This window comes from Falco cherrug, chromosome 4 (assembly GCF_023634085.1).
Source record: "Falco cherrug isolate bFalChe1 chromosome 4, bFalChe1.pri, whole genome shotgun sequence".
In the NCBI taxonomy this organism is placed as follows: Eukaryota; Metazoa; Chordata; class Aves; order Falconiformes; family Falconidae; genus Falco; species Falco cherrug.
The window spans coordinates 64,009,316-64,081,404 of NC_073700.1; the positions used below are offsets into that span (position 1 = coordinate 64,009,316).

Genomic DNA, 72,089 nt, shown 5'->3' on the forward strand with positions numbered 1-72,089 from the left:
CCCCATCTGTGAAACGGGAGCATATCACATTTTTTTGAATATTTTCTCTCTCTATGATTTTAGCTCTTCAGGACTGGGCTCTCACTTATTGTAGCCTTGCTCATTACTATAACAGTGGGAGAGATACTTAATAGCTGTCATAGCTGGGCATTCTCATTGAATTCAAAGGCAAAACTGACATTGACTTTAATGGGAATCAGAAAGGGCATTCAGAAAACCGTGAATTACCCAGTTTATTAGAACTATGTGAATTGTTAATATGATAACGATTCAAAGTGCTGTAAGATTGGGACAGTTTTCAAAGGTGCAGATTTACCCAAGTCTAATCTCTGGATGTTTACAGATGTCTTATGTGCTTATGAAAATCCAAGCAGTTCTTGTGCTCTTAGGATAGCAGTATATATATAGCACAGCCTGTATTTTAAAGAAATCATAGCTTGCAGAGTCTTATGAACATTAACCCTTGACCCTTTTCTCATGAACCCTCCTACTTTTTTTTTCCCCTCTCTGTCTTCAGAAGTAGAAGATAAGTAGTCAAAAAGGATAAAAGCATGGACTAAAAGCTGAAAAAAACCATCAGAGTTGTACTGGCTTTCTGTACAGTTGCTGCTGTTTGAGGTAGGGTTTGGGCAAGGTTTGGGGGTGAGGGAAAGAGATGACAGGGCTGCGGCTGGAAAGGAGATGCCAAAACAAAGGGTGGGGAGCAAAGGGAATGTAGTTACAACAAGTTTTTGGTGTGGATACTGCCTGGAGGGGCCTGGGTACAGGGATTACTGTTAGGTTGAGGCCTAAATTTATCATTTAGAGAAAGATGGAGACATGAGCTCCCATAGGAGCAGAAGTGAAAAACTGGCTGCCAAAACAAAATTATAGGACAACAGGACAACTTTTTCATGAGGCCTTTTTGATCTCAAGTAGTAGTTTTTGGGGGCTTTTCTGAAGCACATGTTAAGGTTAAGTTTACTTTTAACAGAACAAAAAAGCCTAGAGCTCCACTCAGAAAGGGATGGCAAATGGCCCGCCAAAAACAAGTATAGGCTGTAAAGACTGAAAGACTTGTTTGGGAGACTTTTTCAATGTGGTCAATGACCACATGACCCCATCCAAGGCCCAGCTTACTTTTATATGTAATACTAGAGTTAAGGATGAAAGTAAGAGAAAGCTTGTAGCTTCAGTTGGAATGGGGCTGAGAAGGGGCTTCCAAGAGAAGGGGTAGGCTGCCAAAAGAACTTGTGTGGAGAAAAAAATCACCTGGACATATGTTTGAGGACCCAGTCTAATGCCCAGCATCCACTTGGGGTTAGTGTCGGGGTAAGAGTTAGGGTGGGGAAAAGACAGAACTGAGAAATCAAATTGTTGGATTGAAAAAGAGGTGCCAAGATACAGGGTAGGATGCAGAGAACTCTTCTGTGAGAATTTTTTTGGGTGGGCACTGGCTGGGAAGCTTTGTGTAAGGTTCAGCCTATGGTTACAGTTAGAGTTAAGATTGCTGCTAGATTTGAGAGAAAAAGAACTTTAGCTGGAGTGTGTCTTCAAAGTGACTGCCAAAGGAAAACAGACTGCATGAAGGCTTTTGCAAGAAGTGTCTAGTTAGGTGTATTGTTACAGTTTGAGTTAGGGCTGACAAAAAAGTAAGAGCCTGAAGTGGTAGTGTTAGGGGGACTAGAAAGGAGACATCAGAGTGGAGGGTGGAGAGTACAGGAAGGAACTTTTACAGGAGTAAAGTCTTGCTGTGGCCACCAGCTTGGAGCCAGGACCAAGGCTCATACTAGGGTGAGCTGAGAGCTCCAGATGAATAGGGTCTGGGAAAGGTTTGTCAAAGAGAGGCTGTGGTGCAAAAAGACCTTGACTGTGAGAACTTTTTCATTGTGACACTGGCTGGGGACCCTTGTTTTAGGCTCAGACTCTCGCTAAAGTTCAAGTTAGGTATGAGAAAGTCATCTATTATGCCATGAAGCAGCAAAAATAATTGCTTCATGGAATCTAGATTTTCCTTCTAAGTTTGAGGTAAATACTTATATTGATGTAACATTTTAATAGATCAAAAGTAATGTTAAGAAGTAAGAGAAATCTAGATTTATTGTTAGCATCATCAGATCTAGGCCATGGGATCCTGTTCAATAACCTACAAGTCCAAGACATTTACCCCTGTATTTTTCAGAGATTAACTTTAGAATAAACACCTAAAATTTTCTTTCTCTTTCTTCAAGCGTTACTATGGCAAAGCAGAAAGTGGAAAAATCTTTTATAGCTTCTTATGTCAATTAGTGAAGAAATGAAGAGTTTTGGACAGTATTTTATTACTCCTATGCAGTAAAGAAAAACAGCAATCCCTAGCTTGATTCAGCAAAGGGAAAAGCCCTGGAACCCATCGCCATTTATGGCCTAGTTAATAGTTAATTTTATATACTTGTTAAAGATCTGTTTAGAGATCAGTGATAGGAAATCTAAAAATAACCCACTCCACTCTAATACAGATTAATCAAAGAAGTCTAGGCTTGCTTACATTCATCACTCAGCATAATTTTTTTTCCCCTCATGTAGCATCGGAAGACTGAAAAATCACATTCTTAACACCTGTAGATCAGCATTTTATTCCTTTTATGAAAGAAAGCTGAGGCTAGGAGGAAGCCAAGATACTTGCGGTTAAAAGGCTTCAAAGCACATGCTTCCAATCCAGTTTCTATTTTCAAACCTTTCTTAGATGTGGCCTGGGACTTTCAGCTACTCATTTCACTGCTTGGTTTTACAGTTTTCCTTTCTGGAAGATTAGACAGCCACCTTAATAACAGCCTAGAGGTATTATGAGGCAACATTAGTCTATGAAACAGAGTAGGTAGTACCGGGTGGTGAGTGCCTAGTGTGGGTGTGGAGCAGGTTGGTGATGGAAATGGGAATGGACTGGCCTTCTAGTATTGCTATTGCTGGACCATTTTCACAAAACAGGTTTAGCCTCCAACATGGCTGGAAGCCATAGCGATGTTTCTGACAGAGAGGTGGTCTCTTTAATCAAACATTTCTACACTGATAGGACACTCTGCCTGAAGTTAGTATCTGCTTCTTATCTCACAGTTATACCTTTTTCCTACTCTGAATGCAGCCTTGAGTTCACGCTTTGGTTCAGCTCACTTCAGGGCACAGAGGGCAAAACCCCTGCAGGGTGAAAGGGCTGGTACACTGCAATGTGCCCGAGGTTTTGCTGTTGCACTGTCATGCAGTTGTCGTTGGGCTGACAAGTCACCTTCCTGGAGGGGTTCTGATGGATGTTACGTGCCGCAGAAGCCAGTATGATGTACAGGTGGTCTAGGCTTGGACTGTCTCAGAAAAGCCATACTGAGCAAAAGGTGAGGAAGGTTTTCTTGACTAAGTACTGTTGTTTTTGCAGGGTATTAGGCCACCTGCATGAATATGTAATGATTCTGCAACAGCACTGAGCACAGTGACTTCAGCTGTCCTAGCGGTCCCCAGTCTTATTTACTCCAGGATGTTGCAGTAATTATGAAGAGACCACGCAAGCACTGACAGTGATCCTTTTCTTACTCAGTACAGTCCAACGTGAAAACTGATCACCCAAACAATTCTGATCAGATAAATAATTTTGTGTTGCAATGTCTGCATCCTGGGCCAGAATTAAAGTCAGTATGTCTCTTATTTCTTTCTAATCACTATGTTTACCCTGTAATATTTATTTATATCATTTATACATTATTTTACTTGCATAGCCAGCTGTTTTACAGTCAAGGACCTCATCACAACAGGATATAAATCCATGCTGCTGGCCCCTGGGAAAACTGGTAAATTAAAATATGTGTGCATAGACTTTAAAATGCTGAAATCTATTATACCTTCCTTTCCCACTGATAAATGACAATGTGTTTTACTTGCTGAATACTTATTTATTAAAGGCCACTGTTTATTAATACCTCTCTGCATAAATATTAACATAGCAAACCTATAGGAAAAATATGTGAAGGGTCATCTTTAAATTGTGAAGAGTCAGGCTATTCAGCACAAATGTCCATGCTTCATTCTGTCTGGAGACTTAAACAGCCTCATCACCATAGTATCTGGAAGGTGCACACAAGTGTGACATGATTAGCATCTGTCATGTGTAGGTCTTTCTATTCCTTCTGCACTCCCTGGGGAACACTGTGCAAGGATTTTTTAAAATATATCATACGTACACTGTGCTGTGTGTTTATATGAGCAAAGGCAAGGTCAAAGATATGTACTTTACTCCCATCATTTTAAAAGATATTAATACAAAAAGTAGTGTTATCTATGCTAGTTATATATGCTCAGATACATTGGCATATTTCTTTAATTGTTCTTATTAAGGATGTGAACAGGGACTGAACAGAAGGTGGTTCAAATGTCGTTTATTTCTTCACATGCTGAATATGGCTCCTCTCTTCTCATTCCATCTCCTTTTCATGGTACTTAAAAGAACAGTAAAGATTTCTTTGGAAAGAAATAAACGTTTCCATAGTCTATGGGTCATTGGTATAATAATAAATGTAATGGTTCCCACACAGCCATTATGGGCTGTTGTGTCAATGCATATTATTAGGCACCTTTTGTCTGTGAGTTATTGACATGATAGATTGCAACAGCTCTTTTGAACATTTTCTCACATAAAGCAAAACCAGCAAAATTGCCTGAGGTCTCCTTTAGAGGAGGCACTAAACCTAGGATTCTCCTGTCCCTTTCAGTTTTGTGTGAAATTAAAGATTTGATGACACTTGCTAAATGTATTCGAGGATGACCCTGTCACCCTGGACAGCATTTTTTCCTTCTCTGTCTCTCCTTGCCCTGTGGAAGGGACCAAACCTTTGCTGTTGGAGCAAGGCTGTCCTTGCCTGTTTCCATGACTACTCCCTCAGCTGAGGGAAGGATGCAGGGACAGACGCCAGGATTTAAGGAAATAAATACACTCCCACCTTCATTCACTCTGCTGAAGTGTTGCTGCCTGGCACGAAGGACACCCCTAAGCTCACAGAGCAAAAGCAGCTACAGGCTGTGCTCTCTCCCTTTTCCCAATTCACCAGCTACAGGCACACTAGGACCTTTACTAAAAGCTTTCTAATCTTTCTATTCCTAATTTAATAATAATTTAAAATGCTATTCTTATTCAGGCAGGGATATCTGTTTTTTGATCCTTACTATTCTTCATCAGGGAACTAATTCTGCACCGGGGAAAAATCAACATTTACAGAAAATCTCAATGACGATTCACAGCTCAGGTACTACAGCCCTGAGGACTCCTTAGTCCCAGTGATTTGTAAAAGCCTTGCAACTAAAATAATCTAACCATCACCCATGACCTACCAACATCTCAATACAGAGGGTACACATTCGTACCCCAGCAGCTGCCACTGTCCCCGTAATCCTGCCAAGGAGAAGAGTCACAGCGAACGACTCAACCTTGAGTTGTGCTGTCATCCACAACTCAGTACAGGTCTCCTCAGTCCTCCATATTTATCTCTGTCTCTCTCCTGCTTCTCCTCATAGTGTGGCTTTTCCATGTTGCTAAAGGTAGTGGTGATGCTACAAAGGTTACTGAGCCCCTTGCTCTAAACAGCAAGGAGGGGATATGGAGATCTGTGCCTGGATAGTGTGTGCTGTGGTGAACATGTGTTCACCAACTATTAGGGAGTGCCTTGGTAGCACTTTTTAAAACCAGCTTCAACTGATTTTTTGGCCAGCCTGAGAAATGGAGGAGAAACACCTCTATGGGGTAGTTTCTGTTAATCATTTCAACTGCTTGAGGAATTCTGCATTGGGCTGTTTCTGAACACTGTGTGAATGCAAAGCATCTGTCCTCTTCCCTTTCTCCACATGCCCCTGCTAATGTATTTGGCCTTTTGCTGTGCATTCTCTTTATGCCCTTTGTTTTCTGAGATAAGTAGGCCAAAACTGTATGCAGTATGCAAGGTGATGGTATCACTGACTTGTATAAGGACACTTTTTTTCCTGATTATCCTCTTTTCTTTTCCCAGTCACTCAACCCTTGCACTTCCCTGTTTTCAATATGAAGTGAGCAGACATTTTTATTGAGCTGTCCAGGGAGAGTGAACTCTTCCTGAAAGGGCATGACTAACTCAGAGCCAGCCACTGCGCTCAAGTCGCTAACACACCTCTCTCATGGTGCATTACTGTTTACCTTGCCTAGACTTTGATTTTTCTCTAGCCGAAATGGAAAGCCAGTCTTCACAAGAGAAACTGGGGAAACAATGGTCAAGAAATAAGTGATCAGTGGTTACAGCACCCTCACTGTCTACCATGCAAGTCCTACGTGTAAACCACTCAGAAGGGGGAGGAGGTGGGGAGAGGAAGGCACTGACTATTCATAAAAGACAGAGTGAGCTCAATGGATCAGACACCCTCCCACTTGTCCTATCTTATACATTCTTTGGGCTGCTACCAACTTTCCTCTTCCACAGACAACATCAGTGGTAACATCCCTGACATTTCAGTCTGCACTTTCCCCCCTTCACTATAAAAAGCTTCCTGTAAACTTATGCAAAGACTTTATCATTCACTGAGTCTTAAAACCAAAAGAAATCTCCCTGCAGGTCATCAAATCTAGGCTCCTTTCAGTTTTGGCATATTACACACCACCTTTCATAAGCTGCTCATACCCCATATTGTTATTAATATGTGCTTTTGCTCCCTTGGCTCTTATCAGAGGGCTAGCGTTGCAGTTACACACCTGTGAATAGATGAGAAACCTTCCTACATCTTAACCATGTGTCGTCTCAGCCTGGTGATGTGCAGACCTGCTCACCTGGTTGCCATTCTGTTTCCCTAACATGACAGGAAGAAGAAATTTGGATGTGTTTAAGGGGCTGGTGTGCTCTAAGCAGTCCTGTGCTGGTCAGATGTTTCTGTGCCTGTATCTAATACGTCAATATAGGTAGCTTTAGGGTTCATCAGTAAACCAGTAGCAGAGCTACAAACTAATATTTCTGAGCCATGGTACAACATTTTGGCCAGCTGTACTTGTCTGTAAAAGGCTTGCAAGGTACAGCGTAGCCTTGACCTCTAGGAATAATTATGAAATAAATAATAGTAATTCTATGCTCTAAATTTCGAGGAGTGCAGCACTTAGGGAGTGTAAGGGAGTGTAGTGGTGTGTGTTACCACTGTGCTGCCAGGCCGTTGGGGATATTTCCTGCTTGATACCTTCCCTTGCTCCTTGTGCTCCCGAGACAGCATGGCAATGAAGGGACAGAGTCTGCACCACCATATATCCTTGGTCTCTTGCTACACAAAGCATCTGTGATTTTTCTACGTCTTCTTCCAGCCAGGGACAGGTGGAGGTGAGGGATGGACTGAAATTAGAGTTCCCTAACATTTAAAAAGGTCAGAGGGAGAGAGAAGGAAGGATAAAATAAGGAGAGGAAATAAGAATAATTAATGCCTAATGCAGTTCCCTTCCCAAAGACCAGGCAGCAACGGCAGCTATGACAGCTGTAACATTTCCATTTCCTCCTGCTCTTAGCAGTGCCACTGGGGCAAGTGAAGGACAGCAGTGGTCCTGGAAACACTGCAGCATGTAAATTCAGTTAGTGTGACTGCAAGAAAAAACAGCAGAGAGCTACAAGGGCAACGAGTGAGATGTCACAGGCAGCCAGCATAGACACAAAGAGGCAGCAGATTTTTGTGCATGATATTTTTGAGCTGGCATTTCCAGTCACATTCCCCTTATGAATAAAGCAGTAGGATGTGCTGAGAAGCAAAAGACTGCAACAAGGAAGCAGAAAGCAACCTGTCGACCGTGCAAGGACTGAAAAACAAAGCTGCAGACTCTTGCCACCACCTTTACCACTGCTAAACACTGCCGTGGGTCTGTCATTGAAATTGCCCTCTCCCTTTTCCCCACTCACTTGCGTTCTAGCTCAAGAGAAACAAAACAGTGCTTTGGGCAGGGGTGTAACCTTCGTGGGGGGAATGGAAAAAGGAGAACTAGATTGACCTACTGTGACTTAGCTAACTTTCTCAGATGCTTGTGTTCAGCATAACTCTCGGTTCCTTTTACAGACAGTGGATAAATGTAGGTCCCCAAGACAGTGCAAGTACATACCCCCTACAGAAACTCATTTCTCTCCAGTAACCATGAAGAAAGTCTGCAATGAGTATCTCAGACTTTCATGTTCAAATTTTAAATGTTTGATACTTAAGGAAGAGGAGTCTGGCCCCATAAACAAAAAATGTGGAAGCCATCTGCCTCTTGCACTGCTACAGCTGAAACACAATTCCTTTGCTGTGTTCCCAGTTCTTCCCACAATGAATAGTAACTTGTGAGAGGAATATGATAGCAAAGAAAACAAGCATGAAAGTCACATGTCAGGCCAGCTGAACCTTATCACTGAAGTAACCACAGGGTGTAAGCAGTTTTGCAGGAAAAACACAAAATAGAATTCATATGCACATCATATGCACTGCAGGAAGAAGTAGAGAAAGACAGGAAGGAAGGAAGGAAGGAAGGAAGAAAGGAAGGAAGGAATTATGTGTTTTAATATAGCTATCCAATTCTGTCTACATTTGGGGTCTTATTCTCCACAGCATAGTGCCCTTTGTGCTCATTTACACTTGAGCTAATGGAGATCTTGAATGAGGACTTGAGAAAACTGGGCTCACTCCCTGTCTAAAAGAGATTTGCTGGGTGACCTTGAACAAGCTGGGTGATCTTGTCTTTGCACCTCAGTTTCTCTCCCAGAAACAGTGACATGTGTTCTGATGTAAACAACACAAAAATTCTGAATATTGCTTGCGGATTTCTGTAGTGATAGCAGTCTGCACCTTGTACGTACTCATTCTGCCTAAGAATAAACAAGAAACCAGTTATATGGCTCAAAAGTTCCTACAACATGCTACTCGTGAAATAATTTAATAGCCTGAAATAGCACTAAAAAAGGGCTCCAGTTTCTGCAGCTCTCTCCAATCATCTTCATCAACAGGTCTCCTTGGATCTCTTTTACGAAAAATATCTTTGGATTCTTGTGTGAACGCTTTGAGAAATTCCTTGTAAAAGAAAGAAGAAAGGAAGATATGCAGTTGATATGCTCTTAAACTCAAGAAAGTAGTAGAAACACCTCAAACAGAAGTGTACCTGCTTTGTTTCCTTAAAGCAAAACACCTAAGGAATTGAATAAAGGCAAAGAAGAGCAGTCACACCCTAAGTCTCAAGTTCCCAATGCAACAGCTGAAATTGTAAGAAACTTGCCATCAGTCACCATAAAGCAGATAATACAATCCCTCTGAATGTCGATGTCCAGTAAGCAAAGGATAAAAAACCAAACCAAGCATGGAAGCAGACCAAGAAGTAAAACAACTAGGCTTTGTGATTGCATGTCAGCCTCTAAAGCATCAAAATCAGGAGAAAATAAGAATTTAAAATAATAAATAAAGAAAATCAGGAAACAGGCAGCAACAGGCAAGCTGGAAATCCCACATCTGATGCAACATCCTTCAGTGTTACAATACTGCTCAAGACTTTAATGTGTAGATATTCACTAATGAAAAAACTTGTGGATTGCTTAGGTCGAAATAGGGGAAATGACTGATTTCCTCTACCCTTCCTCCAGACTATGCTGTGTATAGCAACGTAGCATCCTGCTGCTTGACTGAAATTCCCAGAATCTCTGCAGTACATAAATAAAAAGCCTGATGATTTCCCCATGATTTGAGGACTATCCATGCAGATGTTACCTATGTCACAGCACCACTTCATATAAGGGTTTGACTTGTTTCTTTTTTCTTTAGCTTTAGAGCCCAGCAGGGGAACACAAACCCATAACAAAAAATTAAAGAAAAAAAAAAAAAATTAAAGCCTCTTTTACCTCACATATGATCTCTCCGAGCTTGAATGTCATTCCTCTGGCGAGACATGGTTGGGAGCAAGGTTCCAGTAGACACAAATTGAATAGGAAAAAGCATCTGTAGGACAGTTCTTCAGATGACTGTGAGCTGCCACTGCTCACAAGGATGCTGTAGCACCAAGGACTCAAAAAGGAGAAAAAGGAATGACATGTGATCTGCTGAAAAGTTGCCAAGGAAGATGCAGGGGGTTTGTAGGGGTCTGATGAGTACTCAGAGAGCAGGAGAAAAAATTAATTATGGATTTTCCTGCATTGTAGGGTTAGTAAGGTGGGCATTCTACTGAGGGATTGCTGTTACCCAAGTTGAGCTTAGACTGCCAGAAGTCAGAGAATTCGTATTAATTTATTCAAATGGACAGGATAAACAGGCTAAAGGGTTATAGACCCTTCTCCACATGGAGGTTCCAGTGCAAGGATATATCAAATGGGTGGGATAGCAGAGTAAAAGGCAGATTATCCCCCTTGTGAGAAGGGACAATCAAAATTCCTTGGGACTGGGATATGTGTGATGCAGCAAAGGATTTAAGGATTTTAAGGACTAGTGTCTCTGATCTGATATAAATGTAGCTCAAATTAGATAATGACCACTTACCTTAACATCAAATAAAGGTAGTCCATAGAAACAATAGATCTTTAGTTATGTTTATTCTTCTAAACAGCTGCATTAAAGCTAGTGTAGGAAATACTGTTTTCCTTCCTGTTAAAACCAGTAAGTTGTAATTTTTTCATTCTAGTTCTAAGCATATGGGCAAGTATTCTAAGAAGCAAATCTTAACAGCTTGTTATCACAGAGTTACTCTGGCTTAGTAGGGGCAAATACAGGAGTTATCAGAGTTTTCTTTTCAGGGCCATGGAACCTTCTTCTCTTCCTCAAATATGTTGGTTTCCTTATCCACAAAGTATCTCACTTACGTCCACATTTGGGAGCCATACCCCTTGACTGCACGCCTATCTTACACAACACTTAACAGTTCTTATTGGGTAACTAAACAGTTACATCATGTATATTCTACAGTGTCATTACATGCAATGCTGTCAAATATTAACTTGTCAAATGCCCTACAAAACATAGCTTCACAGATGCCTTTCAAGGACACTTGCTGCTATAACTTCCTTATTATCTACTTCACAAACCTTTCCAACACAACCCATTTAATTCATTACAAGGTTAACTGCTGTTGTTACTTCATTAACTGAAACAACATGATTTTCCTTGTGCTTTAATAGAAGATTCAATTTAATAATTTAATACTATTTATTTCATTCATAATGCCAGACACAAACGTTTCTATATCTGTTATGAAATCTAAAATGTTTTCAGTAAGGCTGATCCAAATAATTTTCCTTTTCTACAGTCTTTATTGTAAAGAGCTTTATTATAAGCAACAAATGTTTTAGTACAGTCAATGTAGGAATAATACTTGACCTATAACAGTCAGTGGAGAAAAGCATTAGAGGAGAAAGGGGATTAGAGGGATCTGGCTCTGCTCCATGGGGTCTTGTTGCTAAATTCATCAGATATTTTAGGGAGAGCCTACCCTTATTTCCCTGCAAGAAAATATTAAGACAAGCCTTTCTCCTTTGTGTTTGTAATATGAGGTACTCTGCTGGTAGTGTCCACTTTATAAACAACGTAAAACTGAGTATATCTGAAATCAGTGAAGTTTCATATGCAGCAAACAGAACTAATATCCTATGAAGTTCTTGGGTTTGTGCCCAGAGTTCTTCAGGTATGTGGTAACCCTAGGAATCAACATTAGCAATAAAACTTCATGATGTAAACCCCATGGGAATATATCCTCTATTGCTGTAAGCTGGCAAAGCTCCATTTAAATCACTACAACAAGAGAAAATTTGACCCAGGGAGTAGCAGTAACATACAATCACCCTCTCCAAGGATTCCTAAAAAAAGATTTCTATTAAAAGAATTCACAAAATAAAAAGCAAGGTTTCATTTCAACATCAGAAAAAAGTCTGAAAAATGAAAACCCTCTTGAAGTTAATGCTGCAGAGAGCATATTTGATCTCTGTGGCCAAGGTGTACTTGACCTAAGGACTTATGGCCTGAGAGGGGGAAATCTAAAAACTGAAGCAAGGAGAATGACAATCATAGGGCATTTCTGGGGGCTATTAGTACATTCCCCTGACAGCTTCCACCAGCACTGTGTCTATGGGGACCTTGGAGCTGCTTAAATGCTCTTCCCACTCCTGTTCAAAGGATTGCTTCTAAAAGTACTCTTTAAGCTGGTAATTTATACTCTAAAGAGGGTTCGAGGCCAAAAATGCTTCCACAGAATAGGAACTTAAAGCAATAATGTTATATGACCCCTTGGTTGCCACCATTAATGCTGTTGTTTAATGCACAGTGAGTGCTTTATTTTGGACCCGTTTGGCATTCAGCAAAGAACATTTACAATGGTTATTAACCCCGTGTTCTACATGTCCACTGCAGTAAATATTTTTGCTAGCTATTATATAATGGTAATGATACATTGTGGATGTAAATCTTTCTTGGGAGCTGACCTCTTACTTGATTAAACAAGTGGTTGGAGGTCATTTGCATGTGCTGTTCCAAGATCATCTTCCTCTTCTAATTTTGTGTGAAAGATTGTTCCCTCTCCTACAGTAAAGGCTATTAGGGAGCAGATAATTTAGATTCAAGGTCAGCATCCTTCAAAGCAAGTAGCCTGAGCTATTGCAAGTAATCCTATGACATGCAAGGGAATTGCCTAATATGAGTAAGATTGCAAAATCAGGTCATGCCTGATGTTGGGAAACATGAGGTATTTCCTTCCCTTAAATGACCTTGTGGGGATGTTACATACCTAACCTTAGCCAAGAATGCAACTGGGGAACTAGCATCAGTTTTCAAAACTAGGCTCCCACTTAATGGTACAGACTGTGGAAAATACCACTACTTGCAGGCAGGATTAATTACTTTAAATAAAGGAACCGTCTAGTTACTGTTCATGCCAAACAACATGACATACTCACCTGTGAATTTTCCCAGCGCAGGAGAACCCCAGTGGTTAAAGTAACTCTTTATTGCATTGCATGAGAATGTAAAAATGAGTCATGGAGCAAACCTACTGAGAACCTCCATTAAAAAAAAAAAAAAACAAACCCAAAACAAAACACCAAACCAAAACCACAGTACATTACATGAATGGTGATATATTAAATGCTACACAGACTTTATTAGACCCTAGTATAACCTGAGGGCTGTAATCTTAGTTTAGGTGAACTGCCTGAGCTATACTGAATATGCATCAACCCTTTGAGGTTTACAGTATTCAGTTTAATTAAAGCAAAATATTTCTGTAAGACAGTCCACCAGGTGCTCAACATACTGCTCCCAACTGCAGAATTCAGGGTCAGAGCTGCACACTTTGCTCATACAAAAACAAATCCCAGGCCAGTTTATATTCTTAATTTCTCAAATTAATCCTTTACATGTAATTTGCTAATCCAGCTATGAAACCTGCTGGATTACATTTGTCCCTCATGCCCCATCTCAATGCACCATGTTTTGTCATATCTGATGAGATTTTCACAGTGACTGTTTCCAGCAAGGACAGCTCTGTTCTGTCCAGCAGAGCCCATGCACAGATCCCCACAGCTGGCAATGAATCAGTAGCAGCATAAACTTTTCTCTATGATGCTTAGCCTGAGCTACTTAGCTGCGCTTCTACGACTCGGATACTTCTTGGCAGTACAATAGTGTGCAAAAAGCTAGCTCGAAGATCTTTCACGTGGCAAAACAGACACAGCCTGAATGTGGAGGCAGTGTTTGATGGCAGGCTTCCTCTCTCCCAAGCTAGGAGGTTGCTTGTCCTACGTTACCAGAACCACAGTACTTAGACTCTCCTCACAAATCTGAAGTCGGGTTATTAATAAATGTACTGCATCTCCCAAATGACAAAGAACTTGTAGCCTAATTGTAATGCCTCCTTGCATATGGTCTAAAATGCTGAAGTGATGAAAGGCTTACACTCCTTTGTGTATATTTTGCAGTGCCAGGGAATTACGCTTTGCAACCAAGCTGTAGCTATGCTGTGCTCAGGCTGCCTGCGTGCACCCTGAAGCAAGGCAGCAAGGCTTGAAAGCAGCCTTGGATCAAGATGGTGACTACTACGCACCTTCTGCATTATTGGCCCGAGGCAGGCATAGAGAACAGGCCCTTGCTTTGGTGAGATCAGGGCTTCTCCCTTTGTTATTTAGAATCCAGTCCAGCAGCTCCTCCGTGGTACAATTCCCATGGCTCTCCATGACTAGCCCTTGCATTAATTGGCTCCGATCCCTCAGTATTCAAAACTTCCACCCTATTAAGACCAGGGCTTGCTGCTTTCTTGCTGAGGTTCTGATTTTGCAGCCTCTTTACATGTGGCATTCCCACTGAATTTGATGCAGATAAACACTCACTGTCTAGTCATTTCTCAGGCCCTGCACAAAGCACAGCTAAATATAGAAAACACATATTCACAGAGGAAATGGTGTGTTTTTCTGAGAGTCACCACATGTCCACACTATCAGTGCTGAGTCAGAAAGTTTCTCACAGGTGCAAAACCCATGTGTCATAATAATGGTTTAGTTATTTTAAAATCCATGTGGCAGGAGTGTTAGTATAATATATACATATTTTTTTACTCAGGCAACTGAGACTGAAAACCTGATTATTCATTGAGTGGGGGAGCAAAGAAGAGTAAAAACAAGGAGAATGGTGGTTCATTAAATTAATAGTGACTTAAATCAATAGTATCTCTTCGACTACAGAGGTTTTTTGAATGAAAGTTGCACGCTGTATTTTAGTTATATTCTGTTACAGAAGTAAAAGAGCATTTTAGATCTGATTTTTTTAATATCACATCCTATTGTTTCAAGATTACAGCTCCAAGTTTGATGCCTTTTGAAAGAATACCATGAAATTATCTTAAAATGAAATTTGAGCATAATTACAAAGTGCTAAGCACTCTCCTAATGCACTTGTTGAATATACTATGCCAGTAGCATAAAATATGTCACAATTGATAAAATTTACAACATGCCTCAGTAATTTCACTTAACTCTTAAAAGCAGGATAGAATAAAAGAGCTTCTGTGCACAGTTCTTGCTGCAGTTATAAATGTTTCATTGTTACTTTGGGAGTCTAGATTGATCTGGAGTATTTTAATTTTCTTTGCATCAGCAATACTAGAGCAGATAGGGAATTTAGTGAAGTTAAAAATAAATGGTAATATTCTCAGATAGTGTAAATCCACACTGAGATCAATACAATCATGTCGCTTTACATCAGATTAAAATCTAAAGACATAGGTACTAAATCACAGCATCTCCCTGCCCAATTAACTGCTCTGCCTGTGGACAGACAAGGTCACCATTGCTTCGGCTGTGTGATGAACTATTTGACTCCTCTTTGCCCCCCTTTTGTTTTGTTCACTAATTTGAGAGTAGAAGCAATGCAATAATATCCCTATGATAGCCCATGAAGAAAACAATGAATCTAAGATTTCCTTTGTTGATACATGAGGGTAGTAGCGCAGCAAATGGCACATCAGCTGAGCTGGGGGTGTGTGAAATGTCAGAGTTTTCTGGTCAGAAGCTGTTAATTAAGAGGAGCATTGCAAGGCACCTGTAAGAGCACCAGCTGCAAGGGGAGGCTGCTGATGCTTCTCTCTAGCACATCATCTCTCCTCTGTCTACTGCGTGACAGTCGTTTCAGAGTTTTCAAACCTACAATAGAGTTTGAAATGAAGCCACCTTGCCTTAATTAAGGACATCCTTTCCACACACCTTACAGCTGTTGGTGCCATGTTCTCAAACCAGTGCCTGGATACAAATGCACTGAGGACCACGAGAAAAACCTACATGTATACAATGAACCTGAGCAAAGCAGTATCTAGAATGGATTACCAATCATTTCATTTGGGTTCTTTCTAATGTTTTCAAGCAGAATGTATTTACAAACAATACATTTAACAATACAATAAACTAAAATATAGATGTGCTTTTTAACATGACTCTCAAAAGTCTTCATGATGTTATTTTGTCTTTGATGACACTCAAGAAGAAGTTGTACTGACAGATAAAACCAGGACATAATTAGAAGACAGACTCCATCTGAAGACTGAAATGCTCTATAAATGCAAGTGTCATCAAATGTCATCAGCATCTTACACATCAGGAAAACTGCAGAACTGTAAAAAAAGTTCATGCTGGATTGGACTCCTGGAAATCATCTAGTCCAATCTCCTACTGAAGGAAGTGTTAACTGCAAAATTAGATCAGGTTGCTCAGGGCATTTTCCAGCTGAGTTTTGAAAGTCTCTATGGGTGGAGATTCCCTGATTTCTTGGCAGCCAGTTCCAGTGCTTAACCATTCACATTGTGATTATTATTTTTTTCCTTTATACTCATAAGAAACTGCATTCTCCTTCCAAAGTCAGTCTCAGAAGTGAAATCTAAAGTCAAAGATCCCAACTCCAACATCTGAAGCACAGTGTTGGCCCTTAAGTTTTACCCATTTATTCCAGTATTAGTGTCAAAATGTTATTTGTCCAAATCAGCTCTTTCAGGAAAAGATCCAGTCCTTATCCACAGAAATCAAAGTTTCCCCTGCTTTCCAAACCATTCCAACAGCTAATCATCCTCTTTCTTAAAATTGTGTGTCTTCCTATTTGAATTTGTCTGATTCCCTCTTCTAACTACTGGTCTCTTTCCTTTCTCCCACCTCTGAACTAAAAGGCCCTTTAGTTTTTAGCATTTGCTCATGCCCTGCAGTGGTGTGGCTTAGAGGCATATTCTGCAGGAGTGGCCAGCTTTTAACCATGTGAATATAAAAGGCTTGAGGAAAATGAGCTCTGGAAAACAAGTAGTGAATTTTTACTTCTGCCTTGTTCACCTGCAAAGTGTGAAAGGAAAGATGAGGGGGTTTTAGGTGCTGTAATCAAGTTTCCTTCAAGCGCTTCTTGTTCAATTAAACAGACTATCTTATTTGTGTCTCTCAGGGTAAGGCATCTATCTCTGCATCCTCTCTAATTTTTCAATAGCTATTTTAACATATGGCTGCCAGAACTGTACAGGATCAGTTTTACTACACATCAAGTTAAAAATTGTGTCATTCCCTGCCACCACCACCACCCCACCCCCCTTTCTGTTTATCAGCCAAGGATCATATAAGCTTCCTCTTTTTTCTTTCCCCCTTTTTTTTTTGTTTGTTTTGGTTTTGTTTTAAAGCACATTATTCCAGAACTTCTACCAATTTTCTTGCAAAATCTATGTCTCTATCATTTACAGAGCCTCTGATTTCCACAGTATAGTCCTTTGACGTAGATCTATGGTCTGCCATCTTTATTCCTAGAATAAGTTGTTTCCTTTGGTGTTTTCAAATGCATATCTGTGAAAGGGAACTTCTCCCTTCATCAATCTGTTCTTCTTATTTACTGTTGTTTCCAGTGTTGTTCCATTCATACATTTTTCTGTAACAGCTTTATATTTACTCCCAGATCGTCAATTGAAACGTTAAACAGCACTGAACATAATACAGACACTTGTCAAACATGACTAGAGCATTCAATTATGATTCCCCATAGATGACTATGATTTGAGATCTGCCAGTTAATTAGTGGTTAACTCATTTAAAGTACGATTTATTTGAAAATAAAGTAACTTATGGAACTAAGTGAAAGTATATATCCATGGGCCAAAATTAACATTGACTATCAAGTAGGAACAATCATACTAAAGACTAATAATGATCTTATAAATATGTATAGCCACATTACTATGGAGCATTTTATTCTGCTGCTCTGAGAAAAATCAGTTCTCTGCTTTACTTCCAGATGATTGACAGTTAAAGGGTCACACATTGGCCTGTTTCTCTTCCTAAAGGAGGAAATCTAATTTTGGTCTGAAAGAGACTTAAAAAAATCCTAGAGCAAGAGGTCATCCAGCTTTATTAACTGCTGTTTGGGCTAAAATCTTTGATAGAGAACTATGAATTTGGAGGTAAAAAAAAAAAAAAAAAAAAAAGATTCTTGTAAAATGTTGATGCCTACCCAGATAGCATGTTAGATCTTAAAAGCACCACGAGTCACAGTGAAAAAAAAAAAGTGCACTGGTTTTATCAAAGAGTCCTTCAGGCAGCAGGAGGAAGGGGAGGGATCGTGAGCGTTTGTTCTTGTGAACATGCAACATGTGGCATCAGGAATACTTCTCTTGTTTCCCTCCTTTAAGTACTTAAGGCAAAGAGGGAATTCCTAGTGATTCAAACTGATTTAGAAAAATCTTCCTCTGTAAAAAGTCAGCAATCAACCCCCACAGAAACAAAACAAAGGCAAACAAAAGTATAATGAATGGGTAGGCAGAACCTACTGACATTTTACTGCTCTAAGTAGATTTTGTATGTTTGTTGCCACAGTGAAGAAACCAGCAATATGCATCATCCCAGAGTAACAGACATGTATAGAGGCGTCTGCTGGAGTTATTGGAAGGATTACCATTGGCTTCAGATGGATAAGGCTACTTCTGCAAGATCTGTACAATTTCATTGATCTGCACCTCTTACATAGAAGAGTTCACAGTCTGACATTCTGCAGAAACCGAGCCATTGAATTGCACCTAAGTTCCTGACCTAGTTAACATGTTAATCTGAGTTTAGATTCTAAAACAAAACTAAAATCTTCCATGAGTACCTTTTTTTATATTCAGGAACCTGGTGGTTAAAGGATTCTCTTAAAATAGGGGAGGCTTAAATTAAAATCCTATGTTTTTCAGAAATAGAGATTTAGGGGTTAAAAAAGCATTAAGAAAATAACTGCAGCCTAGTGAGATAGTCTCTTTTTCAATTAGTATTTTCTTAATTTATATGGAATGGAGCAATTCCAGTTGCATACTCAATTTCAGCACTGTTTCAGAATTCTCCAAGGAGAGTGATTGCCTTTCTGAACTGCGGAAAACATTGGTGCAATTTCTTGCCCCAAAGTGGGTTTCAAAGATATATGAGCTTGGATCTCACATGTACCAAGAGAGTATCACTTTTGCTGTTTGCAAGAAAAGATGAAGCTGACAGATGAAACTAATTCCAAGAGTCATTTGTAGCTGCAAATCCGAAATAGGAGAAGGTGTTTTCCTCTAACCCCATATTCGTCTAACAACCTTTGATGGCATAGCAGAAATCTGAACATTTCTTTGTCATTTCATACTGTTAATACTTCACACAAAGCAATGGCTTCTTTGAACCCCATTTTAGGTGTCGTCTTTTGCCCATAAATTATATAGAGAGTTCTGATTTCACCAGGGAGAAGGCCATCTGAAAAATGTTCCAAACCTCTTCAGACTTTATGATTTCTCCTCCTTCAGCCTATTTCACCTTAACAATAACTCTAAAAAGATCACAAATTGAGATTCAAATGTTGTATAAATTGATGCATCTATTGATGCTGGTTCACATACATTAGCTGAAAATAGAACTCCAGTCTGGAAGTGACAGTCCAGTATAATCAGACAATGTTGTGGGAATGTACTGTGAACTAAAGCAGGGCCAACGGCCTTATAAACTTTATGTGAATTAAGTCTGTAAAGTAAATTAACCTATAAAATTAATAAAGTGTGGCTTGGTGTTAGGTTTTTTAATGAGAATTATATTCTCAGCAGTTAGTTGAGATTTCATGTTTGGAGATATGCTGATCTAAAAAAAGTGAAAACTTAACTGAGATTATTTTAAAAACTATTCTTCTTTCTTAGCTGTTGCATCTTGGGGTGGAAATGTAGAATAAATAGAACTCTCATTGAAAGAAAGAAAAATTGGTAGAAGTTGAAGAAGATTCTTCATGTATTTTGGAGAGATTTTACTGGCCATCTTTACCTCATATTTTCACATTTTTCCCAAGGGAAATAAAAAGACATACTTACGAAAGAGTTTAGAAGCACGTTCTTTTACTCTTCTTGCCTAAATTTCAACCTTTAAAATTGACAATATGTTGCAAGTCCACCTTTGAGAGGAGAAAATGTAATTTCCTAGGGATGAGTTTGTCAATGGCAGGGCTAGCTCAGCAAAAGCTGAGTCACTTTTATCAAATGAATCTGGCATCAGATTAAGGAAAAATAACATGTGGAGACAGAAAAGTATGCAGTATATATTTTTACTCACCCATGCACTAATTACCCATTGTCTTCAATCCTGCCTACAGTCAGCTGATTCATTTGACCCACCAGTAAAAACAAAATATTGTGAAGCAACTAAAATGCCACATAGTAACTGATTTAATATCTTCAGCAACCTGAATTCTCAAACAGGAAATTTTTTGCTTTTTTAAGTCAATATTAATCTTCTTATTTATTTTAAATATACTTTTCCTGTAAAAGTCAGTGACAGTGAGCTATGTAGCTTAAAATGCAATGTATATAAACATTCAGACAGACAGAGAGTCCTTAAGACATTGACTATCCAAGAGTGAGATTTTTGAGGAAAATGTGTTAGGAGTGAGATACGGAAGGCGCTGAACATTTATGAAGCTGTGTGTTGCAGTTTTAGGTGACTGACCTCAGAGTAGTACCCAGACCCTGGCTTATGAAAATGTATTGCCTGCATCATATATAGGCAGACTTAGAACCTTCATACGGAAACCCAAACTGGTCATCTGCAGTTGGCATCCTCAGATGTTGGCTGCTTCAAAGCAGCTGGAGATGGCCTGCTGTCACTTCTGCCCTAACTCCTCCACAGGTGGGTGCCTGGTAGTGGGGGTGAACCTGAGCCTGCATCTCCACGGCTGGTGGTCCAAGTGCCAAGCTCCTGGATGTGGGAATTGCATCTCCTGCTCCTCAAAGAAAGCGCTAATTTGTGTTTGCAGGCAGCTGAGTCTTGCTGCAGGTGAGGTATGCTCTGAGGCTGCTGTAGTGATGGCACATCGCAGAGGATCGGGGTGGACTACCATTTAGATCAACACTAAGCTCCCAAATATTTTTCCAGTATACCTCCTTGGCAGCTATGTCTTCCCCAGAAAGCAATACACATCTGTTTATTATATGTGTGGCCCAAGTTCAATCTTCGAATCAATGAAGATGGCAGATGTTACAGTAGGGGAAGGCGGGATCACATCCTACTATTGTGTTGGTTTTACACGGTTCTGACGCCACTGATGGAGACATCCCAAACTTAAACTGGCCCAAGAGGAAAGAGGCCATGATATTTCTAAGGAGCTGATATCCTTAAATACTCAGTTGTATGCTCATCTGACATATTATTCACATATGTGTCGTAATGGGTAGACTTAATACTGAATTTCTAGCTTTAGTTTAGAAAATATGTCTGTCCATGCTTTAGCCTATAGGTCTAGCAGCTGAGACTGACAGAATATAGGCTTCTGTGTGCAGCAATTTCTCATAACAATGCAAAACAGAAATCTGGGTCACTTCAGTTATTTGCTTCCATTAATAGTTAAGTGTGAGTTATCACTATTGATATATTCTAAAAACATGGATTTAATTTTTTTTCTGCATCTCACAAGCAAATAAACAAAACAAAGATCCTTAGTCAAAACTGTTAAGAAATCCTTTATTAACCAAAACCTATATTAGCTCTGAATGTTTTGTGGAAACACACTGCTTCTGACTCTATTACACAAATATTCTGACTCTTTTACACAAAAGTCTTTCCCTAAAATATTTGCTTTCAAGACAGTCATGGTTCCCTGTACTGCAAAAAGAGCGTGGGGAAGAGGGATTCTTTAATGTATATATAAGCTCTTTCAAATCTAAGAAGTTGAAGAAAAGGGTTTGTGACAAGAGTGAACTTTGAAATCTAGTTGCTCCTGCTGTTCCAGTTAGATTCCTTGCCACCTGCTTTTGCTGATCCAGCATTTCTAGAAAGCTGGACCAGATTCAGCACAGTGGGGCACAGGTAGGCTAATTTAGTTCCCTCATTCCTTAGCAGGTCTGACATTCTTTGTTTTCAAGCCTTAACAACAAATACATGCCTTTTGTGCAATTCTTACTGGAGCAGTGGCCTGTCATTAGGAATCCACAGCAAAGAAGATGGGACTGACCAAATCACCAGGAAACGCTGATGTAATAGTGATGCAGGTGATGATGATGGCATCCTATGTTACAGTAATGTTAATTTGGAAAAGCACATATGTAATCTATCTATCTGCCAAAGTGGGAAACGTCCACCTGCTGTAGCTGTGAAAGCAAATCCTGGTGAAGCAACGGGGGAGTGGGGCAGTGGGTTCCTGTGAGTCAGCCCCCACCACCATGGCCACAGGGACAGCTGCTGAGCTGCCTAGCTGCAGCGTCACCCCTCCACACCCAGTCCTTGGCCTCCTGTCAACTGCTCCCACAGAGGAGCACAACAGCCAACAAATGCTGTTTTCAAGGACATCGTTACCCCAACCTTCCCTGCGCTGAGGATGAGGAGGCAGCCACCTTCCACAGTGTGCTTCCACCTTCATATCCCACAGGACCCCTATTTCTACAGCATTCCTAGATGGCAAAGGGGAGATAAGGAAGACTGCCCCATATAGGTAATAGGACTGACTGACTTTTTAAATACAGTGTTAATTTATTGTTGTTGCTGGGTGTGTCTGTGTCCTGCTCCATTAACTCCCCCTGCCCTGAGATTTTATTGAAAGGAAAATTATTTTGCCAAAGTAAAAGCTTAAATATTGGCTAATATTTTACAAGTTGCACAGCCTGAAATCATAAACAGACATAATTTCCATTTGAAGAAGTGGCAGTCTGGAAAAGGTGAAAGATAGCAGGACAAAACCCTGAGGACAGATTTTTCCTACCCTTTCTTTCTGAGGAATTAAGAAAAGAGGAGATACCTAGAGAAAAAATATGCACATATGCTGCATTTAAATCCTGAATTTCAAAGTGAAGAATATCATGTCTAAAAAGTAGTATTTGACACTTTATGTGATCCCCTTTCTTCCTTTCCTTCCTCCAACGCTCCATCCCGCATGCCGATTCGATCCCTTTGTGTGCATGTAATAATAGGTATCTCAGCAAGGCACCACCTTTGTTAGCGTGGTTCTGAAGGTCTTCTGAGCTGCTGTTTTCAGGGGAAAACTGCACCTTTGTGATACGATAGCTTTCAATATCATTCCCCTAAATGATTCATATAGTGATTGTGGTTACTTGCAGGCAAAAAAAAGAGTCATCCATGATGCCCTCGAGAATTGCACAACCCCAAATGACACTAAACATACATGTCACTCTGTATCCCATACACTGTTTGATTCACTCACATTTTGGACTGACTTCTGAGCAGTGATTCAGCTAAGTCCTGCCCAGCTTTCCATCCTGATAACATAGGAAAAAATGAGAAAGCAGCAACATTAAACTTACTGTATTCTCTCAAAGCCAAGAAAAAGCCTCACTGTTTTCCTGTTGTGGTTTTGTTGACACTTCCTTGTTGTGCCCATAGTATCAGAATATGCTTATTATTCACAGCCTTGACGACTGGTTTTAAACACACTTTCCTCAAAAGTGAATTAGGTGGTAGTAAAATTTTCAGCACATGCAACCCTTTCCCAGGGTGCTGAGTTTATTGTTCTTATTCTTGAGAGGTTCCTGTAGACTGAATCTGGAGGTGAATGCACACTGGTGATATGCTCATGGAAAACAAGACATGGGAAAATAGCATTTGCTTGTCAGGAAGAGTATCCTGAAGGATGATGGCGTCACCGGAGCTGCCCTCCCTTCCCAGGGGCAGAAGCACCCACATCCAACAGCTGGGAGGGAGCCAAGGTCCTTCACTGCTGAAATCGCACCCACATAACTTCTCGGCATAAAAAGAATTGCCCCTTTGAAACTGAACAACCTCTGGTGGCCTTTTATTGTCTCAAACCCATCCACCTTGAACATGATTACTTAATTATATCCCAAACTGGGCAGACTCAAATCTCATTTATGACATGATCCTTTTGGTGTATAATAATCTTAACAAGCCTTAATTTTCCACTCTGTCTTCCTGTCATAGTTACTTACCACTGCTAAGAATAATGAGATAAAAATGTTAGGTGGAACAGCAGAAAGGAAAAAAAGTCAGTTCAGAGCAATTCTCGTGTGAGCTTCCCACAGAGGAATACTTAATGACGTTCCTTAGGCACTTCTAAGGACTCAGCTCCTTCTCTAGACTTGAGGCAAAGAAGGACCATGTTGTCAGATTTTGGGGTGGTTTTACTTTAATAATTTTTTTCCAGACATTGTCAGCCTGAAGGACATAGCTCATACCTTCTGACCCATGAAATCGAGGAAGCTTTACTGATTTACTCTAGCAAAAAAATTTATTTGCATACATTTGCCTCAGTGTGACCAAATCATACCGTTTCATAATATGAGCTTGAGTATCTATTGCCTTTTTTATTTTTTAGTTTTGCAACTTTCATTTTTAAAACAGATGTTTCTAACTTTCTTTGTAAAGTATTTAATGAAAACATGTTCTAAATGTACGCTGCTGGATCCAAAATACAGAACTTAAATACAAAAAACCCCACACAGTGTCATATTACCATTATTTTCCTTTTAATATTTTTAAGGTAATCTTGCACTTGATAACTTTTGGGGGGCTTTTGAGGACCTGGTTCCTGACTCGTGGAAGCTTTGGATCTCTGATCCACTGAATACAACCATCAGAAACTTCAATGCTGACATGCTTATGTTACTTATACTCCCACAGTGTTAAATTCAAAAGATCTCTGAATGTTGGCTTCATTTTTTTGCCTTTATTTCTTTTTTTATAATCTGTTTCACTAGCACAGACTGTTTGATTTTGTTTGTTGTTTTCAGCTGGTTTCACCTTACACCTTAGTTTAAGATCCATATATTATTGTCAGTCCCACAGATGACTCTTGAAAGACACTTTTATTGGAACGTAACAGCATATATAGAAAATAAACATCCTAGACAAGAAAATATGTTTCCATTTATGCATATGTGTGTGTGTGTGTGTATAAGTTGTAACAAAAAATATGAAGATTCTTGGGCTCCTTATAGTCTGTCATTATTTTTAGTTTGTTGGTGCTTTTCTATTAAGAACTTAATTTTAGCCTTAAAATGTAAGCGTGTACTTACATGTGATGGGTTAAAGGACACAGTAAAGTGTATGGGGGATCACGGGTGTATCACCTCTTCATTTGCTGGTAAGGGATACCGAGGCAGTTCACAAAGCTGAGGGTCTCCCACCAAACACTGGAAAAAGGCCAGTGCTATAGTACGAAGACTGAAGGTTTTGTCTCTTAGCACCGTTGCTCTGATTTGTGTTTTCAAACACCAGTATCACAAAGATCTGCATCTTTCCTGAAATTTGACCCACTCCTCACTTACATTTATCACCTTCAGGGTCCTGGTACACCCCAGACCTCGGCTGCACAGCCCCAGAAGGCATGAGGACATCTCTTTCTGGGACTTCACACCTCTTATTGGGGATGCCTCTTGTCCTCTGTGGTGCTCAAAAGAAGTCTTGTAAGGGTTTTGGTGTCACAGGGGACAGGAGGTGAGGCTCAGAAGGCTGTTTACATGGACCTTATGTCAGAATCGAGGCTTAAATCTGTTTTGCATTAAACTATCTGCATACACAAATATTTGCCTGAGCAGACTGTGGGTGCCACCCTTTGTGCCAAAAGGAGCTGTACCCCATAGCTCTTTATTCTTTTATGAACCTTCTTCCCTCTTCTGGCCAAACACGTTAGTCTTTTATGACCTCATCATTATCCCAAGATACTTAGCATCTAATGAAAAAGATATTTTTTAGTATTGAATTACAGTTACATTGGTTTGGTGACTAGCAGTTTTAGCCTCTCAGCAGACAGGTATTCAAACTGTAGTGCCTAATTTGCTTGGATAAATGAAAGAATACACACTCTTTTCTTTTTTTTTTTTTCTTCTTTTTTTTTAAGTTGTCCATTATAGTTGAGATAAATAATGTCCTGTCACAGAACACAGAGACCAGAGTCTGGGTAGATCCCATCTGTGTATGTGCTGGAAACCTTATTGCAGAAATCTCCTTTAGTCAGCTTCTTTGTTGCCTGTTACCACATAATTTTTACCTACAGGCATCCGGGCTGGTTTTGCCCTGTGAAGCATCTGTGGTCTGGACTTTGGGGATAGTAATTAGAAGAAGCTACAGAAGACTTCACAGTCGCTGTGTAAACACTGCACCCCTTTGTCTCTCTGCTGCCCTTTCCTTCGCTAGTGGAGCGGGGGCCTGCTGGCAGCACGTATGGAGTGGGAAGCAGAGCACTATAGATTTCACCTGCAGTGCCTTGTTATACAGATCCACTGTGGCGTTCAATGCCTCTCTCTTCTGCTTGATTAAAGATAATAAGGGACAAGTCACTGACAACCCTTTGAGGCAGGGTGGTTTCTGGAGATAACTGGGGGATGGATTTGTATCATCATATTTATATTTAGGATTTGATTAGTTTTTGCTTTATAATTCTAGTGATATTTTTAGTTTAGCTTATTGAGTGCTAGAGCAACCCTCTCTCCAGTGGCCAGTCTAATACCTCCAAAGCCCCACGAGGGGCTGTTGGGACACTAAAGACCATCAATCCTTATGAATAATGCATCTATTTCCCACTGAGGCTCAAATCCCATTAATACTATAACATTATTACATCTCTTATTTACTCTTTTCTATCTGTGGGATTAAAGATTAATTCGTAACAATTTTTTCAAATTAAGAAGAAATCTCAGTAGGTCCAAAGCATGTCACACAGAATATACCAAAGTTATCGCCAAAAGAAGGTTGTTAGAAATAGAAAACAGAATCCTAAAATGGCAAGAAACATCCCAACCATGAGACAGGCATGGGCATTACAATCTCCCACCTAAAAATGCTCATGGAAATGCATTGAAGCACAGTGTTCTGCATGGTGATTTCTCATCCTGGTGTTCAGAATGAGTCCATCTGTGACAGGCAGACGGGACTGAATGGAATTATGGTAAAATATCACCAGCATTATCTGTCTGACCAGGAAAAGGAAAACCGCTGAGATCATCAGAACAGTTTGCAGAACTACTTTTTCTCTCTTTGGATGTGGGTAATTCCAAATGCACCGTGGCCTAATTAGACAGAACCTGGATGGAAGAGCCTCTCTCCCTGTAGGTTCATCATGGTAAGATCTCAGCCTCCTCTGCATGTCTGACTACTACTGCTAATACTTCTACTGCTGATGAATAATTAATTACAGTAAGGATCTATTAAAATCCAGTTGCCCTCAATGTCCTCTTCATAGTTAGCAAAAACAAATAAAAGAAAACCCAGAAGACTGAGTAACCTGCCTAGCAAAGCTTGGAAATGAACAATAGTGTTTGACTATCACTGCATGTTCAAAGATAAATCTTATAAATGAAATAACATACAGTAAGGTGAAGTACATAAAATTCAGAAAAATACAGCTTTGCATGAAAAATATATTACTGTATGCAGTGCAGATCTGCTGCCTTCCTGAATTATTGCTGAGGTGTTTGTTAATGTTACAGAATTCAGCAAATACGTTGCCTTCCTCAGCCCTGTGAGATAATTTGCCTTTGTCCAGAACTGACCACACACTCTGCTTCTGAAATGCACAGAGGCAATAAAAAGAATATGGAGGTTTAGCAAGTGAGGCACTGAGGGACTAATATTCAGCAATGCTAATTCCAGCTAAATTTATATTGTATTGAAAGAAAGTGCTGTTAAAGAACAGCTTGGCTTACATCAAGACATGTGGTTACCAGATTACTTTCTATCTCCGCTCAAAAACATTTAGAGAATTTCTCATTAAAATTATTTAAAGTGAAACAAGTCAAATAAATCTACTTAAGTGTGTTGTTGCATTGCCTCATTTGTGGTGAAAAAATGTTGCTTGTTTTTTACATTCTATTTTAACTGTACATATGAGGCTTTACTCACCCATTAACAAAATACATCACCTCCCAATTGCTTTCTATACCTCCTTAAATGTTAAACATAAACACATATACCATCTGTTTCCTATCATGACACCAATCCAAAATGGCTGCACTAGACACCTCTGCATAATAGATCATCTTAAAACACCTTAGCGGTTTTGCTTTATGGAGTTATTTTTCCTGTGACAAATTATAAACCTATATTTCAAGAACACAACCAATCTGTGGCCTCAGTTGAAAATTCTGAAGAGTTTCTCTTTTATTTGAACAAATGTGCTGGCTTGTATCTGATGCAGCACTTTTTTTAAAGCCATAGGCCACCTTTGTTGCTATGGTATCCTACAAATCCAGTTAATTTCTTCAGTTAGTAATTTCTCAGCTAATAATTTGTGAAGCATTGGGATTGAAAACATCACAATCCAATATAGTCACTGCTATAACTTACCAAATTATTATGTAGCTGTTGTGTAACTGAAACTGCGGAACAAATTACAAGGTTTATCATCAGTCTGCAATCAAAAATAAATTTCAGAGCCTCCCCACATTTCTGTTTTTAAAAAATCATCTTTGCAAGGCTTGCACTCGTAAACTCCAGCTACCAAATGTTCAATGGGAAATGGGCAAAATATAGTCATAAATGTCATTGAACGAAAATTTGGTTCTGAATGGATTTCAAATGTACTTCCTCTTCAGGTTCAGCTCTATGAAAAAATGACTGTGTCTGGAGCAAGTTGAATTCAATGAGGAATTTCTCCTTGACTTAAACGAGCTTTTGACCAAGGCTGCACAATATTAATGCATGAACCTGAAAACCCTTATTTCCCAGGGTAGCCCCAATGAATCTTAGACTGATTAAACCTCTGTAGACCTATGTGCAAAAGCAATACTCCGTCTGCTCATTCTCCCTTATATGTAAGAGCTCAAATGGTTATGAGACAGTATTGCTACAGGTTTGATCAAAAATAAATGCCATATATCTAGCCACCATGAATAAAGGATGAAACAGCCCGTGTAGAGGTAAAAGAGCTAAAGGGAAAAATATAAAGATACTATTGCCTTGGACCGTATAACCTCAGCAGAGCTTCTTGCCATGTCACAGGCTTTGTTTCAGAAGTACCTGTTAATGCCTCTTGGCTACACAATCCCATGGGATGAAGCAAAAGCAGGCAGACTTCTGGGGGGGTACAAGCTGCTCAGTAACCTCTTGTCACCACAAATAAAGAACTGGAGTACTGCTATTGTTGTTTATAAACCAGTGCTACCTGAGGAAGCAAAGCTAGAAAAGCTTGAGAAAGAAGTATTGCAGAGATTTCCTATCCGAGCCATTTTGACTCCAAGGAATTTCTGGAAAATGGAGGAACAAGGAGGAAATACAGGTCCTTTTATCCTTTAAAAGGCAGAGGGGAAACCTTCTTTATCTGTCGCGTGTCCCCCAGCTCTTGCACAGTTACAGCTCCCCTTGCTGTTTCAGCCTACTTTAACTCCTCTTTGAAGACAAGGCTAAGGAGACATCCAATGGATGGGCCATGGAGCTTCCCTCTTGTTAAATGTCTCTTGCTGTTGTGTGAGTATGTAAGATCACGTACTCCTTTGGTGCCGCATAAATAACACTCAGCTACTTTCTGAAACACTCACCATAGCGTTTTTCCTTCTCCTTGTTTGTAATTCTGCTGCTGCTGTTTGTGTGATTTATAGAGGTTGTTTTTATTCCTCAGAGCTTTCAGTGCAATTAAAGAAAATAAAGAGTGAATGCTCAAGTAGTTGAGAAGAATGGAAGATGTAAAAGATGGACAGAAATGCAGAGGTACCATGAATTACTCCTAAAGAGGAAAGAATAAAATACAGCTTGTCCGCAACATGCTCTAACAGGCACAATTCTAGATTCAGTTTGTGACAAATCATAATATGGTTTAGAAGGGAGAGAGACAGTACCTTCTAAACAATATAAACATCTAGTTTAAGAAAATAGCAATCCCTCGTCTATTGTGAACTTCAGCGCCTTGCTCTATTTATAATATGCAGTTGTTCCAATAGGTTGGTAAACTGTGATACATTTTACTTGCACTGACCACTTGCATGCCAGGATTTTTCACACCCAAGAGGGAATAAAAACCCGAAACACCCAAACAGGTTCTGTTTGGGGATTTTAATTGTTTCATCTTGACCTTTGCCTGTACATATGTGTGCCTAAGTGCACAAACACACCATATCTAACCTTTAAGCAAGAAGCGAACACACTGGCTACAGGCTCTGTCCTCATTTTTACCTTGTTAACCTCAGTTGAAGTTGTTGGAACTTGCTGAGGTTACTAATGCAGGTCCATACCTAAGCCACCCGACTTCTTCACCCTCAGATTCACATCCCTTCCCATCTGCTCTGCATTTCAAAATCCAAAATTAAGCAAGCCAGCAGTAGATGTGCACATTGACATGCACTAACCCTGAAATGGCTATTGCCTTCTGCTTTGTAGTTTCCTTGTTGCCCAACAGCTCTGTCACTAGCCTTTTTCTTCCGGAACACCACTGTTTTTTCAGTACAATCTCTCAGAGAAAAAAGAACTGGGTGGAATCTCAATAACATCCTTAATAATGGAGTTATCAGGCTTTTTTTTTTTTTTTTTTAAGGTATGGTAAGACACAACCCTAGATGACACACACCCAATAAATGGGCAAAAATTTGCTAATCCTTGTTCTGTATTACACACCCATTGAACATTTTGGGTGGAGAAGCTCCAAGGTCAAGCTCAGTTCTTTAAAAATATTTCCATTTCTACATCGTATACAGATGAGAAGGTAAAATGTCACAATCTTTAAATCTCAGTAGCCTTTTCTATTTCTATTGCAACTGTAACTAAATTTCCCAGAAGATATCTGTGTTTCACTGTGTGAGAGATTGTACCAGTGGTAAAATTTAATATATCCCTCTTGTTGCAGATCACAAGGTTTGCTTAATTTGCTATTTGTTGCTTGTCTATACAGGGTCATATTGTACACTTAACAGCCAGCTGCAGGGCTAACTGAGGTGGGTGGTGAGGGTCTCTCCGCCGTACTACTTCTGCCTCTATCTGTGTTTGATTCAGGTTTTTTCTGCATCAATTTTTAGACCATTTCTCATCTAAACCATGAAACATTCAGTTGCTGTGAACTGAATTCACACGTTCAAATACAAGTTTCTCAGCATACAACTTTGCCATTTCTGCCAATGGTTTTACTCACTGCTTAAGGGATTTTTAACACCAGCATGAGCGAAGCAGAAGCCACAAGGCAACATTAAACAAGTTCTGCATGTGTCCAAGCCAGCATACATGCCAGGCATGCTTTGAAGAGCCACTGCTCTGAAGAAATGCAGTTCAGAGGCTTGCGTTTAGGTGGCTGAAGATCACCACCAGCATGTGGGTCAGCTCAGCCTTACAGCTGACTTGGATCTGTGCATCTGGGCCAGGCAGATCTCATGTGGTTCCTTCCCTGCATTCGTTCCCACAAGTGCACCTGCATTCCCATTGACAGAGCTGTTCAAAGACCCACACTGCAGTAGAAGTTAAGGACAGTCGCCTCCAGTCCAGCCATCACCCTTCTCCCTTCACTTTAAATGCCCACTAAATCTCCTTTCCCACATGCAGAACTTGTCCTACATGCATTCACCTCTCCAGAACAAACGATTTGGAATAAAGGTGCAGTCTTGCAGTAACAATCACGTTAACTATTTATTCTGCTGAGACAAAAGATGAGTCAACAGCTGCTTTTCAAATATGGAAGAACTTCTAGTTTCTACTGCCAAAATTATTTTCTCATCAGGGCTTGTCTTCCACTAAGTGACCTGACCCAAATGTGCTTGTACCTGCAATCAGGTGACTCAAGGTAAAGCATCGACATAGTACTTGACATCATTTGGTGTGTAGGACTTCAGAGAGGAGAAAGATAAAACCAGACACATGATGCTGATAAGAATTTCTTTTTATGTTATTCCAATAAAAAATACATTCATACAGAAATATAACAATCTTGCAAAAAACAATTTCAAATAAAATCTTGTAAAACAAAATTTTTACAAAAATCTTACAAAGAGATTCTTTAGATAACAGGGTGCTTCAAAAACAAAAAAAGAAATTTCACTAATAGAAACTTTTTCTTCTTAAATTTCAAGCAAAAATGTTTTATTTTTTTTTATTTTTCAGCTTGATTGAGGCTCAGTTATCACCTGAACAAAATGTACTTGCTTATTAAGAAAATTACAGGCATTTGACATATGGCACACAGCCCCACCCCATCCACACAAGTCTGATGGTATTTCACAATTGAGACAAGCCAGTGCAAGTTTAATTTTTTTTGTTTGGGGTTGGTTGTTTTTTTTGTTTGGTTTGGTTTTGCTTTTGTTTACTTTCTTGTTTATAAGAATTATGGCTAAGCCAAGGACAATGCAAACAAGGAGTTAAAAACATAACAAAACCCAACCCTAAATAGAAATCTATTTTCTGGGAAATGTTTGTTTTCAGGGAAGAAAAAAAAAGTGCATTTTCAGGCAATTTAAACCAAAAATGAAATGAGAATGATTTAAGCCCGTGTGTTCCTTAGAACCAGATCACTTGCATATACTTTTTTTTTTAAACGACTTATCTACATACATTTCCAGGAAGGTATACCAAAATATTAGCATAGTAAGCAAGACCAATAATAAATAGAAAAAGAAACAGGTCACATGTTTCATTGCAGCGACTGTAGTGAGCTGGTTTAAAAAAAAAAAAATACTGCTTTTGGACAGACTATTTCTACTCTAGGAAAAAACAGTCTTTATTTTAGCTGAACTATGTAAAATTAGAGCTCAACCACCACAACGACTAGCTCACTCACAGGTCCTCCAGCAAGCTGGAAGGCCAAAACCCGAGTGTACTTCATCTGCACACAGCTAATATTCTTTTAGCATGCCAATATTCGGTTCATATCATTCTTAAATGGCCACAGATACGCTATTCCAGACAACCTAATAACTACAAAACACAGTCAGCAGTCTGAGAAGGACTGAATGCCAACAAAGCCTTTAGCATACCATTAAGCTAAAGGTAAAGCCTCTAAAAATGCTAGATTTTAATTAACTGTATCTTTCATTTCTTTGTCTCCTTTATGACCGTATTGCGGGGGGGGGCGGGGAGAGGGAATATTTTGATGGGCTGTGGCATTTCCTAGCTATGTGTTCTATTTTTTTTCCTTTTAAAAAAAATATTTATATATTATCTATATATATACACACATACACAGACTGTACACACAAATATACATACACAATTATTTTTCTGCCCACTTTTAAAAAAAAAGTAATATAGTTTCTTTCTGTATGACCAACAGATAGCTAGATATATAGATGTGAAACTTGTGCCTTTTAAGCAAATACATCTTTTAATACTTCTGTATCTTTAATATGTATGAAAACTTGACATATTAAGTACAGTTGGGGTGTGTATATACACAGTTGTTGTGCAAGGTCAATATAAAAAAAGTCTCAAGGTGGCAGAACTGGTCAGGTATTCAATTGGCATATGCATTATACTGTAACACAGTCAAATTGTCTAAGTTAAACAAATACTGTACTGACATGAATGACTTTTCTCTATATTTGTCTTTGTGAAGGAGGACCCTGGAAGTAACCTTTTTTTCCCCTCATATTATACATTTGATACAGTACAATGCCAGGTGAAAAGAGAGCCTTAATAAAGCATGCATCACCCATACCCCTGTATAAGACCCCCTACAAGAGAAGGTCACTTGCATAAGGCACCATTATTAAGGTCAACAGTGCATTAACAGCTAGAAAACCAGAAGTTAGTCCTCAAGGCATAAATAAGAGAAAAATTAGCTGCATGAGAAAAATCAGTTTCTAACCAATAGTGGTTTTATCCACCCAACAGAAAAAATTATTCATGTTCCATACATTATGTAACATTAGACCAATTGTATTTTAGCTGCTCTTAACTGGAATCAAAACTGCAGTCCTGATTAAAGAATGGAAAAGCATATAGTTCCCTAGAACCATGCAATAACCTTTGTATTATAATGAAAAGTTATAGTTGTGTTACATTTGTAAATACACAGCTTATACAATGGATTACAAATGAGCTCTGTAGCAAGTAAAACAAGCTACTTGACACATTGCACGTTTAATAGCTGCACCAGACACCTAAAGCTCCTCTCACACAGGAACAGGGAGGTCCCCCATCTCCATTCTGGCATCCTGACTCTTTTTACTCCCCCCCTCTCCCCTCTCCGTTTTCCCTCTAAAAAGGTGCAGACACCCCTCCCCCCACCCCTTGGAAATGATTGGTGGTTGTCCCATCTCACGAGATATTCCTCACATACAAGACATTCAGACTATTTTTTTTCTCTTACAGTTATAAAACAACCACAAGAAAAAAAATGTGCCTCAGCATACAGTCATCAAGAGATCCTCATCGCATACAGTCGCCCAATCATTAACATTCTCAGTGCACATGCTCACGGCAAAGGCTTAGGAGCCACTCAGAAGGTTAGATACCAGTGTATGAGTCCAGGAAACCCCAAACATCACGCACCGCGGTTGCTATGCCGTTTCTTACATGACTTATTAGCCCTCAAAAGACCTTCAAGGAAGTGAGGTCCTGGAGGCAACTGGGTAGGGTGCAAAATGGCATGCTTTGGCTGGAACACGCATCCCTCCACTCAAGGCTCTTCAACCTTGACGCCTCTTAGCCCGCAGGATTCACCTCTTGACCCATTCAGAGGTGTCTCTTCATGTGAAGGGCCAGGTGGTCAGACCTGGAAAAACACCTGCAAGGCAAGAGTCAGGTTGCGCATTAGCCCATGGCTGCTGGCACGCACGACGCGACGCGATACGCGTGGCTGAGGCACTCCCCCCTTGCTGGTGGAGGAGGGATCGTGCGTGCCCTGGATACGTGGGAGCACTCAGAGTGTCCGTGGGCCCTGGGTGGTAACACTAGGGACTTCTGGACACTCAACTGCAAAGTCAGGCTACAAACCATATCCCAACGACTAGAAAAACCGAAGGATTTTTCCAGTCTAAATACAGAATAATTCCTTAAAAATACCAGACACAGTTGCATTCCTAATTGGTTCCTTCACAAGTGAAAAGCAGTCGAGACTCACTTTCCAATGAGCATTAAAATAACTATTTAAAAAGGTGCATTTCAGTCACATACCTGTCACAGTGACTACATTTAAAAGGCTTGGCACCAGTGTGCTTTCTGAAGTGTCTGGTTAATTCATCACTTCTTGCAAAACGCCACTCACACCCTTCCCATGAACATCTGTAAGGCTTTTCCCCTACAAAGAAAGCAAATTACATGTTAGTCATGACTCCATTCAAAGAAAGATAGGTGCTACCCCATTCATTTTCTATGCAAACCTCCTCCACCCCCCAAAGACAGCTGATTTAACCTATCTGAACACTTCAGAACATGTAGGCAAAGGCAGCTTACAAAATTCAACCACATGATTCCTACCTACCTATTTTGCTGCAACAGCACATCAAATAATCTCACTTCTTATTATTAAAAAAAAAACAAAACCAAAAAAACCCCGCGATTAAACAGGCTCACTGGAAACAAAGAAATCCAGCTTTCTACCATTCCTGTTCATCCATAATGGCAGGCTTACTCCCAAACAGGTATCATTCGCCTCATGAAGGTGATTAAAGACAGCACAGCTAGTCTCCAAAATGCAGTTAGGCTACTGTATTGCATCAAAGTCCTCTGTCACTCGCTCATCTGCATAACATGCAACCTCCTTTCTGCTGAGCCACATATTCTTGGAAAAGCCTGCACGCCACTTTGAACACTGCTATTTCAGCATTCAAGAAATACCACTTCCATTCACAGGAACATTCTCAGCCAGACAGCACCAGGACAACAGTTCTGCAATACTTCTGAGGCCGGCAGCTATTTATGTCTGCGCAACCACCATGGTTTCAGTGGAAGTTGTTCTTTCCTCTTGAAATAATCTTGTTTCATCTGACTTCTGCATGACAACGGGAGCATCCGAGCTTGCTCAGACTTCCCATAAAAGCCACAAAATGCTGAGCTCATGAGTCAAAATAGGATCTTTTCCCTGAATTCTCTTTCCACATCTTGGGGGGGAAAAAAACCCTATATAGGTCTCACGATTGGTACACCAAGAAAGCCAGGCCAATTCCTCATGTTAAGCAATGAGTATTGAGTCAAGGCACAGCTCTACGTATCTAACCGCTGTCATAAAGAGATGTCAAATAATAATGCTCAAACAAGCAAATCAGCACGCTACTTCAACCATAAAATATTTATAAAAGCCCTGAAGTGTCTGTCTTCCTCACTTTCTTTCCCAGTAACGCATGAGATTGCTATTTTTAGTTCAGGTTCTGTAACAATAAAATACTGTTGCTCAGTATTTTGGTATGAAATTACACAGGAAATCAAGACATTTTGAAGTCCAACTAGGCAGATACATTCAAAGGACTACAACATGCTGTGGCTTTCCAAGATTTTTGCCGATAACGATGGCACACAAAACTGCTATATGATTTAAAAGTATAGCTGTAGTTCATATAAACAGGGCCTCGGGATGTCTAGTTGAATAGACCTGATGTAGACCAAACCATGAAAACAAGCTCTTACAGTGTTTAGCGATCAGACAGATTTTGGGGTATGACGTTTGTTGTTTTGTAAGAAAGTCTCCACTCGCTTTTGCTTTAGAAGTAAATATCAGCAAAGGTCTACCGTCTGGTTTGGCTAGACCTTTGCTCCTGGAGACTGCATGCCACTGCAGCTTCCCAACTATTGCCTATTTAGATGAGTGGCTCCTATTTGCTATGACAGCAGACTAGTCTACCACCAACTATCTTGGCTTCAGCTCACTTATGAAGAGAATGAGGAAGTGATGTTGTCCATGCTGGTAAGCCTCTACTACTGTTACATCATCTCTCCAAACCTGGGTTCCCACCCAGCAATTGTGTAATACTGTGACACCACCACCATCAGGGGTATTCCCTACAGTACTTGCCAACTCTTAATAAGCATACGGTTACTAACCTGTATGAGTGCGCTGATGTGCTTTCAGATGTGAACTTTTGGTGTAAACTTTCCTGCAACCATTAAAATGACACCTGTGAACACGCCTTCTGCCATCTGGCGAGGTGTCACCATTGGCGGGTGTACCTTTTTCTGCAGTCTTTCCAGCGGTACCGGTACGAATTTTCCCCGGTGAATGCAACTCACCCGGCGTACAATTCCATAGCTGGGAAGAAGGCTCCTTGCTCAGCTCAGGAGACGAAGGGGGAGTGGAAGTGACAGATGAACTCAAGTTTCCTGAACTGGCTAAAACATCGCTTATAGGGTCAGAGGTAAACTTTGTCGTGGGCGAGAGCTCCTCAGAGCTGTCTGAAGATTCGCTGCTCACGTCAGAATTCAAACTGTTGGTCTCTAAGTTCTGACTAGTAAGACTGTCCTCTTTTGGGACACATGTGTTCTTCAGTTCAGATTCCTCCTTTTTCTCACGTGCCAGAATAATTTTGGTCCAGAGATCCTCTTGGCTATCAAATTTGATTTCAGATGCAGAAACGTAACAGGGTTCACTTTGAAGATACCGTTCCAGCTCCAAACATGTCTAGGTGAAAGAGAAGGAAGAAAAAAGAGAAAAGTTACCAGCCTGTTTAAAAATAAACCCAATTGTATTTTACACTTCAAAAAGCATGCAGGAATGTAGTATGTTCGATTTGAGGTTTCTAGGTTCAAAACAAATTAAAGGCTCCTCCAGCCGTAACTAGGTGACTGTTACAATGAAAAGAAATCTGTGTTTTGAGACCTGGGCAGGAGTTCAAACACACAGCTGAAGGTGCAAGTCAGCTTTGGTTTCCAAAATAGCATTCTAGTGAGTCAGTCAAATTATCATCACTCTCATCATAAAATCTGTGTTTTCAGTAGGCTGACATTGAAAAGGACCATAGAGAACCACAACAAATAATTACACTTCGCTCTCGCGCCTCGTCTAATTTCAAGTTGTTTTGTAGCTCTCTCTCACACAAACACGAGGCTGAAAGGACCCAGCTGAACACAATGTGCTCTGACACGCAGTTAAAACCCAAACGCTGTGTCAGAAAACAAAGCCACATTTCAGCATGGCTGCGGAGCTGCTGGCCTGTCTTCTGGGGACATCAATGGAGCAGCAGACATCCTCCCATTTCCTGTGCATGAGAACGCAGCACACTCGACTTTCAAAGAATGTCATTTCCAAGCGCACTGGCATGCACACCACATAACTCAAACTGCTCCCATACGTGTTCGAAGGAATATGGGCAACGTCAACAACAGAGAGGAGGGGAGAAAAAAAGTTCCCAAATAGAAATGTCCTGTTCTATAGGATGCAAAACGGGAAATTACTCTGAGGTCCTGCTGGGAGTCCCACAATGAACAAGAACTTTATCTACTGGCCAAGAGTGCAACTGTATGAGTCATCTCTCTCTTTTCTTTCACGCAATGCCAAAGGAGATTTCCTTTTAAAACCCTGACCATCTGCCAAGAAAGTACTCTGTTCAAATAGACATGCAACAGTACATGGACAACTTCCCCCCCCTCCCCGGAACCACATTCCCCTCCATGAAATGAAACAAAACAAAAAACAAAACCACCCTACATGGGTGAAGCTGCAGTTTTCAATTTCAATTCACCCTGCTGACTTTCTAGCCATTTTTAGAGAACAAACACTTTAAAAAAAAAAAAAGAAGGGTATGAACTGTTATGGCAACAAGCTGATGTTTTGGGGTTATTCTTTCCACTATAGGAAACAATCCATATGGAAGCTTTAGACAGAAAATGGACACACCAAGTTTCCATACCAAACTCTACTCATCTTAGCAGATCATCTCTTCCATGCCCGGTAGCAAAACCCGATCCCAAATACCACACATTCCCCTCACAGCCCCCTCCCATCTGTCCAAGAGCGGAGCCGCCATGGGAACAGCCTCCTTTCTCCCCCAGCACTGCTCAAGTAAACTGGGTCACATGCTCTGGCCAGGCTAGGAGTGTGGGCAAAAACGGGGGGGGTGGGGGGGTGGGGGGGACGGACACGACCCTAAAAAAGCAAAAAACAAAACAAAACGCAAAAGCAACACCACCACTGCACACAATATTTATGTACTTGTCTATAATTAGGTAACCGGGTTGCAATGCACGTTGAAAACAAAACAGGTTTCGACAGGGACAACACAATAGTGTCTTGATTGCCCATGAAAACAGGTTAAAAAAAAAAAAAAGCATTTATTAAGCTCTTGTTAAACTTTCATATTCCCGGCTATTTTAAATTCCTCATTAGATAAGATTAGTAATGGGGACCGGAGCGAAGCTCCCTCCGAGTTTAAATGCCTCTAAAGGCTACCGGGAGCGAGGGCTGGCCCCTCGCCAAAAGCCCAAATGCCTGAAGGAAACTACTTAGCTCCATTTCAATCACGTACTATGAAGCTGCCTCTGTGAAAGGGGAAAGGGGGGGGGGGGGGGGGGGGGGCAGAAAAAAAAAAAAGGCATTGCACACAATTAGTAGGCATATGAAGGTTGTAACGCTTTGCGTTTTAACGTCCTCGGAAAGGCTCCTTTGCCCTTCTGGAAAGGCTGCAGGTATGTGATGGGGTCGGCGGGCTGCGCAGCCCCCGGACGGGGAGCGGGGCCAGCGGCCCGGGCCCCCCCGCCCCAGTCGGGGCGCATGTCACCGGCACCGCGGTCCTGGACCCCGCGGCTCGGCGCGAATTAAGGAAGGGAGGAAAGAAAGAAAATAAAACCAACAAAATATGTCCATTAAAGGGAAGGAGCCGCCGTTCTTCCTCCTTCCCGACCAAGGCAATTAGCACAAGGGGATCGCTGTCATATGACTGACAACGCACGGACTCCGCAAGGCTCCCTGCGCCGGGAAGCAGCTACATTATAGACGTATAGGCATGCACGCACAGAGATATGTGTATACACACTCCTTTAGGAGCTTCTTTCCCCCCTCACTGCCAGGCGACAAAAAACCACCAAAACCCAACCCCCCCCAAACTTCAAAAAAAACCCCAGCAACAACATGGCACTGCAAGGGGCGAAAAGCAGCCCCTGGCCAGGCAGGGAGCTCGGATGACAAGACCCGGCAGTGGAGTTTGGACCTGGTACGAGCGCAAAACTTTTGCCAGGACTCGGTGAGGCGCAGGCGGCAGCGGAGCGCCGGGCTCCGTGCTGCTGCCGGAGCGGAGCGGGGCCGCCGGGCTGACAGCCCCCGCGGGCAGCGTCGGGGCGCCCGGCGCGGACGGGCGGGATGCGCAGCTCCTCACGTTCACCTCGGGACTCTTCCCCTCGAAAAGCCGTCTCATTTAAAGCCGAAACACCTGCTTCAAAACAGCTCTACGCATTCGTGTTTAATTCTCCCCAAACTCGTTGCTGACACGGGTTGGTTGTTTGTTTTTCCTTTTTTTTTTTTTTTTTAAATCCGCTCATCCTTTAATACGGCTTTAAAAAAAAAAAAAAAGGCAAAAACAACAAGAAAAAAAACCCACGACAATAACAACAACAACATTGACATCCTCGTTTACCTGTTGCCAATATTCCTCCAGGGACGGCAAGGCTGAGAAGTAACCCGTGTCGTGCACAATCTGGAGTTCCTGGAAGATGCTGCACATTGGGAGAACATCCATGTCTCAAGTTGCAACAACAAAGTCAGTGCTGGTTACCAAAAATACAGATGCCTCCTTTATGTGCAGGGGTTGAGGGGTGTGTGCGGGGGGGTGTCAAACCTCTGCTCTCAGTTTCCAAGCCCCCCCCCCCTTCCTCCAGAGAAGAAAAAAACAAAAATTTGTATATATGGAGAGATCTAATAATTCCGTGAGAAGCTTAGGGAGGAAAAAAGACCCAAAGTTTCATGCAAAGTTTAATTGCACAGCAAGGCAGGACGTCTCCCGAGGCGGCCGCGGCGGCTCTCCCCTCCCGCGGCCAGCGGAGGACACTTGCGCAGGAGCGGACCCAATATTTGCAAACACGGCGCTGACTGCAAATGTAACCCCCTGCAAAACTTCCCTATTCAAAGCTCTGCCCGGCCGCGCCGCCGCCCCCGCCCCCCGCGCCCTCCCCCGCCCCGCGTGATCCCATTACGCCGCCTGCCGCCGCGGCCCAATCTCCGCCACGCACTCCGCGCCCCGCGTGCCAATGATGTCAGAGCCGCCCAATCGCCGCGCGGCAGGCATCGCGGCTCCTCCTGGCGTGACCGAGCCTGGCCGTGACGGCTCCCGCCATTGGTCCGATTCGAAATTCGCTCCCTCCTGATTGGCGAGCTCGGCGGCAGGCTATTTTTAGCAGGGTATATAAAGCCGGGAAGCGGCCGCTTTTTCGGAAGGGGAGGTGTGTGCTTGTGAGGCGGCCGCGCGAGAGGCAGGGAGCGAGCCGCGCGGGGGAGGGGAGCGGCGCGGCGCACAGCGGCGCTGCCAGTGGCGGGCGCGGAGGGCGCTGCGGAGCCGCCCGCGCCGTGAGGCGGCCGCTGCGAGGGGGCGGCGGGAGGCGGGCGGCGGCCCCGCGGCGGGCGTCCTGTCTCACCGCGGCGGGCCGGGGGAAGCCGTGAACGCCACGGCACGTTCCCTGCGAGGCTGCAGGGCCAGGTGTACGTGCGCGGTGGGTGTCCTGGGTTGTGCTGTCCCGGTGTGCAGGAGGCCAAGAAGTTACTTTCTTTCCTTGGTCCTTCGGGGGACAGCCGAGGCCCTCGTTGGCACCTCAGTGGGAGAGTAGGCAGTCGAAGCAGGGCTGGGTGACTGTCCTAACGGGGCCTGCATGGACAGCTCCCCTCCCTGGGGATGCGTACGGTGGTGGGTGGCTCCTGGCCTGCACCATCGGGCAGCGCTTCTCCAGGAAAAAGTTCACTCTTGGGGCCTGCTTTCTACCTAAGCACAGATACTTATTTATGTGTCAGTATCTGAGCACCAGCCCTTTTTAGACCTATCAATGTTAGGAATGTCTTAATGTAATTTAAGAAAATGCGGTGGTTAGCTTTCCAAAGGAGTGTCCAGCACATGGAACAAACATTCCTAATGTGTTTCTTTTATTAAAGGACTTCTAATTTTCCACTGATGTTTCCATCATAATGTCTTTTCTGTTATTTCCATTTCCCCACTTTTCTCTGTATCTGTTGCTAGTTACCTACACATGGTAACTAAAGTCTTTAATGTGTGTTTCTTTAGCCTACTGTCTTCTGTGAGCTAGTGACCGCACGTGTAATAATGTTGGTCTAGCTTTCCACCCCTTAGCTCCTCATGAGCTATTAATATGGTAATTCTATAAACAAAACAACTGGTGTTCATGGTTGGGTTTTCCTGTGTCTATTAAAAAAAAAAAGCTGAAGGTCAATTAGAGCATTATTTTGTGTTTAGAAAAAGAAGCCCATGCTGAAGACTTGAGACTTCTAAATCTGGAGAACTAAGCTCACTTGGTTTAGTCAGTAATTCTTGGCTTCACGTGGTCAAACACATAAATATATACCCAAAATTGCCTTGCGGATAGGAGATAGTGCAGGTGGGTTTGTGTCTACTTGTGGGCAAAACTAGGTCTGCCAAAGAAAAATGCAGAAGAGAAATATAAAAAGCCCTTATAAGTCAATGAATTACATGCCTTACTTGAGCCTACTTTTAAGAGTTAAATATTTTGTGGCCTGAAATGTGGTGTGGGCTCCAGTCAAATATAACCTGGTACATAACTGTGGAGATCCTTAGTATTTAACTGACCCACTCCCTCTTTGGAGTAGATTTTATTTTCAAACATAGTGACAGTAAACGCAACTGTCCACTCTTTCTGTTTTACACTTGCCCCTTTTCAGCTGTGTTCCATGTAAAAGAGGTCTGGGCTTGCCAGAGTCTGGATGAAATTTATAGTGCCCATGTGGAGTTTGAAGCATAAGGGTCTTATTTTGTATGGTTATCTTCAGACGCACAGTATCTCCCAGGGAAGGACAGCTGGGGATAGGAGATGTAAATTGATAGAGATGCAATATTAAAAAGAAGAAGAAAGGTCCTTTAATAAAACGCATTTTGAGTTGACAAGTAAGGTTTTCTGCACTTCTGCCAGTCTGTGATTGGTTGAGCAGGATGAAGATTATTGCTGTAGGAAAAAATAAACCAAATCAAAGAAAACCGTGGCACAGGTGTGACTACGGTGCAGTAACAGCTGTTTAACTTGTATCCTGGATAGGTGCTGGCTTTGATTAGGCTATTATCAATGGGCATTTAAAAGAAAATTGACATAAGTGTCACTGGACGTGTTAGTTCTAGGTTGCGACAGCATTAACAAATTCTAAGCTTAAGTAACAAAAAGCATCATTGGAACTAAAGGTCAATCCCAGATAAGAAAGAATGGGTAAGTCTGTAGAGCGAAGTAAACAGATGTAGTGTTTTTACCCAGTATATATTTAATCAGGAATTAAAATGAAACGGTGAGTCAATAACATGCTGTGGTTTAGGTGGCTGTTCCGTGGAACGCAAGCTGAAAGGAAAGTACTGGCACTGATAGCAGCCAGGTGGAATAAAGGCATGGCGTGCGAGTTGAAGGGAATTTATTGTTGTCTATGGAGGATAATAAACATTAGGATGAATTTTTGTAGACCCCAAAATGAATGAAAATGAAAAAATGAACTAGTGGAGATTCTTGAAAATATGATTTAGTCCCTAATGACATTCTTCAAGCTATACATAGTAGTAAAGTTTCAAATACCCATTTTATATCACTGGGATTTTTTTAATCATGCACTAGTGTGGAATTTACCTTTAAAGCCTTAAATGAAAACATGTTATAACTTAAAACAAACAAACAAACAAACCAACCAAAATCAGTCAGTCCCTTGGAACTTTATTTAGATGTGCCAACCAGAGACGGAGACCACCTGATTTAGAGCAGAAGCCTCTTCATTTATGGTAGCAGTGAAGGGTGCTGAAACATGTGTACTGAATGGGCAGTGCTAATGGCTAGGGAAGGAATACAGCTGCTGGGTTCCTCGCATAAATTTCTTGTGACTGCCGTGTAGCTAATTCAGTATGTATGCCCTTGATTATGTAGAGGTAGTCACAGATTTACTTCCCATCCTGTAAATGTTTGGTGCATTTTTAACTCAGTATGATCTAGGTCATTTATAAAAGTAGCAAAAATTAGTACAAATTATATAGGGTTACTCCGAATGTTGGTGCTCTGCCTGCAGTTGTACAACGGCTTGTAAGGAGGACTGTCCACAATTTAGGATAATCAGCCAATTTACCCCTTTAAGGCTGCTGATTTACAAATATGTGCAGCTAAAAAAGCCCCGTGTGCTTTAATTTTTTTTTTTGTTGTTCATTAATTTTAATAAGGTTCTGTCTGAAAAGCTATATTGCCACATTAAATGCCCCACCACTTCTCCGTAGTAACTGCTTTTGTCAGGGATGCTGGACTGTTCCTGGAAAATCTGCTCTCCGGCATAGCGGGTGACAGACGGTGTTTTCCAGGTAGGCTGAGCTCCACATGAGGCAGGGGGAGCACCTGTTCTGTTCTTAGAATATTCATGCATTTATAGAGGACACATTAACTTGCTCTGCACTGTATTCACTGCTGAGAGTACGAAGAGGAGAAAACCTCCTGAAAACGGTTCACAGCCAGATGCAGGAAGGTTAGATGAAATGGGCAGGAATCAATAGCTTGTGGTTTGATTAGGATAAATGGACTTTATTTGGGGAAAAAGAGAGAGAGAGAGTGTCAAGTGCATGAAAGCATTGTTGGATAGCAGAGAACGCTACTTTAAATGATCTGCTTCCGAGGTGGTAAGTTGCTAAATCGAAAACTAGCATGCAGTGCGATTCTACCGTAGATAAAGTAAATGCTCTTTGAGGATATATAAATAGAACTGTTATGAGTAGTGTCCTGGTTTCTACGCAAGCAAGTGGGGTGATTCCTGATCTGTCACTCTGGCAAAATTAGAGAATTACACTTCAGACCATAAGCTAGCCTAAGACAGAATGAAAGGTAAAAGAACTAAAAAAGAAATAATGACAAAAATACGCTAAGCAAGAATTTAGTTAAATGTGACCCGAACTTGTTCAGCAGATACAGAAAACAGTTAGGAGAGGTGATGCGTTGCCCTACAAATACTGGTAAACAATTAACCAGAATGGAAGGAAAAAACTGTTGTCATTAGCTAATGTGAACAGAACTTGAACCAATGACCCACAGCTGAATCAAAGGGAAGTGTTGTGGGTTTGGTGTTTTTTTTTTTCCCTTACTCTTCAGACCAAACCCGGAGCTATGTAATTTCTACAGTTTACCTGTTACGGAGCCTTGGAGTTCATGCTTTTAAGCTCTTGTTTTCACTTTGATACTCCCAGACGTGCTTAAACAGTCAGTGAGATGGTAGCACTGGTCTGTGATCCCCATCAGCACCCACAAACAGCATTACAACAAAAGGTATCATCAACAGACAATCCTTTTTCAGGCAGATGTACTATATAATGTCTTTCTTCAGTCTGTGTAGCCTCACCTTGAAGGCAGTTACATTGGAAAGATGATTCTGTCTCTGGGTGCTGTAATTACAAGTGATGATCCTCTAATTCCCAGCCTATTTGCAACCAGTTTATAATACCTGTTTCATCTTGTGCCGGTGTTGTCTTTCTGCTTTAAATAGATCTTTTTCCTCCCTGATGCTTAGCTGCTGGACATACTTACGAACAAAACATATATTCACTTTCAGCTTTTTCTTGGGTGACTGTATTAGCAAAAAATTAGACCTTACTTCCACAAGAGGCTCAGCTGAACCGTCCACTTAATAGTACACAAGAGTACTATTAGTAGTTATGAGTCCTAACTGAACAGGTGTTTCATAGTTTCTAATACAGAAAATATCATGTAGGGGTTTTAAAAGTATTTAAAAGCACTCACCCTATACAGAGTAAATCAAAACCACACTTCAAAAAGCTAACAATTTTCATTTTTGTGGTATCTGAACTTCAGGATAAATACTTTTCTAGGAGTGCATAAAGTATTCCGTGATTATTTAGAAGACCTGCATCTCTATCCTTAAGGAGAGGAAAAAAAAAAAAAAAAGACAGTGGCCTTCCAAACCTTTCTTTCTAAATACAAGTAATAAATAAAAAGCACACTTTCTTTGCAAAGAGTGTTTAGGAAAGATGGAGTTTAGGGTAAGCATCCTCATAAGAAATGGCAGATATAAGCAACTGAGACTTGTCTGATGCTATATTACTTGGCTGCTTTTAGGAAGTTTACTGACTGCTTCCCCAGGTGGAGGAGCATAAATTACTGTGATTAATGGTGAAAAAAGCAGCTTGAGCTAAGAAAAAAGAAACAAACAATCCTGTGTTGCCGGGCATTTTATCATTTTCATATGACCATTTCTTCCTTTTTGCCATTGCTAATTAGTGACCATTATTTAACAGTGTATTAAGCTGTGAAGCTTAATTCAGACCAATTTGGAAACTCTGAGAAAAGGAACCCAAGATGAACCAATCATTTTGTGGAGCGAGAGACTGAAGGACTAATGATTGTTAGAAATAGCCGGACCGTCTCACTAGCTGCTTGTGAGGCTTAGTAAACATGTATAGAATTAGACTGTAACTGCAAACTTTCACGGAAGAATGCAAAGAAGTCTTTCTAACCAGTGATGCCAATTAGACATAGGGCTGGCTTGCTTGGAGTCGTTGTGAAACTGCCTTTTCTGGGAATTAGTCATGGCAAGACTAGACAAGGAGTTGTGTGGAAATTGCAGCCAGGAGCAGCAGACCTTTGCTTGGAACGAACTGCGTGGCCCAGGATATCTTTCCAACTGCTAACATCTTTGCTCAGACTTCGGGTGAAGCGCGTTATGTGGGTTGCAGGTTTTGTAATCATCGTACCCCTTTTGGTGGTGCCTGGGAGGAAAAAACCCCTGCCTAACTGTTGCTGCAACAGGGAACTTTCCTGCAACAGGGAAGTTTCCTATTAATAGGGCATGGGATGAGCCTTTTGGCCCTTGCATTGCAGCTTGTTTGTTTGGTGCTGTGGCACAGGAGAATGATCTAATTGTGCATCTTGTTATGAGAAGTGGGAGTCAGTGCTGATTCCCTCCCCGTGCCCCCCCCCCCCCCGCCCACCTGCATTAACATAAGCTGCAAAATTAGATGATGGTGTCTGACATACATATGGCCATACGTATGTACTCGAGAGCAAAATGAACTGTGGCCTTCTTTGGGACACAAGGAAATAAACATAGTCATTAAAGAGTCAGCACCGTTGCCACCTAGTGAACCTTTACTCACTGTTCCCACCTATTGTTATTTGAAATATCCCATTTCCTGTTTTCAGTAGCTGTTGCCAATGGGCAGGATTCAGATCTCATTCACATCAGTGTGACTCTGGTAGCTTCGGACGATCAGAAGGGAAAAGGAAATGAAAAGCAAGGGACTGTGATGAAGTAATCCTGAGTTTCCACTGAAGTGCTCAGGGTTTAGTCCCAGTCAGTGTCAGAACTCAGCCTGGTGCATGGGAAATCAGGGAAATTACTATTTGCTGTGTAAGCCCCAAGACAGACCCCATCAATATACTCACATTATTGTCATTATTGCCAGGATGATAGCAGTAATAAAATAAGGATATTTACTCTCGTAAGTATCTGAGATGAATGGGTATGTATATACATATATATACACATAATAACTAGTTACTCGTTGATTCATGAAAGCTTCTTGGATCCTCACTATGAGACTGCAAAGTTGTAAGAAATATATAAATGACTCTGTAAAAAGAGTATTTTTCCTGTGAGCTTATATTCCAGCCTGGTGAGAAAAAAAGCAACAAAAAAACAGCCTTTGTGCAAAGTGCTGGAGAAAGGATTCATTATCCGAACACTATAATGAAGAAACGCAGAGGTAATTAGAGGATCAGAGCCACAAAAATACCTCTCGACTCATCTTTCTCTGCACATAAATTTATTGGAAATGTAAATGCCTATAAAGCACTGTGAATCCTTGACTACTATTATCGCTGGGACTCAGTTCCCTAACTATACCAAGAGGATACTACTTCCTTTCTTCAGTCTACGCCAAATGTAAGCTTTGGCCCAAAATCACAAAGAGAGATTATGGCAGAGCCAAGAAATGAACTCAGATCTGAGTCCTAATCCAAGCTTGTTATCATAAGCTCATCTTTCATTTGCTTTTGAACAACAACCAAAGTGTTAACCCTATTCCTATACATTTACAACCTGATGGAGTTCTTATCTGTGGTGGTCATGTCATTTCCTGCTGGCAATTTCACAAGCCTTTTAAAGCTTTTTCCCCCTGTGCTTCTCCCCCCCTCCCCCCCCCCCAAGATAGGCAGCTTCCTTCAGGTTTCCTCCAGCAAAGCTTACCTGTCTTCTTTAGAGGTGTATGCTGTGTGATTTTCACCTGATGCAGGTATCATCTATTATCATTTTTTAATTACATGATGGTGTTCTTTGTCTTCCTTAACTGTCATTTGTATCTAATCCTTCTCCCTCAAAAATAAATTGACATTTTTTACAAGATATCTTAGAAGATTTTTGCCGGATAAAAATGTTTTGCTTTAAATGAGCACTCTCTGAGTTCAAATGCTCCAGGCAACTTGCTATTTTCAAGGGGCAAACAATTAAGTTAATATGCATACACAAAGCCCAAAAGCATTCTCTTTAGATCTTGTCCATTCTCTTGTAGTTTATGAAATTTATTCATGTGGGGATTTTTTTTAAATCTCATTTGGCATTCATTTGGAAATCATGGATTTCAGAGGCATGATAGAAATCAAAAGTTGTGTTCTTTGAAACAAATACATTGCCTTGTTGGTTTAAATTGAGGGAGAAAATTTTTAGCCAGCTGATATTTTTGGTATCATCTGATTTAATATGAAACCACACTTTTGTTTTATGGAATACTGATGTGCCTTTGAGATAATTGTGCCTTCATGTTGTAAATGTAATTTTAATAGAAGTAAGAAGGGCTCTCTCATTCTTTCTGAATGTCATTGTTAAGAATGTCTTCAGTACAGCAGGATCGTTAAGAGTTTATCTGATTTTTTGGGTCTTGTCCACCTGAAACCTAATCCATCAAAATGAATGTGGAAATAATTTGATCCAAAACATTACACATATGAAAAGAATTAGCCACCCATCCTGCACATGTGAGTTGCTAATCATTTACACAGTGATAACCCAAACTATGCAATAGTCAAGAAAGTCGAAATTCAGTGCCTACAGAAGCAGTCATACTAGGAAACAAAGGAGATTTGTACTTCTGTATTATTATTATTAATTGTTTATGTTGTGACAACGCCTAAATGTAACAGCAATGCTGAACCCCACTGGGTTGTATGTGGCAAGAACACACACTAAATGACAGTCCCCATCCCAAAAAGACTAGTTAAACATGACTTCAATTAGAGCTGATTAGTCCATTTACAGAGTGTACTTCTGCCGTTAACTATTTCAAGATAAATGTATCAAGTGTGACTGCACTTCTACCAGTTGCAGCAACAGCTGATGTCAGGGATGTCTTCAGGGGGAAGGATGTAACATGGCGATTTCCCAGGATTAAGTGGGCTCCCAGCTTGGCTAAGTCATGTATCAGTGGGGACGGAAAGGAGGAGTGAGAAGGCCCTGGTGCTGCAGGGCCTCGCAGGCACGGCACTGCCGCTGGCTGAAGGTCAGGGAAGCTCTGTGTCACTGCGTTTGAACACTTCATTTTTGCTGAGAACTGCTAGACTCCACAGTTGACTTGGAGACCTCATGGTGCTAGCCAAGCTGTAAAGATAGATGCATCCACACAGGCAATCTCTTGCCTGACCAGCTGTTTTTGAAAAAGATAAGACAGACAAAGCAGGGTGAAAGGAAGCTGCAGTGTTCCCAATTTACAGACTAGAAGATCTGAAACACCGAAAGTTTGTCTATGCAGGGAGATTAACATTGCAGTGAGATTCTCAGTGGAAACGTTTCCTGCTAACTGACAAGTAGGATCTGTGTCCAGATGAACAGATGGCTTTTGGTTCACTGTGACTCATTATTGCTACATAGTGAGAATGTCCTCTGAAGTATGAGCTTTGGGGGTTTCTATCCTTTGCTCCTTTGTGCTGTTGCTGGGCCCAAAGCATTGTGGAATTGCTCTCTAGCTTTTGGCTGGTGTTCATAGTATTATTTTTTAGTGATGTAGGCAGCAACTGTTGAAAAGACCATGTTTCTTTTAGGAAGGTTGTCTCATCATTTGAAAGAGGATATGCCTAAACATGATCACAGGGGAGAAGAAGTCATAGGAGGAAAAAGAATAACTGGTCAGGGTGTCATGGAAAGCAGTGTGGGAAGTGAAGTGTGAAAACGTTGGGTATTGTAAGGTGTTCAAAGGGGAGTAAAAACTTCTTATCTGAGTGTTTAAAGACACAAGCACATAATGGTGCATGTGTACAGATAATTAAAATATCATCAATTGCCTGTCTCCATGAACTATAACTCAGAGCATGTGGTGTCTCTGTACATTTGTATCAGCCAGTGCTATAGATGCTGCTTCACAAATTAAAATGACACAAAAATTAAAAAAAAAAAATTAAAAAAGGCAATTAAATGTAAATATGGTCTCCTGGAGATTTTTCAGAAATAGACACTCTGCTTGCTCTAGTAAAATTCCTTTTAATCCAGTAGCTTTCAATCTTCCAAAATCCCTGTGGGATGAAAAGATGAGCCTTGTGGCGTGCTTGGAAGGTTAATGAATGTGGACTAGATATAGTTTCAGGGTGAAAGACTTCTTACTGAAAATGTGTTATGGAGAGTGTTTAAAAAGGGGCAGTAGCCTGAGTGCTTCTGTGAGTTGCAACAATAGTTCTACACAGAGATTAAATATGGTTTTTTTATTAGCTACTGCCTATACCATTGAAATATAGTATGGTGGATATCAGCCACAAATACATAGCTCCTGCAAACACTAAACTCAGGTGTAACAAGCTGGCTTCATGAAATCATGCTTTGGCAGAGAGCTGCATTCAGCAGTAGCTCTTGTATCTGAATAATCCTTGGTGTAGGTTCAGATAGAGGGCCTAGCACCGGTAGCTTAAGCTGCACTGTGCCAAAGGGCAGGATCCCTGCAGCAACCTCTTCAACTGGAATTAGTGGTTGTGCTTGTCTCATCAAGGAAAGAGGTCTTTTCCAGAACTGTTATTTAACCCTCAAGGCACATCGCAGGGTCTAATAGTGCCCAGAAACACAAACCACCCATCTCAAACCGTCACCCAAAACAGAGTCCTTTCCAAACCATTCAGTTACTTCCTACAGCCTTTCAGCGTTCCTGTAATCTTTTTTCAGTCTTGAGACACATCCATGTATCCATCATCCATGCTTCAGTCTTTAAATGACATATGGAACGTTCATTTTTGTACCAGGAGGCTGAAGTAGGACAGAGTTAGATAAATACACAATATGTGTAATTCTTTCATCCATCATAATCTCAGTGGATGTACTTTTATTTCAGTACAATTGGAATAGTACAGACCAGTTATAGAAAATCTCTAGAGCAACAATCACTTTGTGAAATTACTTTTCTTGGAAAAATTCAATATGATGGCAACTCTCAGCATGATATTTAACTATTTGTAAAATGCCCTAACCCCTCAAAAGTTCTGTATGTGCCTAACTGCATATGACACTCAGACACGTCTAAAAATGAGTTCCAGCAGAAAAATAAATAGGCTGTCATTGCTTTTTTATGTTTGAGAAGATCCTAAAGTGGCAACCAAAGTGCCTCTTCAAGGACTCAAAACCTGGAAGCCCAAGCCCAACAATACTAACACACTTGCAATATAAAAAAAAAATACTGACATTCGGAAGAATATCATTAATTTTAAGAAGCCTGACAAATAATATTTATGATTTATTTAATTCATCTGTTGGATGTTGTTTTCAATACTATGGAAGATCATTGGGAAACTTTTCAGCTTTTAATAGGATCTCAATCAGAGTAAAAATACAGAATTATGATCCTTCTGCTGGCTTCCATAGAGGCTCCTCTGGTGTCCAATTTAGATTTCATTAGACTAACATGATATCATTAATTAGACATTTCACTGATAAGAGAATGGATTTTCTGTTATCAAGAGAAAATCAATAGATTTTCTCAAGGGAACTCTGACGTATCTAATTTTCCTTGACTTCATGAAAATATTTGAATTGATATTGCATGGAGGATTTTTATTAATATTTCCATTCCTGACCTTGGCACAAGAAGTAGGAATGCAGTAATGAAATATACTGATGGCACAAAGCTGGGAGATGTTGTCAATACAGAGATGGATTGTACTGTAATACCACAGAAAAGGAAGTGGTCTTGAGGGTTGGGTAATACCAATGGAAAGAGAAAAAAAAAAACCACCACTATGAAATTTAGGGTCATGCACTTATGTACCAGTCCCAAGGATTTATTTTGCACTGCAGGAGATCATCAACTAGGCTTGACAGAAGAATGAATAGGCCATTTAATCACTGATCATGAGATCACCTGGTCATGAGATCACCTGGTTCAGCAGAGAAATTTCAGCCAGTAGCAGGAAGGTAAATGAAATCGTTGGGTGCAAAAGGCATTTCCAGAGACAGATGCTAGCGTGCAAAGTCCTAAGTTAGATCATGTCTGGAATACCATATCCAGCCATGGTCTTCCATGTTTAGGAAATAGGCAGCATGTGAAAAGTAGCAGAGGAGGGTGGGACTTGGCCTAGAGAACTTTTGCTGTAAGAGAGAGAAAAAAAAAAATTACGCTTATTTAGCCAAAGAGAGGACTGCCGAGAGGGTATGTATTTGTCCTCTGAATGAAGATGAGAAAATATCAGAGAGGAAGTGCTGGTTAATGAATGTGATTGATAGGCAAAAGAAGAGTTGTATAGAAAGTAGTTGTGGAAAGGTCTAGACTGGCAGCTGGGATGTTTCATATTTTTGGTTCAGACTGGGAACAAGGATGTATATTAAATCTCGCAGTAGGGGTAGTGGAACAAAACTCCTGTTAATTTGCAATAAGAAAAGAAGACGGCCCTAATGGATCAAGCCAATGGTACATCAAGTTCAGTATTTTCTGTTCAATCATGATAAAATTTATGCAGAAATGCCAGAAATTCAACTTAAGAACTTGTGGTAATGGAGGACTAGATTTTCATTCTCCCTTAAAAATAATAAGGACAAAACCCCAGTGGCAGTAATTTTATTTGAGGAGAGTGTGTGAGCCTATCTACTTTCTGTGGTCAGCTCCGTTTGTATTCCCTTAGCATTCAGACTTGTTGGGCTAGTGATGTTACATGGTGTGGCTGTGCCTTAAAAAAAATCTGTTTATAGACCTGTTGTCCATGAATTTGCCTAATCCTTGGTTTTGTGTTTGGGTTTTGTTTGTTTGTTTGGGTTTTTTTAGTGTTATTTTATTGATGGTTGTCTGTTTTCTGTGATAACAGGGGTTTAGGGTCTATATCTTGGTAGGTCCCTTCCAGTCATCTCACATGCTGCAGCTCTGAGCAGGGGAACAAATACCTGTCCTTGCTGCACTCCTGTGATTGCTTGTGTCACCCTTTACATAATGAAAATCCTCAGCTATGTAACTCTTTCAATATTAAGATATGTTTAGCTTCTTAAGACTAAAATATTATGTTTCTGTAGCATAGAAACTAGTATTCTGATTGTATCACATGGTCTTTAGTTATCAAGCAATATTTGAAACAAATATGCATGAATTCACTTTTTAAGATACATAGCAGACATATTTCAGCCTTTAAATAGGCTTTTTGCCTTTTGAAAAGATCACTTGACTAGAGTTGTTAGTTCAGTTCTCACTTTTGAGCTCTATCAAAAAGCAACGACCAGTGGTGATTGCCCAGCATCTGCACATTACACAACACAGAAGAGGAAGGGAAGTTTAAGGTCATTTTCAGTCCTCTGGTTTAAAAGACAGTCAAGATTGTCCTTGCATGAATTTCAGACAGCCGAGCTGGAGGCAGATCTGAGCTGGCACTTACTCACCTCCAACACACCTTAGTCTTTCAGACTCTCTCATGGGAGTGGATATTCCATTGTCTGGCATTTTTTCTTCAACAAGACGGTGATCAGGGTGACTGTTCCACATAATCACTGGCATTTTGCCTGTACCTGCCACGTGTCCTTGGATGTCATATTTCCTGTACAACTTTACTTTTAGAGCCGTGACTCCCATCCTTATTCTTTGTGAGACTGACATAGTCATAAGAACTCAGGAAATGTCTCTCTGGGAACCCCCAAAGGCCTGATCTTCACACCCACACACCCCTTTTTTTTTTCTTCACTCATTATTTGCTTAATTTTTCTAAATAAGATTTGCTTTTCTCTTTAGTCTGTAATATGTCACATTCCTCAAACCAAAACTACAAATACTTTCATAGATAGGCAGAAGGGTTGTCTGCATTCGCTTCTGTTAGTAGTTAAATATCTTTTGTTGGAATAGTTTTAACAAGAAGTGTATTGAATTTATTGAACTGATCCACAACTTGCATTTATGGCCATTATAGTGCCTGCTCTGCAGGCTCTTACTCTTCAGAGATGGAAACACATCATTGTTAAGAGCCATGTATGATGATTGCTCATCGTATACATCAAACAGTAAATACGTTTAAACTGCAGAACAAGAAATAGACAACTCAGAAGAGGAATTGGAGCAGAAAAGCCTTTTGCATAAATGATATGATTTTATAGCATTGAGGAAATGTTGGTAATCTGTAGTGATAAGTTTAGAATTAACAAAAAACTGCTAGCATATGATTTTTACTTTTTTTTCTTGAAGACAAAAATTAATAGTTGAAATCCTATTTGTTCTGGCAAAAGATCCTTGTTTACAATTGACATCCAGAGTTACTGGTAGGTGGTGGACTTGTGGCTCATTGGTGAGACAATATTGAAGGAAATTCTAACCTTTTCCAGACATGCACAATCTCAGATCACAGTCATATCAAGAGTTGAGGCATGGGAGGATTTCATGTCTGTAAAATTCAGTTCAATATCATTGACTTTAGTTTGTCAGTCTCATGAAATCTGCATGTAAGCTGCAAAGGCCAAAGAACGTTTCTGAACTTTCAGATTCAACAGTGCAACCTAGCTGTGTCCCAGCTTCTGTGCCCTATCTTAGACTGTATTTTTGCTAGAAAAGAACCTTGGCATGTGGAATAAAGCTGGAAAACCCATGCTACAAAAAGTTCTAGTCAGAATGATCACTAATTGGGAAATGTAGGACACAGAGGAGAGTGAGCTCCTATCTAGCCACCAGGAAGCAGATTACTTGCTTACGGAGATTCGCTTATGACTTTATTGGCTGTGGAAGTCATTAGGGAAGGTAAGACTTAGAGACTGGTAAATCAAGACAAAAAAATCAGGTATTGTAAGTATCCTGAACTGCATACAAAAATATTTACAGAATCACAGAATGGTCCTTACCTCTTGAGATTATCTTGTCCAGCCCCGCTTCTGAAGCAGGATCAGTCAAAGCAGGTTGCACAGGACCATGTCCAGTTGAGTTCTGAGTATCTCCAATGATGAAGACTCAATGACCTCTCTGAGCAACCTATGCCAGTCTTTGAATACCCTTACAATAATAATAATACTAATACTAAAAAGTGGTTTTTATGTTCACTTTGAATTTTGTGGGATTAACTTTGTGCCAAATTTCCTTCTGTCCTGCCTGGATCCCTCTTCTTTTTTCCTTTGTGTCAGGCATTTATACACATGGATGAGATCCTCCTGAGTCTTTTCTTTTCAGGCTGAACAGTCCCAGCTCTCTTGGCATCTCCTCATACAAAAGATGTTCTGGTCCCTAATCATCTTCATGGCCTTGAAACCCAAACACAAAAATTCTGCAAGGCCTGAAAGATTTCTATGAGACCTCTAGGACAGTATGTATTCCATAGTACTTCACTTTAAATTATCAAACAATAATAACAATAAAGACAAACCTGTGAGGGCAATTATAGAGGAAGTACACAACCTTAGTAAAATATCTCAAAACTGCATCTTCATTGGTGTGATAAGCTTGCAATTTCTTGATGATTCATAGAATCACAGATTCATAGAATGGTTTGGGTTGGAAGGGACCTTAAAGATCACCTGGTTCCAACCCCCCTGCCATGGGCAGGGGCACCTTCCACTACACCGGGCTGCTCAAAGCCCCATCCAGCCTGGCCCTGAGCACTGCCAGGGATGGGGCATCCACAGCTTCTCTGGGCAACCTATGCCAGTGCCTCACCATCCTCACAGCAAAGAATTTCTTCCTAATATCTAACCTAAATCTACCCTCTTTCAGTTTGAAGCCATTACTCATCGTCCTATCACTACATGCCCTTGTAAAAAATCCCTCTCCAGCTTTCTTGTAGGCTCCTTTAGGTACTGGAAGGCTGCTATGAGGTCTCCCCAGAGCCTTCTCTTCTCCAGGCTGAACGACCCCAACTCTCTCATCCTGTCTTCATGGGAGAGGTGCTCCAGCCCTCTGATCATCTTCATGGCCCTGATTTGGACTTGCTCCAACAGGTTCATGTCGTTTCATGTTGGTGGCCCCACAGCTGAACACAGCACTCCAGGTGGGGTCTCATGAGAGTGGAGCAGGGGGGCAGAATCACCTCCCTCTACCAGGTGGTCACGCTTCTTTTGGCGCAGCCCAGGATACGGTTGGCTTTCTGGGCTGCAAGGGCACATTGCGGGGTCATGTTGAGCTTCTCATCAACCAGTAGCCCCAAGTCCTCTTCAGGGCTGCTCTCAATCCATTCTCTGCCCAGCCTGTATTTGTGTTTGGGATTGCCACCATTCATGTGCAGGATGTTGCACTTGGCCTTGGTGAGCTTCATGAGGTTCACACGGGCCCACCTTTCAAGCCTGTCAAGCTTTGCTTTCCTCCAGTGTGTAGACCACACCACACAGCTTGGTGTCCTGGGTGAACTCGCTGAGGGTGCACTCAACCCCACTGCCCATGTCGCCGAAAAAGTTGTTAAACAGCGCTGGTCCTGATACCAACCCCCGAGGAGCGCCACTTGTCACTATTATACAGTGAAATCCTCAGGGAAATGGAGCATATTTTTTTCTACATTAGATTAGGGTGTAATTTCAGTATAGTAAATTTTCTCCATTCTTGTGATTCTTAAGAGTTTGTTTTTCTCCTTTTCTGACTACTACTTCTGTGACCCTATCTGGATTACTTTTGGAACGAGTTAGGCAAATTAAGACCACTTTCTGAAATATGTTTTCTAACTGGAGTTTCTGTGTCTTTCTGTAGTTTTAAAGGGAGCTTGTCTCCTATGTAACCTGTTTCCTTTTTCTGTTGTTCCACAGGGTTTCTGCAGTTTCTCTTATTTCCTCCCTTATTTTATATGCTGCGGTACATATTGAAGAGAAAAATGATCAGAATATGGTTTAATGCATGTCTCTATGTCCACTTCATATTTGTATTCCACCAAAAGCTTGTGTATTTTATAGGGAATAATTTTTGGATGCCCAAAATGAGTTGTCAGAATCTTTTAATTTTAGAACTCGAGACCATTAAAATGTATTACAGTAGCATCACAAATGTATACAACTGGAAAAATATTTCATCCTTATGAAAATGTAACTTGTATTATCTTCCTAGCTGTACAAATCATCAATATTGTTAGTTGCAACTGTGCCTCATAATAAGTTGAAATAATATCCTGTCCCACAAAGAATGAGAGAGAAAAAAAAAAGTGCTATTTTTCTGCAAAATTCAAAATATTTTCTATGTCCCCAGCTGCTTGGGTCAGCCTGGCCTAAGATGAAGCTGGCAGGTGCACACAGTAACAAGCAAGTTACGGTTTATCTGATCCTGTCAACTGCTTCTCCTGACTGAGTGTGCTAAATCAGAGCTCTGGGGTCTCTTTTTCAGTAAGAAATATAGCATCAGGATTGAAACTTGTCAGTCCCTAGATTAAGGCTTCATGTATGATGGAGGTCCCTTAAAACATGAGTACTTTTGAAAAGAACACATGCGAATGGGGGATTTGTAATCATAAAACTGACATGGTGCCAATGGAAGATGGCAATATATTTGTGCCTGTTGAATATAATGCAAAGAAATCTGACTCCAAGCATTCATATATTAAACGTTAGGTCCCAGAAAAGCACAACATTGGCTTTAAAGTAGTGAAATGTGGATAATAAGAAATGTAAGTTCCTTTTATTATCCTTCAAGTGTTAAAACACTGGGGGCTTGTGTTTTCTAGTCTTGTCTGAACAACTAGGAGATATATATAAAAAAATTACGTGTGTGTATGAGTGTTCATGTACAAAATTGCAGTTCTCAGGCAGTAAGTTTTTTCAGACATTTGGAGCAGTGTACTGTAAGTGTAGATATGGAATAGGAAGAGTCTTGCAGCAGAGCTGAAATTATGTTCATATTGTGTTCCATGGTTATGTGTTTGGACAAAGAAGCACGGTTTCTCAAATTTAGTGTTAAGCTATGAATAGATAGCGAGGCTTTGTCCAGCACTTCAAGGTGGCTATCTAGTTAAAAAACATCTAATACATTATGATGCTCAGAAGGGACAGCTAACTGAAACCTAGACCTAAACTGTTGGCAGTTAAAGCCTGGAACAATATGGTAGAAATACCTTAAATAATCTGCTGCAGTACTTTGAAAATGTTGGAGGCTAATTGTCAGTATATTTAATAGGTTTAACACTGGAGTTACTTAAACTTCTGCAATTTGAAATCACAGAAGCACACCCAGTGTTTAGTAGTTTTTGGCAGATGGTGGAACAAGATAGCTATTTTTTCCTGCTAGAAGATAAAAATGCTATTTGACAGAACACAGAAAACCATGTTGCTTTAGCAGGAAAATTATGAAATCTGCTGTTTTAGTGGGCTGGAATTATAAAATACTGCTTGTGTCACAAAGAAGATGACAGCAAAATAATGTAGGGTGCTGAGGTTTCCCAGGATGTATTTCATTTAATGCTGAATTGTAAATTCATATTCACTGCAATGGCTTTTCAAAGAAGTTTAATTTTTCACACATTTACAAAAATAATGCATTTTGATGTCAAAGAAGAATGCTTGAGGCCTTATTCTGTTCTTGCAGTGCCTGTTACAGGAGTTTGTCTGGAGTTTTATTTTTAATACCTAAAATTAGGCTCTGGGCACAGAATGGAGGCAATAGATAAACACTGCTGCTAAGGAGTTTTTAAGATACCCTGTGAACTTTTTTTTTTGCCTGCTCCTTGCCCAAGATAAAATGCTGGCATTGTTATTTGTATGTTATTTATATGTTTGTATGGGATATTTGAGTCATTGTGATGTGGAGTAGTATGCTTCCTTGTTTTTTTAAAAATATAAAACTGACAACAGATCAGGAAGATATTAGGAAGATGATGAAATCCTGTTCTAGGAGTGCTGCAGCTGGTGGCAAGTTTGCTCTTTATTGTTAGAGGGAGAATTGTAATTTGTCTTGAACAGTTAGTTTCTTTTTGTGCAACTTTTATGCAGTTGTGAACTGTGCTAGAAGTACTTGAAGCAAAAATGAGTAATATCAGTGCAACATTTGAAGGAAAGCTCTTTTTTTGTGTGTTTCCACATAGCTGTGTGAGCTTATATGTAATGCAAAAGATAGATACACATGGTAAGTAACAGTGCAGAAGCAGAAAAGGAAAGAAACTGTTCTAGGCTAGGCTGGATGCCAGATATTAAACGAATTTTTGTTTTACACTGATTTAGGGGAAGCAGATTAACATCGCGTGCCATTTATAAATAACTGATGAAAGATCATGTAACAGGCCGTTACAACAAGGCACATATTTGCTTCAGCTGTAATGCCTGTGTGAAGTAGTTTTACTTTAGCTGTTACACTGACATCAGTCATGTATAATTGTCATGGAAAGTTACTGGTCCAGACAGAAATCTCCTCACTCATCCTCATTCACATGATGGTAATGTAGCTGGTGATACTTTACTCACCCATGTGGGAGAATTCTTGCCTGGGGGATGGAATTTTGTACAGGCAGCAAATTTAAGAGAGTTAAAAGGACACGAGGTTTCCAGATGCCTTGAATTAAACGGAGTGCTTATTCCTAACCATAAATGTTTAACTCCACTCCCTCAGCAAATCACTTTCAAAATAGCTATTTATTTTCAAACAAAACCAGTTGCCTTGTGAAACTGTTGGTTGGTTAGGGGAAAAAAAATGACCTAATGCTTCTGATTAAAATATCTGATCTCTTGTTGCCAAGGCTGAGTCACTTCCTGTTACAATAACAAGACTGTCATCAGCAAACTTCTCTAGCCACACAGCGTAGTTTGCCAGTGTATGCATGGCTTTATTTGTCCATGTTGTTAGAAAGTTAGCACTAAAAAACATACTGCACTAAATTTGGAGGCACCAGCTTTGCATTCAAATGCATTAGCGTCGCATCCTGGTTGCGTTTATTTGTGAGAGTCTAATCTCTGATTTCTTTGTGCAACATAATAATGTCCACCCATCTGTGTACAGTAATGCTGTAATTCTATCAAGGGATTCTGGACACAACATAATGCATTAATATCATCAGAGCTTTCTCAAGTGGAATTTGCAGGATCATAGTCAGCTGTTTCTTATTTACAGGAAAGAGCTTTGAAAAGTACCTTGAAGTTCATGCCACTTGTCACCTAACAGATAGCCTCTAGTGTTTTCTTGAGTGTGGTGGGTTTAAAAGACATGTTTAAGTTATTTTTCAAAATATTAAGCATACGGTGGTTTTGGTTGCATTTGAGCAGGATTGGCACTCACTCGGCTTTCAGGCAGAGGTGGTCTGCTTTTGCAGCACCGCTGATTCAGCAGAGCAGGAATTCATTAGGGCTTTTACATAACAGGTTGGAATTCACTTCCTGGGCAAAATAAGTTGGCAGAAGCCTTTCTGCAGTTAAAGTGGCTAGAAAACAAAGACCCAATCCAGCGTTTATTTTCAGTACTATTATTGCTTCCCCCTTCCCCCAGGTTTCAAATATTATTTGGGAGCAGTGTCTGGCAGGCTGGGTTCTGGATGATCTGTCAGATCTCTATGTGAATCCCAGTTACTGACTCACTCTATGTGACATAAATGACTCTTCCAAGTCTGTTAATAAGAAATAGGGACATGGGGGTTGTCTTACACGTTCTTTGGGGTTTTCTGGTATTTTCATCCTGGTACTCTGCCCTAAAAATCAAGTGTCTTATCAGGTTCTCAACATTAAGCGACAATTTTAAAAGCTAACCTGCACTTTTGTGCTTCAGTTTCCCCCCATGGGAAAGAGAAATGATAAAACTTTTTAATTGATTTGGTATTCATAGACAAGCAGAATCAGACACACAGAGAACTCTGGTCCTTTTGAGTAAACAAAATAGTCTGCCTAGATTCTGGTTTTGTTTTACTCTATTTACTATATGTAATATCCATTTTGCAGGATCGTTTATGCTAGTTCTTTCTGAGAGACATAGGATGTGTAGCCCTAAGTAGCCGGCATCTCTCGTGCCCGAGTTCTTCAGCCAGTCCAGAGGAGTCCAAGTGAACGAAAGTACTTGTGAAGTGGTGCTCACAAGAGGAAGGGCATCACACCAATTGGAAGTGTGTTGACTTGAGTATCCTTTTCATCCTCCCACTTTCACAATCAAATTGTTATAAACATGGCACAGAATAAGGATCCCATTAATGGCTAGCCAAGCTTAATCTGCTGTTCTCTCACTTTTGCGTTTTTACAAAAGAGGAGGGGAAAAAAAAATCTTCCTACTCCTTTTTTTCTGTCTTTCTAGTTTAGAAAAGAAAACAAAATGTAAGTTGATAGGTTTAAGTTGACCATGATGAATCTGGGATCAGTTACTATGCTCTGTTCTCTGATAAACAGAGACGTTATTGTGCAGTCCTGGATAAAGTCACTGATTATACTGTTTGGGCCATGAAAGCAAAATGTGTTGCAAGGGTTTGGGTGTCTGTAATTAACCAGTTGTAAATGCTGTGGTTGGTGGCTAAGCAGCTGTTGAGATCACTGTCAGAATTTCACCACTGTAAAGGAGCTATCGTGTTATTCCATTGTTTCAGGATCGAATGGAACAGTTGTTTGTATACATTTCTTTTTTCCCTAAACCAGAACAAATGTTGGCTGTAAACTGTACTTACAGTGTTCCAGGCTATATCGGTGGAAAGGATTTGTATTTACCTGAGACTGTCTTTGTTTTCAGTGTAAAATATCAGCACTGCTAGTCTCACTGCAGCCTAAAAATTCACTTTTTACAAGGGTTTGCTGCCACATACCTTCATTCTGCTGTGGGCAGCTTTCTGATTGAAAAGATTGCACTGATTGACTCTGAGAATAAGTCTGTGGATATAACTGAGCCCTAAGTTTGGATACTAAGACTCACACATGCATTTTTTAAGAACACATATAATTTTAATACAGGATTCAAGCTTCTTAGGGCTGTTTTAAAATAAACCATGCAGTTTGGTGGGTAACTCTTTAGTATGGATGTGTAGACAGCAAAGAACTTTGCCACTAACAAAGTATATCAAATGCAGCAGGTCAGCCACTGATTGCCTGAAAATCCCATTACTTGTAGGTGAAACTATAGTGTAAGACCTTTGGCACTCAAACCTCCTGACTATCTAGTTCAGGGAACGGTGAGTTCTCAGTTACAGGGAGTGGGAAGATGATGTCATTGAAAAACTATTGCCCTGCTTTGATATTAGTAAATGTGTTCAAAGTTCTCTAGGGACCTCTAAGGGCTGAAAAACTCTCCCTACCACAGTTGCTGTGGGATAGAGGTAGTTTCTCTCAAAATTTCTTTCCCCATTTTTTTTAAGTAGAATGCAAGGGAAAGGCTTTTAGGAAAATAAGTCTGTCTCTGCACTGCTTGAGAAAACATGTTGAAAATGAGGCTGGATGCAGTCTTATATCACTGATGAAAACAATGACAGGAACAGAAAAATGCCCGAAGTGTGTGCGTGTGAGTGCTCATGTGGAAGAGGGGGAGGGGCAGACAGGATGAAGTCCTTTGCAAAACAAAGTAGTAGGTGCCAATGTAGGTGTTTCTAAGGCATGCCTTTCCCTAGTCACTCTGCAATAACTTATTATCAACCAAAATCTGAGCGCTGGATTCCTCCTTCTTCTTTTCTGCATGCACAGACTTTAAAAAAAAAAAAAATAGAGTGAAAGGTCCTGGCAAGTTGCCAGTCCTCCTCCTCAGATAAGGGGGTGAGTTATGCAACACCCTGACTTTTGTTCCTTTTTGCTTCTTGCCTATCAAATGGGGAAGTGAGTGATGGCTTAGCTTTTTCATGCCTACAAGCTGGGCTGGGCTTTGTCTTGCTTGTTCTGGTGATGGGCATCTTCACACCACTTCTGACTGTGTGCTGTCCTCACAGGGCCCAACCCAGCATTGGGGAATTTTGAAATTTTAAATACTTGTGGGTCTGGGTTCTGCGGCTGGCCTATGCTTTATACCAGGGCCATCACATATACTAGAGCCACGAGCCCAGAGTACATGCTAACGTTGCCAATAACAAACATAAACCTCTAAATTGCCTCCACCTTTGCCCTCTCAAATTTATGAATTTAGCTTTTTGAGCTGTAGGGTCTACATATTGTGAGTTTTCTTCCCAACTGTGAAACCTGAGTTTGGTTTGTTTCATAATGGAATAGTGGATTCTCTAATATTTTCCATGCTGCAGCGAGGCTTTTAGCAGGACAGCAAGTATCACGAGACTCTTGATAAAACCATGGGAGTTAACAAGGCTAGCACTCAGAGGAACTTTGCAGATTCAGCCTTTTTCTGAAAATAACATTCCAACGAAACAGAGATAAACTGAATGTTTGAAACGATCTTGCAGAATATTTCACTTTGTGGGGTTTTTTTCTTTACATAAAGAAAACTTTTTTCTTTGCATAAAAAAAAATATTCAGACCATCTGCATAGGGTTTCAATAGTCACATGATGGCTCCCAGGTCACTTGATCAGTGACATGACTTGGCAGGAGGAGGGAAGAGGAAGAAGGGAAGATTTAGCTTTTTTTACAGAAGTTAAAAAATGTGATGAGGACATTTGAAACATATTTTCAGACTTTCACTGGTGCTCAATAGCATCATAGTCCAATTTGTAGCATTGCTGAGACAAATAACATTTAGTAATAGCCAGCAGTGTGCATAGTGTCACTGGTGGTGTCTCATACCTGTTCCCTGCTCGGTTACAGCCTACAGCCGGGGCCACAGCCTGAGAATGGCGGAGCTCAGCATCCGGCAGGATTCCAGGGTGCTGAGTCACAGGTGAAATGCCAGCACTAGGGAGTGATTGCTGGTTTCGCTGGCTGAAATACCAGTCGTATTACACATTTATTATACTTACACAGAGAGAATGCAAAGACAGAGCAAAGGGATAAACAGAAGTACACTGACAGGAAGAAGTAGTATTCAAATGTGATAAAGAGTACAGCTATGATAAAGAAGCAATAATATTGGCTGACACATATTGTTGCTGATAGGCTTTGGACATTTATAAGGGCATTTTTATTTCCTTAAATGGGGAGATACATGTCTTTTACGTGTGTGTGTACGCTGCATCTCACATGCAATTCCGAAAACCCACAACTGTTCTGATTCATAGTAGCAGAACTGAAGCAATATTTATAACAGGCATGTGAGCAATACTTACTGAAATTTAGGTCCCAAACATGCAGGTAAGCCCGTGGACACTAGACCCCAGTTCTTATACTTAGACACATACTTGAGTGACTGCAACAGCAGTACTTTGCTTTAGTTGACTTTTACTATTTCCCAAAACTGAAATGTATTACTAGTATTGGCCTGTATCAGTCATTGCTCTTGGAAATTGGGGAGACTGTCATTTGCAACTTTCCTTTTTGAAAAAATGAAACTCGCTCTGGAAATAGAAGAATACAATTTATTACCTGTTTTGCACTTTTTAGACTTTTTCTGTTATTTTATGTGGAATCAATTTTTAAAACTAACACCGGATGCCTTCATTGGTATACTGCATCCTTTTTCTTTTATTTTCTTTTTCGATTTTTTTTTAATTATTTTTTTTATTTTGTAAATGTAATCTGTCTTGAGAGATACTACAGAAAGAGTTGTTGCATGCTAGGAATACTGGTTTTGAAGTTTTCTGATTTTGAGGGAAGAAAGCTTCAACACATTTTAAAACAAAGCCAAGTACTGCACAAGGTCATGATAACAGAAACCCAACAAAGTTAAGTGGTATTTCTGACAGAAAAATTATACATTTTTTTGCCACCAACTATGATGTAAGAAGAAATTCTGTGCATTAAATTAACTTATAATAATAGTTATTGAATCCTCTTTCTTAATGTAAAACTTCTCATTTCCAAAGGGAGAAGGGGAGAAGTTTAATGAAGAGAAAGATCCCAAAAAGCTGAAAAAGCAAAAAGAAAAAGATTCAGTTATTGTGTATTATTGATACCAAGATTAATGTAATAGCTGTCTCTTAATGAAATCTAAAAAGTGACAAACTTGGTGATGGGGTGTCCTCCAAGCAGACGTGCACATAGGACCTCTAAGAATGTTCAGGATCCCAGTTTCATGACAACTTGGTAATGTGCTTAGCTTTCTGCATGTGAGGAGCCCTTTTGCTTAAGTTACACATATGCTTCATGTTTGCAACCTTAGTCTTCCAGGACATTTTCCAGCAAATTCAGCATTTCCAAATACTATGTTACAGACTTTCCTCCTTTTCAGTCACTTAAAAAGTCATGATCTGCTAAAGTCAATGGCAGAACTCCCACTAACTTCTGTAATGCTGGGAGTTAAGCTCTCTGCTTATGAAACTTAAACATTTCTTTTTTGAAAACTTTCCAGCATTACAAAAAGGTCATCTCAGTCCTGCAGCTCTCCAAAATGGTCAGTGAGTGTCTTAGGCTTTTTCCTTATATTTAATAACATTTATTATCAGCACTTTTTATTATTATTCTTTGTGCTTTTCGGAGGAGATGCTAAGGCTTGAGGTCACATCTACTGTATCTGAACATTTAAAGATCCCATGATAATATTTATAAGAATTTGGGGCTTTATTTTGCAGCCCTGTCCTCCCACGCAAGATGCTAGATGTCAGATTTTTGCTACTATCTACATCAGAATTGTCTGCCATCCTTTGATACAATTCTTGTAAAAGATCTTATTGGAAGCTCTGTAATTAAGAAACAGTGGCCAGGAAATTGAAGATGCTGAAGATTTCTATCAAGGTTTATTTGCAAAGAAATATGGCATCAGTTTATATTTAGCCTCAGTTGTGCCAAATTTGTCCCTATCTTTCTTCTCATCCCTGAAACAGAGGCATGCTGGAAAAATTCTTGTGTTCTTCATGTCTCCTCCTCTAGACTTGACACTGGTAAGAGGTAACAGAGGGGAAAAACATGTTTCAGAAGAAACAAAAAGAAGTTCTAAGGAATTGTGGAGTTGCTGTTAATGGATTTCCTACATTCAGTTGTTTCACCATGTTGGTCCCCAATATACTATCAAATACAGGGCAGAATATGTCCCTCAAAGCATCAGAGTTGACATTACATCTATAGGTTGAGAGTCAGAGGCTGATGACTACTGGAATCAAGCACTGGTTCTGCAGAACACAGATCAATAGGTAGGATGGATCCTACCTTTCAGTTCAGGTGTAGATTTGCTGTTATTTTCAATTTCTGTTAAACTAATCTGAATTGAAAGTGCTCTGAAGTTACAGCGCATTATGCAGAATTAAACTTCAAACCCTTCCTGAGTACACTGAAGTAACCCTCTACCATAACGATATACTATTCACCACCATATTCTTCATGAAAAAAAAAATTCTCTCTTTGAAAGTTGGTCTTTGTGGAGGTTTTCTGAAAGTGGAGGTCGGGTAGTAATGAGACAGTTCGGCTAGCCAGTGCCTTGACATGTTTCATTTATGGCTTGATTAGACCCTGATTTAATGAGATACTGTATTACATGGAAGCACATAATCTTCAGTCATTTAATGTGGAGTGGAGTCTGAATGTTTCATTTTGGTAGTGTCTCTTCACTTTTGAAACTAGAAGAAAAAACACAGAATAAAGCATAATTTAAGTAGAATGTTTCATTCCAGCTGCAGTAGGCAATTACAAAGAGACCCATTCTGAGACTGCCCACTTCTTTGCTTCTCTTTTCGGTCCTATAGACTATGCATTAGTGCCTCTGAGGTTTTATTATACTGTACAGAATGTGTTTTGAATTTAAGATTTGTAAGGGAAAAGCAGACAAAAGGACAATCTTACATTTCCATTCATCTTCCCTGTGTGTTATTGCAGAGACTCAAAAGGGTGATACATTGTCTAGATTTTGTGACTTGTGAATTTCTTTGTTACAGGGTGTTTTAGGATGGCATAGAAATTTTTTGACATTCTCTTTCGTAGAGTGGAGGGGCAGCTCTGGACTGCTGCAGCACTCCAGTGGATTTTCTCTGTTGGATGACATCTAAGCATCTGAAAGCTTCACTAAATTGTACTGGACTGAGAAGTCCTGGAGTTGTACAAGATCTGAGGTACTGCTACTGTGTTTTAGGCTCACCTCCCTTTGCAGTGGTTTTGCACTGAATATATTTCAGTTGAACCCAGTGACACAAAGAGCCAAGGTAGCCTTACTAATAAACTTATGAATATCTAGCTTTTATATATGTTCTCACTTGGGAACAAGGCATGATGCCATATGGAATGGCTCACATCTATTTCTTGGCTTTGGGTTAATTGTGTAAACTGAAACGAGTCTGAAGAAAAAAGGATACATTAAGAATAAATTATGTCATGCCGAGATGAGGTTAATTATTTAACATCTGGCAAAAGCAGATGGATTCTCAGTTAACACAGTAGAATCCATTCAGTCAGCACCTTGATAAACACCACATCTCTTTCACTGTCTCAGATGCCTTCCTGGAGAACCTGTGTATGTTCTTTCCAGTTGCTCTGAAGACTGGCTGGGCAGCACATCAAGACAGTTTAAAATGATTGTCTGCCGTTGCCTGCAAGGCTTTGATAACTTGTGAGTGTGAATGATGTACATTGGCAGATGGTTTCTTAGTGTGTAGCCCACTTGTCCAGCAATTTGCCTTTTTACTTATTAGCTTGAGTGGGTTTGGTGCTGTACATCAATATCCTGGGCTGGACGTTCTCAAAGGGTTTTTTTGTTGAGATGTGGCTACCGCGTACTGACAGTGCCTATTAAAGCATTGTATTGGAGTTATCTGGGAGAATGTGATTTGACATGGTGACCACACATGATTTTCTTGGTGGCCACACACAGCAAAGATGGCTTATGATTTGCTAGCATGGGATGTGGTCTTCCATGAAGGTATCCACAATAAATTGTCTCAATGTTACCACAGATTTTAAATATACTTAATGCCTAAGGAGACATTTTTGACTTAATGTTGGGGCAACATGGCCATCTTGAACATCTTTCCAGAGGAAATCCTTGTGGTGCTTCTTAAAGGTTATTCTCAAAGAAGTGCTTTCAAATTATAATGATTAACTATCCATATCTGTGTGCTCCTTCTAGTACCCAAGTAGTGTATCTATGTAGGACTTCCCATAGCCTTCAGTTTTTCAGCACCCTTTTTTCAAGTGCCATTTGACTGGGTAGGAATCTTATAACATTATTCTGTAGTAGCAGAAAATGCTTCAGCCCTGCTCTGTTTTACATTTATACAAGAAAAAACCACAGAAATCAGAATTTCGGGTGTATTAAAACTTTCCATGAGCAAAGAACCAATATGAAATATCCTTGAAGGAGAAAAAAAAATCAGTGGAAACTTTATTTTTAAACTTCTGTGTTCAAATCCTGCACACCCGTGAACCTGCTGGAAGTGCAAGTCGGTACTGCCAGTGCTGTCATGCCCAGTACATAGAGCCAAACGTAGGAGTTTGGCTTTTTCCTAGTACCTCATATTTGTAATCCACTGGATTAAAATCTCTGGTATTGCTGTTTCAAAGTGCTGGTGTTCCACAGCACCAGGAGCTTGGTGTCACCAGGCTGTGGAGTTGCAGGAAAGTGCAAGTGTTAGGCATGGCACTCAGAAAATGCTACTCTTCTTGCATTTTAAAAGGGTGTGAATCAGAGGTCATTGCACTGTAACCAGCAGATTTTCTGCAGTCAGTGTGGATTCGTCATCCAATTCAACGCTTCATGTCTCAGAGTCTGGAGGTACTCAGCCTCGGTGCTTCAGACCCTAGCCAAGGCACGTCTTGTGTGTTTCCTACTTAACTAATACTTACTTGCACAATTGATGGCCAAACATTCTTGCTGGAGCATTTACCATTTCCAAATATATTTATCTTTCAAGTAAATAAATTTTGTGTTAATTAGTGACAGCTCACTGCTAAAATATTCACTTCATTCTTTTATCACTTAGTGGCAGAGTTCTGCGTGCTGTGCCAGCTGTCCTTCACAGCAGGTCTTAAAAGGTATGAAGCCTTATTTGGTGTCTGCAGTGACCTTTTAAATTCCAGAACAAAGTTGGGGCGACACAACTCGCAAATATAACACTTGTTAAAATCTCAGCTTTGTTGCAGTCAGGCTTGCACAGAGCTTTCAAACTGCATTTTCTGTCAGCCTAATAGCTCAAGATTGTATACATGTGGTGGCAGAGTTACAAGAGGGGTAAAACCTCCAAAAAAAGCTCCTTTCTCTTCCTGCCATGTAACCAGGTCACAATTCTGCCCCCTGGCAAAAAACAAACAAAAAAAATCATTCCCCCCAGTTACATTCCAACAAACAGTCGTAGGTTTCTTCATTGCTTAGGTGATCTCAACTACACCCAGGAATGCCAGGTTTTAAAGACTAAAAGGTTGCCTAAACCTTCAGTCCCCAAATCAATGGCAATGTAAGAAATAATTATAGCAGGGGAAGAAAAAGGGGGAGGGAGGGGAAGAAGCAGCAGCAGAATGGCTAGCAGATGTTTCCTAAAGAAAGTATAAACAAGGAAAACGAGGAGTCAGATTTTCCTTTAGCTTTATAGTGCAGTTTACAAGTTCATTAAACAGGACTTCTGAGCAGGGCAGCCCTTGCTGAAGGATTGTTTAAGTTGAAACATTCTTGATTTCCTGCTCAACTGACTCACTTGATAAGATGCTCTGTAATGACATCATCAGCCACTGAATAGTTAACCAAACCTTTGGCTTGCATAAACCCCTGTAGTTTAGATGGTTCTTGACCTTTTATGTGTAGGTAATGATTACTTACGTATCTGCAGGCATGCTGAAAGCTCTTTGTAATGTACTCAAGAAAAATAACAGTGACATCATTCAAAGCTGTCACTTTTTTAGTCTTTTAATAGAGATATTATAGCTGTTTAGATTTTAATGATCTGTGTGTATAGTTGCCTAAAGCAATTTCTTTTCCATTTACTGAAACTACATAAGCAATTCATGTCATGTTTTACAGATTTATCCAAGTTTTGGTGTTGCCTGTGTTCCTCCTGAAAGCTAGGTCTGGTGTTACTGTGAGGTTTAGCCCTTGTCACACTGTAAAAAAAAAGAAAAAAAAAATTGGTTATTCTACAATGGGACTAATTTTTCTTTTGTTCTAGAAAAGATTTTTAGCTGCAGAAAACCTTTTGTTATCAATGCAAACTTTACAATAGACCCCAATGGATTTCTAATTGACTCAGTAATGCACTTTCATTACTGATCTAATACTAGACAGCTGGAAGTTGCCTGGTACACATACAATTCTCATATAAGCTATAATATGGAATGATCAGAATAATTTGAAATAATCACAAAGGTTATGTGGTAAATTGGCAATTGGCCTGTTCTGCATGGGGAAAAGATAATAAAAAATCAAACCTTTGAAAATCTGTGTTATTGAATGAAACAATACAAGCCATTTCCCCGGTCTGTCTTCCACACACTGACTTGAGGATGACTGTACATAGCCCTAATCATCTGAGATCATTAATACAGCTGTATTTTCATCACAGAATGAGAATGTTGGCTCCACTATCATAGTTAAAATAGAAATATTCCTGTCTTTTTCCAAGCCCAATAGAAGAACAGTTAAAATCAACTCAAATTATCATCACCTCATAGTAAATATGAGATTATTGTTAAATGGTGCGGGCAAACTGTATCTGTATCACAATATAGATATAACTGCTTTTGATTACATGTTCTAGAATACTATAAATTAATATTCCATAGCTGATTAGAGATGAAATTTTTGAAGAAATGCTTAAGAAATGCTGTAAGAAATAGTTAACAGGACAGGATATATCTCTATTCTTTGTAGAGCTGCTGTGTTCACTTAATGGAAATTGGCCTGGACTCTCTGCAAATCCAATGGCAACATTTGGTGTACAGTTCGTAAACTTGTTATGTTTGTAAATCCTTTTTAATGCTCCTAATGATCTTAAAAGACGTCATTTCTCCCTTTCAGTAGAATACTTTTATTGTGTTGGCAGTCTCATCTTTTAAAACAAATGGATTGAAATCTTGTAAGCAATCAGACTACAACTCTATTAAAAAAACAGGCTCCATGAAGTTCAAAAATTAGCAAGCATTGCAAACTATTTGAAGTTTACACAAACAAAATGTTTGATTTGACAATGTTATTGAATTCCATCATTTAGATTTTGTTACATATTATAACAAGGATGGTTCTTTAGCTGCAGTAAGGACCAGAGTCTATGTGTGTTACCAAAAAAAGCATTTTTCTTCCCAAAGCAAGAGTGGTCTGGATAAGCTAAGGTCTGTTTTTTGGGTCTTGCCCTCTTTTCCCCCCTTAACATAAGATAGTAGGTTCTGATAACTTAGAAACTTTTTTTAATAGAGCATTTACTTGTTTACTTATTTTTGTGAGTTGTCCCATCCAACTGGAAATTTTTCATAGCCAGCAATATCTGAATGACTGACTGACTTGATAAAATAATTTCTAGTGGCATCAGCATCAGCTGCAGGCCTAAATATAGAGAGATAGGTACCATATGCACTGATCTTTTAGACAAACGCACACGATGTATCCATGTTAGGTGACATCTTCCATAGGATTAAGTGTTGTGGGATGTCAACTGCAAATACAGCAAAGTACAGTATGTAACATGGTCTAAGAAAGACGATTCTTAGAAATTCATCACTCTGCTGATCTCATAACTGCATGGTAAATTAATGCTTACTGTCACTTCTTTCAGTCAGCAAAAGCTGAGCAAATACAATAAGCTGTCACATTTTTGTGACAATTTCAATTTCACTGTGAAATTGAAAACATTTCTCAAGCTAATAAACTCGAGTTTAGGACTGCTGGTATGTGCTTGTCTTTTTCAAACTGTATAC

At 40.3% G+C, this 72,089-nt stretch overlaps 1 protein-coding gene across 2 annotated transcripts; it reads right to left on the reverse strand.

Moving 5' to 3' along the window:
• Positions 1-31,713: 31,713 nt before the first annotated feature.
• KLF6 (KLF transcription factor 6) lies at positions 31,714-40,831 on the reverse strand. 2 transcript variants are annotated; one of them, XM_055709202.1, is made up of 4 exons: positions 40,346-40,831; positions 37,011-37,398; positions 34,962-35,085; positions 31,714-34,572 (listed from the first exon to the last, which is right to left on the reverse strand). In XM_055709202.1, exons 1-4 carry the CDS (start codon positions 40,445-40,447, stop codon positions 34,521-34,523), a joined length of 666 nt encoding a protein of 221 aa, XP_055565177.1. In that variant the 5' UTR covers positions 40,448-40,831; the 3' UTR covers positions 31,714-34,520. The 2 variants fall into 2 exon arrangements, with proteins under 2 accessions (XP_055565177.1, XP_005442327.1); XM_005442270.3 differs by having other exon boundaries at positions 36,825-37,398; positions 40,346-40,829.
• Positions 40,832-72,089: the final 31,258 nt, after the last annotated feature.

Excerpts from the sequence above, each read along its gene's own strand:
- KLF6 (XM_005442270.3), bottom strand. The coding sequence starts at position 40,447 with ATGGATGTTCTCCCAATGTGCAGCATCTTCCAGGAACTCCAGATTGTG. Across the intron at positions 37,399-40,345 it reads TGGAGGAATATTGGCAACAG|ACATGTTTGGAGCTGGAACG; the intron begins GTAAACGAGGAT and ends TCTTTCACCTAG. Across the intron at positions 35,086-36,824 it reads ACATCAGCGCACTCATACAG|GGGAAAAGCCTTACAGATGT; the intron begins GTTAGTAACCGT and ends CTTTCTTTGTAG.